The sequence below is a fragment of the Chenopodium album genome, chromosome 8 (genome assembly GCF_948465745.1).
Source record: "Chenopodium album chromosome 8, dcCheAlbu1.1, whole genome shotgun sequence".
In the NCBI taxonomy this organism is placed as follows: Eukaryota; Viridiplantae; Streptophyta; class Magnoliopsida; order Caryophyllales; family Amaranthaceae; genus Chenopodium; species Chenopodium album.
The window spans coordinates 52,169,941-52,242,029 of record NC_137841.1 but is presented as its reverse complement, the minus strand read 5'-3'; the positions used below and the strand labels follow the sequence as shown (position 1 = coordinate 52,242,029).

General features: G+C 37.6%; 1 protein-coding gene and 1 long non-coding RNA gene across 3 annotated transcripts; one reads left to right on the top strand and one right to left on the bottom strand.

The window, feature by feature from the left end:
• The first annotated feature begins 50,596 nt into the window (after positions 1-50,596).
• On the top strand, positions 50,597-51,942 carry LOC145556118 (uncharacterized). 2 transcript variants are annotated; one of them, XR_014091753.1, is made up of 2 exons: positions 50,597-50,969; positions 51,755-51,942. It is a non-coding gene; the product is annotated as an uncharacterized LOC145556118 (long non-coding RNA). The 2 variants fall into 2 exon arrangements; XR_014091754.1 differs by having other exon boundaries at positions 51,703-51,942.
• A 3,488-nt stretch (positions 51,943-55,430) lies between these two features.
• LOC145643034 (uncharacterized) lies at positions 55,431-55,996 on the bottom strand. The gene is made up of 2 exons (XM_081694198.1): positions 55,974-55,996; positions 55,431-55,827 (listed from the first exon to the last, which is right to left on the bottom strand). Exons 1-2 carry the CDS (start codon positions 55,994-55,996, stop codon positions 55,431-55,433), a joined length of 420 nt encoding a protein of 139 aa, XP_081550324.1.
• Positions 55,997-72,089: the final 16,093 nt, after the last annotated feature.

The window sequence follows — 72,089 nt, the reverse complement described above, 5'->3', positions numbered from 1 at the left end:
AACAACTCATAATCACATATTTATAAGTTTTTGTCATTTGAAATTACATAAAAATCGCCAAGTTCTAAGTTTTTGGGTCAAATTCATAAAAAAAAAGCCATTTTGACCCGAAATGGCTACTCACTTGCCTATTTTCTTCATTTCTCAACTTATAAACTCCTTGCATCTCAAAACAACTCATAATCACATATTTATAAGTGTTTGTCATTTTAAATTACATAAAAATAGCCAAGTTCTAAGTTTTTGGGTCAAATTCATAAAAAAAAGCCATTTTGACCCAAAATGGCTACTCACTTGCCTATTATAAGTGATTGTGAGTTGAAACTTATTATTTCTCAAACTATTTCAGATTTCTAATGGAAGCAAAACTTCAAAGAGAAAGAGGGTGGAGAAGCCTAAAAGAATTGATCAACCTAAGAAGAAGCTTAGTGAACAACAGTCCAAGAGTGAACAAGCGTCGAAGTTGCACTCTTCGAAAGGTTCACCCATGCCACCTACTCCAATTGTTGAAGACATTGTTCTTCAATCGCTCTCTACTGACATGACCTTTCTTCACAACCGTTCTTGTCATTTGGTCGATCCCATGGAAGTTGCACTTCCTAAGGCAATGTTCCACTATGATGAGGATGCAATTGCATGGATCAGCAAAGAAGATGTGAAGGAATTTCTACGTGGTGCAAAGCTTAACATTTCCCTCATTCAAACATTCATGAGGTACTTCAATGCCTACATAAAGTTCATACTTTTTTCAAGTTATTCAAATTGATGGTGATTATCCTACATCTGATAAATTAATCAATGTTCATGCACGCAGAGCACTACAGGAGCACTTAACTGACACTGATTCTCCGTGTAAAGTTGGGTGGTTATGCCCCGAGCAATTATCCACTACTAAAATCATAGGCAACCCCCATGACGTGTTGTACTATGTTGAACAGACTATAAGGGAATCAACGCGTGCGGGAGACAAGTTCATATTCGCCCCATGTTATAGAGAGTATGACTAACCATGTCAAATTCAATCGATTTGGCCTCATTATATGTTGACTCCTAAATATTAATTACCTTGTCTATTGTGAACTTATGTAGGGAGCATTGGAGCCTCATGGTGATTTGTAATTCCACTAACACAATTTATCACCTTGATTCAGCTCGATCATCGGAGAAGTGGCTCGTGAAGTCTATATTGCAAAAGTAAATATATATAGCAACCTATAGTGATGATTATTGCTAATAATAACTAATTTAGTAATCATACGACTAATCAAATTTGATTGTATTTTTTATACTACAGTGTTATGAAGAAGCTACATTGTCGTGCTCCAAAGGGTCCAACATGGAAGACACCGTTGGTAATTTACATGATATTATTGTGATTATCTTGAAAATCTATGGTAGTAAATATTTGCTCATTTCCTTTGCATGTTTCACTGATGTGATTTGTTTGTCATATGCTAGTGCGCACAACAAGAGAATGGACTTGATTGTGCTTTGTATGTGATGAGATTCATGCTTGACATTGTGACTCATTGTACGGACACTCAACAGCTTGATGAGGTAAGTCCTAAAATTTCTTGAAATGCTATATTGATGTGATTTCTAGCCTTAGACACCTATTATCCAACAATGACATGTTATGAGAAACAAAAAGGCTATTTCATAAGAAAGGTAGAAAATGGGTTGAATAGAAGTCATATGGGCCATATTAGGGCCATTTTGTGTTAATATGCTCTTTTGATGTGATTTCTTTCCTTATACACCTATAACTAGATAATATTGACATGTTATGAGATAAATAAAGTTCATTTAATAAGAAATGTAGGAAATGGGCAAAGTAAGGTCATATAGGCCATATTCGGGCCATTTTGGGTAAAAACCGTCATAAACCTTAATAAAATGCTCTCCTATATAATTTTAGGGCTTACACACATACAACTACCCAACATTGACATGTTATGAGAAAGAAATAGTTCATTTGATAAGTAATATAGTAAATGGGCTATATAGAAGTCGTATAGGTAATATTTGATTAAATACACATTTTTTGCCTAATTAATTATTTTTAAAATAATGTTTTTGTATTTCAAGTTTTGCAAGGTCCAAATGGATGGTCCGTTGACAATCAAGGAGCTTAATGAAGTTCGTGACATGTTGGCGTCTTTCATCACCTTCAACATGTAAATGGCATGCATTGTAATTGTAAATTATTTATGTTAACTTTTGAAATATATATAACTTATTATTCATTATATATGTGTACTTACTATTATTTGTATATATGTAAGCAACTTTTTTTTTTTTTTGTATTGCGTTTGGGAATATTTATATCTATATATATATATAATTGAATTCTTGTATCTAATATTATTTTTGTATATAATAATTAATAATATTATTATTAGTTATTATAATAATAAAATTATTAATTATTATATTTAATATAATTGCTGGAATTACAGGGTATTATTATTGCAGGTTTTTTTTAAAAAATATTATTGCACGATGGAAAAAAAAAAACGAAAAAAAAAAATATATACAAAAGGCACCGGTTAGGCAGGAACCGGTGCCTAAACTATCCACCACCCAAAAAAAAAATGGCGGGAGAGCAGTAATAGGCACCGGTTAACCGGTGCCTATTTCACCCTATGGCACCGGTTAACCGGTGCCTATTAAACCCTATGGCACCGGTTTTGAACCGGTGCCAAATAGGGGGTTTTTGGCACCCCTCAAATAGGCAGCGGTTCAAACCGGTGCCTTAGACCGGGTTTGAACCGCTGCCTAATACGTTTTTTCTACTAGTGTATCAACTAACAACTATAGAGAACAAGAATCAACAAAATATCAAGAACAATTACACTAATCAAGCATCAAATATCAAAATCAAACCAAACAAACGTCAAATTAAAAAAAGCAATTGAATGAGATAGAGTTTAGAAATTCTCATTGATAATTAAGAAGATCTCTAACACAATTGTCACACTTGCATCTTCAATCTCTCAATCACCATTGAAATTCCTCACTTTCTCTCTCTAAAACTACTCCTAATCTAGCCTAATCTAGAGAGAGAAGCTCTCAACCTAAGAGAGAGAAAACTATTCTAAAACTAAAGAATTACATGAATGAAGAAAAAAGAAAACCAAAAACTATATAAATAAAAGGAGAAAAGAAGCTTAAAATCGTAAAAGACCCAGAAACCCGCGCCCGCGGAGGGGAACGGACACCCCGATAGCCGCGCCCGCGGCCCAAGCTCGCACCCGCGGGGCCAAGGCCTGCGCCCTCGGGGAGCCCTCGGGACAACCGCGCGTGCTTACTGCCCAAATACGGCAGTTTTGGAGCTGCAGCAACCCCGCGCCCGCGGGTACTTTATCCCGCGCCCGCGGCAGTTTTCCAGGGACAACTTCAGAAGGCTGTAACTTCCGATCTAAGAATCGTATGAAGGCGTGCGACCTATCATTGGAAAGCTCTTCAAGTCTAGTTTCCAACCCAACTTGAATCACCCTAATCCAATTTGTAAAACTTGAGATATGACTAAAACAATGCACAAAGGTCCTATTTGATACTTTGCACTCCTTCGTTTTCCTTTGTTTCAAACTCAAATTCAATTCCAAAAAGTGCATATTGATCCTAGTGGGTGCTATTTTCGATTCCCATGCATATAGCCCGCGACGTACCTACAAAAAAAGACAAAGAAACGGAGAAGCAAGAGAAATAGCCGAGAAATGAATAAAATGATAAGAAAGCCATTAAAAGCATGCATTTCTCTAAACTAACACAAAAACACGCGAATCGAGCATTATTCTCTAAAAACACGACATAAACGACTACAAAGGAGCATAGAAATATAAAGAAAACATAGCCTAAAGGTGCCATAAATGGCACGGATCAAATTCCCCCAAGCTAAACTTTTGCTCGTCCTCGAGCAAAACGAAATCCAACCCAAGGGAAAAATGATGACATTATTCAAGCAAAGAAAGAAACGAGAAAAATAGAGAAGATGGGAATATACACTAACTCACTTTCGTAGGAATCACGGTCAATTTTAGCAACTAAAGACAAGCCATTTAAACCCCTAGATCGCCCTAGAGGACGAGTGATGCTCTCGTAAGGGTATCCTAAGAGTTTACCCATAACTCTCATAATAATACAAACAAGGCAAAGCATGAAAAAGAAAACAAAATACAAGAAAAGCAAACAAATGTTCATGAAAGGACTTTTGCAAATGTACAAGCACAATGAATGCAAATCTTTCTAAACAAGTAAGGGAGTGCACGCTATAAGATACCTAAGGTTGATTGAAACATAAAAATGCTAAGCATAGGAACTAGTTATCACACTCCACTTTCATCCCAAACGGTCTTACTGCGTTCCCCCTACTAATCTCATATCTCCCCATAGTAAGCATCTCATAGATTCCGCGAAGGAACCGGAAAAAGATCAAATTTTTGGGCTACTCGACATCTTGACTTCGCATCCCCTTTCCTTAGGCAATGACCCATGATTCCCTCCCCCGAATAGTGACTCAACTTTCTAGGTCGAAAGGTCTTTCCCCAAGGTTGTAACATAAGGCATAAAGGGTGAAGGTAGGCTAAAATTTAAAATTTGGAGGTTTTCCTAAAAAGTGAAGCAAAAGGGTGATCAATCCTTAACAACACGATCAAGAAATCACCAAGCAAAAGCAACACCCCCAAGCTTATTTGAAGCTATACTCACAAGAAATATATACAAAAAGCGTAAACGCTTCTCTCCCAAGCTTAAATGAAGCATTGTCCTCAATGCTTAGAAGGAGAAAAGAATACATCAAAATATTTTTGAATTTTCACTTTTTTCAAATTTTTTTTCTTTTTTTTTTACTTATACTTGCAATGTCCTCGCCTTTTGCTAAATTCGGACGGCTTTTTCTATAATGCAATTTATTAGTCCATGCCTTTTATGATTAAGGACGGCTTTTACTCAAACACTTGCCATTATTCACAAAGAAGACTTAATCACAAACTAGCACTCATAAAAACCAAATTTCCAACTTATCCACCACAAACTCCATCATACGTGATCAATTTGCTTCACAAAAAACCAAGAATAGAAAGAAAATGAAACAAAAGGCCAAAGAACTAAAGATGTGGCTTGAAAAGAAGGTATAAGGCTCAAATGGTTGCAAGAAGGAAAATGGAAACCCAAAAACAAATATGAATCAAACTAACCTAAAAATGAAAAATACCACCCCGAAAAAGGTGCCTTTGTCCTCCCTAGATAGCTCGGTCTCGGGTTTAAGAATCATACATCAAGCTTTATATATTAGGCTTGCAAAGTCAAAGACCCCATGACGCTCATGCAAGAATATGATGGAAGCTTGAACAAATATAAATCTCACATGGTTGTAGCAAAAACTCACTAAGGTTGTCAAATCGAAGATAGGGAGCAACTACCAAACATGCCACAAACAAGTAGAATCCGGTTTCATGATCCCCCTAGTTCTAGACAACTACCTTAGCATGCTTTATCCTAGAATCAATCAAACGTATCTCAAACCGTGCACACCACTACCATTTAGGAAGAAAAGCATTCAAGTATACAAGTCCAAATGTTATTATGTCCAAAGCAATAACAAAACAAAACACAATGCAATTTTGCCTTGATAGAAACAAAAATCTTTTTGGAGTTTTTCAAAATATGAGAACATGGAAAAGCATATACAAAGGTGCATGACATATGTGAATCAACATTCCACCAAACATGATTGAAGACCCTCCCCCAAGCTTGAATGAGACAACATGCTCAAACATAAATCAAATATTCCACGGGAGGGGAAAAACAAGGAGATTAATCCAATCAAACCAACATATGTCCAACAAGTCATCATCCACTAGAGAAAGAGCAAGGAAGGATATTACCGGATATTAGGTGGGTGTAAATACCCGCAAATGACCCAATTTTAACCTTTCAAAGCTAACAACCTCTAATATTGAATCTTGCCTTCTATATGTTAGCAAATGTGGTGCCAATCTTCCTTGATTCTTGATCCAAATAGAAGCACCAAAGTATATCAAGTCATGTACCTAGCAAAAGGAACACAAACATTTCCATGAGAAAAAATCTATTCTAAAAAGAAAAGAAAATGAAAGCAATAAAACACGGGTTACTTCCCGAGAAAGGCTTGCTTAAGGTCCAAGCTTGACCGCTCTAGAAAATAATAATTCAACGCGCGCTAGAACTTGTCAAATGCACTACTACACATTTCATAGGAGAGAAGGTAGGCAAATGACGCGAAGAGTACGTGCAACAAGGATAGAGCACGCAAATGAGGAGAGAGATGCCAAGAAAAGGAAGAGGAAGAATCAAAAGAAAATTCAACAAAATATGAAGAAAAAGAAAAAGAAGAACAAAAAGGCAAACTCTCCTCAAAATATTTTTGGGTGGCAACATCACCCTTTTCCTCAATTTGGGACGAATGAGCTTCATACAAATCATCATAGACAAAAGGGTCCCCAATAGGCTCATTGACAAAAGAAGGGAGGGAAATAGGAGTGTAAGGGATATGGATGAATCTTCTTGAAAAAGGGGTATGAGAAAAGAGAAAAGGGGCTATGGTCTCACAAATGAGCTTTTTCTCACCACCATGCCTCAAATCACCAATAAGAGCATGGAAATCAATCATAGATTCCTCAAAAGAAGAACACTCATGAGATCCATCTCCCTCAAACATCCAACCTCCAAGAGGAACAATATAATCCCCTCCATCACAACTATGAACAACAACTCCCTCAACAACTTTAAAGCCTAAGGTCTCAAAACCATGCATGAATGGATGCAAATTCATTTCAAACTCATCTCTCTCCCATGAAGCATCCTCAATGAACTCATTTAAAAGACTATGGGTTTTCTTTTGACTCTTAAAGAATGCATTGGTCATAACCTCAATCGAGTCGAAATACTCATGGATAGAAGAGTCACAAACATGCACATGAGACTCATCAAGATGGGAAAGAGGGTTAGAAATTTCAATATCAACACTCTCTTCATTCTCAACTCCTTCACCATCCCTTAAATGCTCACCAATGGGATCCTCACACTCTCTTGGTTGCTCAAAATCATCATCATCATCCTCAACGCACACATTAAATTGGGATTTATCACAAACAAGCATCAAGGATGACAATTGGCTTTCTAACTCTTCTCCTCTTCTCTTTTCCTCCTCAATACGCTCCTCATTCTTTTTCATTATCTCTAATTGACCTCTCATAGAATTAAGAATCATCTCCTTACTAGGCCCAAACTCATTATCAAGCTCAATGCGCCTAATTTGAGACTCAAATGTATTAACAAGAGATTCAAAAGATGTAGAAGGTTGAGGCTCAACAAGAGAAGAAGAAGTACAACCAATATTAGAAGAATCAACATTAAGATCATGAGCATATACATCACATTGGGGAGTGGGGGCACAATTTATAACATGAGATTCAACATTAAGAGAATGAAGCACATCACAAGAAGGCATGGTAAATAGTGAAGAATATGGAAACACACCATTAGCATCAACTTGAGCTTGCACTTCATTATCATGAACAAAAGGAGAAATAAAGTTGAAATCATGTGTTCTAGGTTCACTTAAGGGATCATGTGACAAATCATGGGAATTCATGCTAATATTAGAAGAATCAAGACATTGCATATTGATAAGTGACATTTATGTCACACCTAGGGGTAGTGTTTAGGTCATTTTCGTGTTTATTTTCCCTTATTTTTCCTTTTATTCTCTTGTTTTCTCTTTAATAAAGTTTCTAGTTTATTTTGGTAATTTTGGTGTGTTTTAGTTTATTTTCTTTATTTTATTAGTTTTAGTCTATTTTCCTATTTTATTTTTATTTTATTTGCTTGCGTAGTTTTAATTATTTTTATTTTAGTTTTATGTCTCTTATTTTCTAGTTCATTTTATTTATTTCTATTTTATTTATTTTATTCTATTTGTCGTGGTTTTGTTTTATTTCGTCCTTTGTTTATGTTCATTTTATTTTATTCTTTGTCCCAATTCTCTCCTCAATCTTGCTCGTGTTTGTAGGTGTGTTCGAGGTTCAAGGCATACGCTACAATATCCAAATGGAGTGAGTCTCGGGTTTGCCCTGCTACTTGCTGCTGCCCCTTAACCTCCACCCCACGTTTCACCTTATCCTCCACCACACCAAAACACCGCACATCCCTTTCTCCCTCATCTCACTTAAACACCACCAGTTAACCCCCTATTCTCACCACCAGCCACACAACACCACTCACCACCAGTCCAACTTCCAACCAACAGCCAACAACCACCTGACCGCCGCAACTCAGTCGCAATCCCCTGCTCCACCAACACCAACAGCAACACAACCAAACGCCGCAACACCACAGCACACAGCAACCACGCAATCACCCCGCAACACCACCGCGCAACAGAGCAAACACCACCAGCCAACAACCACCTGACCGCCGCAACTCAGTCGCAATCCTCTGCTCCACCAACACCAACAGCAACACAACCAAACGCCGAACCACCACAGCACACAGCAGCCACGCAATTACCCTGCAACACCACCGCGCAACAGAGCAGCCACCACTAGCATCAATTACAGCAACAATTGCGCCACATCGTCACCAATTTGCACAGCAACAGCCCCAAATCAGAACAATTAGCAAATTAATCAAGTTCGAGCAAATAAATGAGTGTTCGGCCGAACTTCGAGTCAGAGACTTTGGGGGTTTTGTTATTCGAAGAGGAGTGGTCGAACATACCCTTGGTTCGATAGAACCAACCCCGTAGTTCGGTCAAACCAGCCACCGGTTCGATCGAACCATTTCACGAGCTTCGCACGTGATTGTTAATGAAGACCAACGGCCTTGATTGATGCTCATAATAGGCGTTGATGATGCGATTGGTGGTGATAGCCGTTCATTTGGTGCTTGAGTGAAATTGGAGGGTGGTGATGCAATGAAGATAATTGATGGTGGAGTTTGGTGAAGTATGGTGCAGGGGATTATTTCCCCATTATTGAAGCAGCCAATTTCGAAGAAGAAGGGGAATGGGTTGCTGATTGTTTTGGTGGGAATTGATGGGTTTTGGTTTTATTTTTCTTTTTCTTTTATTTTTATTTCTTTTCCTTTTCCTTTTCTTATTTCTTTTCTCTTTTATTTCTTTTCTATTTTATTTTCTTTTTATTTTCCTTTTCTTTCTTTATTTTATTTTCCTTCTTTTATCTTTCTTACTTTGGCTAGCTTAGTATAAATACCCAATTTTGGGGGTAATTAGAAAAAACATTGAAGAACTATCTATTCTTCTCTGTAATTAGTTTTTAGGTTAGGTTAGGATTAGTGTTTATTGGTAGAGAGAGAAAGTGAGGTTTTCTTCATTAATGAACTTGATTTTGAAGAAGGAGCTTGTTCAATCCTTTGTAGACCTTCATCTTCAATTAATGAGCAATTTCTTACTCTCTCTCCTCTATTTTTATTTGTTTTATTGTGATTATTATTTTAGTTTTTGGTATTGCTTGTTAATCATGTTTATCCTTGATTGTTTGTTAATTAATCTTGTTATTAATATGATTAGTGAGTAATTTCCCCATTAAGGGGATGGTTGTCGTGTAGTGGACCTTGAGCATGTTCTAGGGTTTAGAATTGATTTATTTGTGATTAAAGTCTTTATATGCTTGATATTCTTTAATCTTCTTGCAAGTGCACATTGTTGGTTGATTAAAGGTGAATCTTTGCTAACAAGAAACGGAAGTTGACTTAGTTAAGGTTCATTACTATCGATTGTTATTTAATAGTACCTTCTAGTATATGGTTCTAATGTGGAAACATAGAGGCTATGTTAGGAGAAGTCAATTGACCCCGGAAGGAGGCTAGATTGGATCCTTTATTTCGATATTCGAGCATGTTTAGTTCATAATTAATTCAATTTCTATGCCGTTGTTTATGTTCAAGTGAATGCTATACCTAAACCATTTCCCTTAATGTTTTATTTCTTGTTTTAGCATTTTTAGACTTTAGTTTATTTATCTCCTATTCCGGACTAGCTTAATTGTCGATAACATTTGGTGGTGTTTAATCGTTCTCTGTGGTTCGACCCCTATGCTTGCCTTATACTCGTATTAGGTTTTTTTAGGTTGTATAAATTGTATTTGATCTAGAGATAGACAATTGACGACGCGTTTATTGCCTTGTCAAATTGGTGCCGTTGCCGGGGAACGGCTTCCATTACCATTGTGTTATCTTATTGAGACTAGTCCATTGTTTATAATTTTCTTTTGATTTGTTGGTTTTTATTTGTGTTGCCTTATTTGAGAAAAAAAATGGCTTATATTTCTATTCCTCAATTTGATAATGAACCGTTTTGGGTTTATTTCAATAGACTTGAGGATTTCCTAGATGGTGTTAAAGGTTTAACCAAGGGTGATTATTGTGAAATCATTAATTTGGGATTAAATGAGCGTTTTAGAGGAGTAGTTGATAACATTTTAAATGCCAAATTTCAAGACATATCTTCGGATGAAGCTTGGGATTTCTATTCATGGTTAGCTAAGGATAATTATGATTGGGAGAGGGCCAATCATGAGACTTATGTTCGGGATTCTCATGCTTTTAATGTTGATGCTAATTGTCATGATTTGTCTAATATGAATTCCCATGATGTGCTTGATGCTCCCCATAGTGACCATGTAATGCATGATTTCAACTCCCCTCCCTCTATAGCTCAATGTAATGAGGTACATTCTAATGATGATGAAGTTCATGCTCTTTCTCATATTACATCCGATTTTTGCATGAATTCTAAAGGTGTGCCCCATAGTCCCCTAGATGATTCCAATGAGCAAGCTTTTGACTCGTCTATCCATGATGATTTGGACTCATTTGAGATTATGGCTCAAATATTTCTTGAGTTTCAAACGGTAGCCCATAACCTTATGAGTGAGTTCATTGATAAGGCTTCATTAGAAAGAGATGAGTTTGAGAGAAATTTGCCCCCATTCACTCTTGATTTTGAGATGGTAGGCCTTGAGAAATTTAAGGGAGATGTTGTTCAAGGATGTGAAGAGGAGGTTGAGATTGAATCATTTGGAGTTTTTGAGCTTGAGGGAGATGTAGAACATGAGGGTTCTTCATTTGAGGATTCCATGATTGATTTTCATTCCCTCATTAGTGATATGAGATCTTGTGATGAGGGATTAGCTACCCCTTTTTCCCTTTCTCATACACCTTTTTCCCAAAGGTTTAACCATATCTCCTACTATCCTATGTTCCTCCCTTCTTTTCTCAATGAACCTCTTAGGGATCCTCTTCCTATTCATGCTTCCGAAGCCCCCAACTCTTTCATTGTTGATGAGGAAAAGAGTTATAATGCCAACCAAAAAGATTTTTGTGAGGATTTTCCTTTTTCTTCTTCTACTTTTTCTTCTTATTTTCTTGTTTTTTCTTTTGATTCTTTTACTTTTTCTTTTCTCCCTTCCCTCAAGCATAAAGTCTCCTTGTACTTTATGGTTTCTTGTCATATGAGCATCGCGTATGCTCTATTTCTTGATATGTTTGCCGGTGCATATGACAAGCTTTTGCGTTCTTTGTCGGGTTATTTACTAGATTGGTCATGCTTGGACGTTAAGCAAGCCTTTGCGGGAAGTAACCCGTGTTTTATTGCTTTCTTTTTCTTTCTTTTGTGTTTCTCATTTTTGTTTACTCTCTTGTCTATGTGTATAGGTACTTGATGCATATACTCATGTGCAAGGATTTTGGATTGAGCTCCTTGAGAAGAAGCACACCAATGATTGCTTGCATTTGGAAAAGCAACAAAGACGAGGAATTAGATGAAATTGTGGACAATGTGCTTTATTGCGGGTTTCAACACTCACCTCACATTTGGTTTACTCTTTCCTTCTTCCCTCATCTTGGATTTGCTTTCTTAATTGCATTTGGATCGAATGATTATGATTTGGTGTGTGAATGCGTTTTCTTTCTTCCCATCCCACCCGCCCTTTGTGCCTTTATTTTGAGCATTGAGAACAATGCTCCATTCTAGCTTGGGGGAGTAGCTATTCGCTAGCTTGGGGGGGTTATCTATATCTCTTGGTGGTTTCTTAATCCATAGTCTCATGATTGCTTGATTTATTTCTCTCATACTTGCCAAAGTCTATTATTGAGTTTGGTTTTCTATGTTTGGATGGCCATGAGCGCCTTATTGAGTTGACTTTTGGTATTTGTAGCTTTGATTGATCATGCTTTCATCTTGCACAATTGTATATGCATTCTTGAGTATTGTTGGTTTTGTGAATATTTGTCTATATAGTGTCTTTCCATGACATTCAAGGCAAGTTTCAAAATGTTTTGTTTTAAACTTGGACATAATTGGGCTTTAGCACCTAGAATACCCTCTTTGCTAGTTGTTAGAGGTTTTCGTGCACTTGAATGTCGAGGTTGGTTCACACATATAACATTGCCAAGGTAGTAGAACTTAAGGGCTATGAGACCTTAGCTCACTTGGTTTGTGGTAAGATGGTTGTCGCTCTCTAGCTAGTTGAAGCTTTAAAGGTGATTTTTGCTACTCCACTACCGTCATTTTTGTGAGGATGTGTCTATTTTGTTCTAGCCTTCTACATTTCTTGCATGTGTGGCGTTTGGATCCTTGGCATTGCTAGCTTATATCGAGAATTTGGCTTAATCTACCCAAGATCAAGACCGAACCAACCTAGGGGAAGACGAAGGCAATTAGGATTTTTGTTTTGTTTTATTATTTTCTATTCTTTTATTTTTCTTTTGAATTTGCTCATTTAGTAACCCAATTTGAGCCATTTTCCCTTCTTTGGCATAACCACATTACAAACCAATGGACCTTTGCCTTATTTTCACCTTTATTAGTTTTTGTGAAGCATTCTTGGGACTTGATTTGTATTTTTGGTTAATGAAAGTGAGAAAAAGAATGAAAAAGAAGTGAAAAACTCAAATTTTGGTACTTGTGATTATATTTGTTATGTTGAATGGTTTGAGTAAATGAGAAGAAAATAAAGGAAATGAAAGAAAAAGTCGCTCAAAGTTAAAAGAGGCGAGAGCAAAGAATAAAAAGAAATGAAAAAAAAAGAAGAAAATATTGAGAAAATACAAAAATATTTGTTGTTTGGTTGAAAAAGAATAAGCTTGGGGGAGGAGTTGCTAGAATTTTTTATTTGAAAGTTGGTAGTTTTTTGAGTTTGAATTGAGGAATGATCAACCTTGCTTCACTTCTAAGTTTACCACCAATTTCCAAATTTATTTCCACACCCTTTACCCTAGCCTAAACGTTTCAACCCTTTTAAGACCTTTTGACCTTAGTGAGGTTTAGTTACTACCGATCGAGGGTAATCAAGCCAAGCCTAATGAGCGAGCTATCAATGCCAAGATGTCGGGTAGCCTAAATGTTTTTCATTGCTTATTTTGTTCCGATTCCTTCGAGGAATCTCGAGATATCACCTTAAAAGTGGATGCAAAACTAGTGAGGATGCGGGAGTTTGGTCGGAGATAAGGAGGAGTGTAAGTCCCTCTAAGTTCTCTACCCTTTGCATGCTTTATGTGTGCATCAACCTTAGCTATTGTTTTGCTTGGCTACCTTTAATGTCTAGAAAGGATTGTATTCTTGTGCATTTAGCCCATTGTTTGTGTTTGGTTTGAAATATCAAAACTCGAGTTTTCTTGATTTCACCTTTGCCTTGAATGTTATGTGTTTCCAAGAGTTGTGGGTTAAACCTCTTAGGAAACCCTCACGAGAGCTTACTCGTCCTCTTTGGCGACATAGGGGTTTAAAGGGCTTGATGCATACGCTAAATGCATCCGTGATTCCTACGACAGTGAGTTAGTGTACATTCTTTTTCTTTGTTTCTATTTTGTTTCTTTTGCCTTTAATAATTCTATCTTGTTCTCTTTTGCCTTAGCTTTGCTCGAGGACGAGCAAAGGTTTAGCTTGGGGGAATTTGATAAGTGACATTTATGTCACTCCTAGGGGTAGTGTTTAGGTCATTTTCGTGTTTATTTTCCCTTATTTTTCCTTTTATTCTCTTGTTTTCTCTTTAATAAAGTTTCTAGTTTATTTTGGTAATTTTGGTGTGTTTTAGTTTATTTTCTTTATTTTATTAGTTTTAGTCTATTTTCCTATTTTATTTTTATTTTATTTGCTTGCGTAGTTTTAATTATTTTTAGTTTAGTTTTATGTCTCTTATTTTCTATTTCATTTTATTTATTTCTATTTTATTTATTTTATTCTATTTGTCGTGGTTTTGTTTTATTTCGTCCTTTGTTTATGTTCATTTTATTTTATTCTTTGTCCCAATTCTCTCCTCAATCTTGCTCGTGTTTGTAGGTGTGTTCGAGGTTCAAGGCATACGCTACAATATCCAAATGGAGTGAGTCTCGGGTTTGCCCTGCTACTTGCTGCTGCCCCTTAACCTCCACCCCACGTTTCACCTTATCCTCCACCACACCAAAACACCGCACATCCCTTGCTCCCTTATCTCACTTCAACACCATCAGTTAACCCCTTATTCTCACCACCAGCCACACAACACCACTCACCACCAGTCCAACATCCAACCACCAGCCAACAACCACCAGACCGCCGCAACTCAGTCGCAATCCCCTGCTCCACCAACACCAACAGCAACACAACAAGACGCCGCACCACCACAGCACACAGCAACCACGCAATCACCCCGCAACACCACCGCGCAACAGAGCAAACACCACCAGCCAACAACCACCTGACCGCCGCAACTCAGTCGCAATCCCCTGCTCCACCAACACCAACAGCAACACAACCAAACGCCGCACCACCACAGCACACAGCAGCCACGCAATCACCCCGCAACACCACCGCGCAACAGAGAAGCCACCACCAGCATCAATTACAGCAACAATTGGGCCACATCGTCACCAATTCGCACAGCAACAGCCCCAAATCAGAACAATTAGCAAATTAATCAAGTTCGAGCAAATCAATGAGTGTTCGGCCGAACTTCGAGTCAGAGACTTTGGGGGTTTTGTTATTCGAAGAGGAGTGGTCGAACATACCCTTGGTTCGACCGAACAAACCCCGTAGTTCGGTCGAACCAGCCACCGGTTCGATCGAACCATTTCATGAGCTTCGCACGCGATTGTTAATGAAGACCAACGACCTTGATTGATGCTCATAATAGGCGTTGATGATGCGATTGGTGGTGATAGCCGTTCATTTGGTGCTTGAGTGAAATCGGAGGGTGGTGATGCAATGAAGGTAATTGATGGTGGAGCTTGGTGAAGTATGGTGCAGGGGATTATTTCCCCATTATTGAAGCAACCAATTTCGAAGAAGAAGGGGAATGGGTTGCTGATTGTTTTGGTGGGAATTGATGGGTTTTGGTTTTATTTTCCTTTTTCTTTTATTTTTATTTCTTTTCCTTTTCCTTTTCTTATTTCTTTTCTCTTTTATTTCTTTTCTATTTTATTTTCTTTTTAATTTCCTTTTCTTTCTTTATTTTATTTTCCTTCTTTTATCTTTCTTACTTTGGCTAGCTTAGTATAAATACCGAATTTTGGGGGTAATTAGAAAAAACATTGAAGAACTATCTATTCTTCTCTCTTATTAGTTTTAGGTTAGGTTAGGATTAGTCTTTATTGGTAGAGAGAGAAAGTGAGGTTTTCTTCATTAATGAACTTGGATTTTAAAGAAGGAACTTGTTCAATCCTTTGTAGACCTTCATCTTCAATTAATGAGCAATTTCTTACTCTCTCTCCTCTATTTTTATTTGTTTTATTGTGATTATTATTTTAGTTTTTGGTATTGCTTGTTAATCATGTTTATCCTTGATTGTTTGTTAATTAATCTTGTTATTAACATGATTAGTGAGTAATTTCCCCATTAAGGGGATGGTTGTGGTGTAGTGGACCTTGAGCATGTTCTAGGGTTTAGAATTGATTTATTTGTGATTAAAGTCTTTATATGCTTGATATTCTTTAATCTTCTTGCAAGTGCACATTGTTGGTTGATTAAAGGTGAATCGTTGCTAACAAGAAACGGAAGTTGACTTAGTTAAGATTCATTACTATCGAATGTTATTTAATAGTACCTCCTAGTATATGGTTCTAATGTGGAAACATAGAGGCTATGTTAGGAGAAGCCAATTGACCCCGGAAGGCGGCTAGATTGGATCCTTTATTTCGATATTCGAGCATGTTTAGTTCATAATTAATTCAATTTCTATGCCTTTGTTTATATTCAAGTGAATGCTATACCTAAACCATTTCCCTTAATGTTTTATTTCTTGTTTTAGAATTTTTAGACTTTAGTTTATTTATCTCCTATTCCGGACTAGCTTAATTGTCGATAACATTTGGTGGTGTTTAATCGTTCTCTGTGGTTCGACCCCTATGCTTGCCTTATACTCGTATTAGGTTTGTTTAGGTTGTATAAATTGTATTTGATCTAGGGATAGACAATTGACGACGCGTTAATTGCCTTGTCACATATCAATATTAGACTCATGATTACCCCTATCATAAACATCCTTAGGAAACCAAACATAAAAATCCCAAGCATCATCAATTGACAATACTCTAAATTCACCATTATGCATGCATTCAACTTCATCCCTAGTTTGCCCATTCAAACCAAAATAGCAAATCTCACAAGCCTTCCAAGGACTACAACAATTATAGTCCAAAAATCCCTGAAGTCTATTGAAATATTCACAAAAAGGCTCATTGTCAAATTGAGGAAATGATAGACATGCCATTTTTTTTTCACAAAAAAAACAAAAATCAAATAAAAGTAAAAATATACACAAAGACCTAGACTCAAGCAATCAAAAACACTCAAACAAAGACACCGTTCCCCGGCAACGGCGCCATTTTGACGAGGGGAAAACTAGGTCGTTATATAATCTTCCCTCGGTCAAACTAAATTTATAAACACTGAACAAACCTAAATACAAGTATAGAGGCAAGTCAAGGGTTGAACCCAAAGGAACGGTAATGTTCAAGCACTTTCAATTATGCGCCTAAGCTAGGTCGAAGACGAAGGTAAGAGAGAATACTAACAACTAACAAAACAAGTAACCAAGGAAATAAAACACTAGGAACGGGGATCAACAAGTAATCATGTCAATTGCAATAACTTGGGAAGAGCATGCCAATCAAAGGTTGTGAGGAGTAAATGATAAGAGCAATCAATAGGAATCAAAGAGCTGTCTCCTAATTGTTAAGCTAGGGTTCACTATGAATAACAAACTAAGAGAATCACAATAAAAACCAATTGATAATTGCAATTCCTAAATCAATTGTTCATGTCATTAGCAATTACAATGCAATCTAGCATAATTCTCAAGGCCAAATTGAATTACTTACATGCAAACCTTCACTAATCACTTTAATCTCAACAATTAATCAACACAATTCCAAAATTAATCACAATTAATCAATCATACAAGTTTCGCCCAATTCCTAGCCAATAACTACTCAAACAACATCATCTATCAACTAACAACTATAGAGAACAAGAATCAACAAAATATCAAGAACAATTACACTAATCAAGCATCAAATATCAAAATCAAACCAAACAAACGTCAAATTAAACAAACCAATTGAATGAGATAGAGTTTAGAAATGCTCATTGATAATTAAGAAGATCTCCAACACAATTTTCACACTTGCATCTTCAATCTCTCAATCACCATTGAAATTCCTCACTTTCTCTCTCTAAAACTACGTACTCCTAATCGAGCCTAATCTAGAGAGAGAAGCTCTCAACCTAAGAGAGAGAAAACTATTCTAAAACTAAAGAATTACATGAATGAAGAATAAAGAAAACCAAAAACTATATAAACAAAAGGAGAAAAGAAGCTTAAAATCGTAAAAGACCTAGAAACCCGCGCCCGCGGAGGGGAACGGACACCCCGATAGCCGCGCCCGCGGCCCAAGCTCGCGCCCGCGGGGCCAAGGCCCGCGCCCTCGGGGAGCCCTCGGGACAACCGCAGGTGCTTACTGCCCAAATACGGCAGTTTTGGAGCTGCAGCAACCCCGCGCCCGCAGGTACTGTATCCCGCGCCCGCGTCAATTTTCCAGGGACAACTTCAGAAGGTTGTAACTTCCGATCTAGGAATCGTATGAAGGCGTGCGACCTATCATTGGAAATCTCTTCAAGTCTAGTTTCCAACCCAATATAAATCACCCTAATCCGATCTGTAGAACTTGAGATACGACTAAAACAATGCACAAAGGTCCTATTTGATACTTTGCAATCCTTCGTTTTCCTTTGTTTCAAACTCAAATTCGATTCCGAAAAGTGCATATTGATCCTAGTGGGTGCTATTTTCGATTCCCATGCATATATCCCGCGACGTACCTACAAAACAAGACAAAGAAACGGAGAAGCAAGAGAAATAGCCGAGAAATGAATAAAATGATAAGAAAGCCATTAAAAGCATGCATTTCTCTAAACTAACACAAAAACACACGAATCGAGCATTATTCTCTAAAAACACGACATGAACGACTACAAAGGAGCATAGAAATATAAAGAAAACATAGCCTAAAGGTGCCATAAATGGCACGGATCATATACATGTATTTTCAAGTCATATTATCACCCAAAATATGTAAAACCTTTGTTTAAATCAACACCAAAATACAAAAATTAAAATAGTAATCTGTATAATAAAAAAAAAATTATGTTTATGACAAATTAAAATTTAGTGGAATTTGTAATTAGACGAAGTAATCACATATATACTGGGTTAATATTTGTTTTCCTTAAGATTAGCTATATGTAACTTAAGATAAAAGTATTTTGCAGTCAATATTTAGCTTTACCAAAATAAATAAAAATTAAATAAAAAATAAAATAAATAAAGAAAATTGGAACATAAAAAAAAAAAAGTTTAGGCGGGAAAAAATTTAAGGAGAAGCTGACACTTGTACAGTTTTTTCAAAAAAGATGAATTCAGCGGTTGTTATTTTAGTATTAACTAGGTCGAAACCTGTGCGATGCACGGTTTATATAAAACCTATTTTTAATTTGTACCTTTTAATAATAAATCGCTATTATACATGAATATAAATAAGAATTATGTACATTTTGCAATTTAAAATCTTTTATTTTCATCAAAACTATGATATAGTATCTGTTCGACGTCGTCTAATTCATAGTTCAATAAAGGAGATCGTTTATTAGTGTGTTATTAAAAATTGTTTCAATTTCCTTCAATAAATTGATAGGTTTTAGTTGTAAGATAGAAGCTTTTAACATTTAAATTTCAAAAATGTTAAATAGGATAACTCTACAAAAAAAAAAAAAAATTGACATCATCATTGCATTTAGGCGGGAAATTTTTTATTAAGAGAATGACACGTGGACAGTGATGATGTCATAATTTTTTTTTTTTTAGTAATAGTTAATAGATTATAGATTATAGATAGAATATAGAAGTATTGATTGTTTTTTTTTTTCTAATAATTAAAATGTAATATTACAGCTATTTATCAATGTAAATATATATATTTACATATATGTTTAATTTTTTGTATGAATTTTTATAAAAAAAAAAAAGCAAAAATAATATGGGGAGCGGCTCAGAGCCCAAACCGCTTCCCATTACCTTCAAATGCGCTTCCCATTTAAAGGGGTAATGAGATGTCCCCCAAGCCTTCAAAACCGCTTTTAATTAGGAGTTTTGAACCGCTTGCCATTTGCTATTTTCTACTAGTGGTTGTATTCTTTAGAGATCAAAACTGGTATGAGTACCAACCAACTAGCTGGTATTGGAAAAAAAACCTACCAAGTTAAGGATAATCTAAAGGATGTGTACATGAGAAACACTTATGGCCAAGGTAATTACAAGATAGGGGAAGAATTACGAGTTGTTAAAGGGTGCTTAAGCCAAATGCAGGTGGGATAAGCTAGTTTGGGAAAGATTAGCTATTCCTAAACATCAGTTTCTTAGCTGGTTGGCTAATCATGGCAAATTAATGACTAGAGAAAGGTATACCAAGTTTGGTGTTTGTTCAGAAACTAAATGTCTATTAGGTGCCATCTGTCAAGAATCTCATGCATGATTGCCTGTTTTTCAGGTGTTCGGACACCAAAAAAAAAAAAAACTTGGAACAACTTGGTTCTTGGATCAATATGACTGGGAATCTCGACATTTTACAGAGTGTAAATTTGAATGCTAGGAAGTGCAAGCATGCTTTCAAGAAATGTTTGGTGATATGAGAGTCTACACTTCAACTATGGCATACTGGATCTAGACAACTAGGAATAACACTTTTTGGGATCTAACAGTTTTGTGTATGTATACAATTGTGAAGAATTTAAAAACATACATTAGAAATAGAATCTTAGAAATTACTTCAAAAAAAGATTGATTGTAAAGCTAGAGAATGGTTATAAGATCAAGTTTTAGAGTCTAAAGCTTGCTAGTTTGTGTGGCACACTGGCACCTTGCTTGTTAGTCTGTTCTCACACTTAAACTGGTTGTAAGAAAGTTTTTTTTTATCAATTACACTACTTGGTTACAAAAAAAAAAGTCCCATATAAAGGCCTTGTTGTTTAGAGCTGCTATGGTTTGTTCTCTGAAATCTGCTCTAGTCTGCTCTGCCCAAAAGCTCAAATGAGTAGGGCCTAAGTGAAGCTTTATAACAAGAATGCAAATGTCCTCCCATTAAAAGATGGGATAATTTCCTTTGTTGTTAACAAGGCTCCTCGAAGAGGAAAGACTGTGAAAATGCATGGTTGTGCTTGGATTGATTATGTCATATATCATCTATACTTGATAGTAGAGTTTAGAAATCCGAGAAACACTTCGTTCTGGCCGCAAGAATGACGATGAATCTTACCTAATAGTTCAAGAAGAGGCATTAAGTGACATAGGAAATGGCAATGCACAATATGCATACTTGTTCAGAAGGAGAAGTGTGAGATTGAAGGAATAGTGTCCTTACGAACAAGTGTATTATTCCAATAATTGACGGTTAAGATTAATCACGAATAAAATCAAGTGATCAAAATTTCAAGTAAAAGGCCGCTTTTGATCAGCGAGAATAATTTTATTAGTCACGTAGCTTTCTCTTGACCGAGCGTATTGGGTCACCTAATTATATATTACTCTATACTAAACAATAAAGCTTTGGAAAAATGAAAACTAATAATCTCACTTTTGGGTTTTCTGCTCAATATAATCCCACCTTTAAATCCCAAGACAATCCCATCTTTAACCTCCATTTGCTCAAAACAAGCCTTGTACCGATTTGTAAAATTTGTAACCTATTTCAGAAGGTGACTTCCTAAAATGTCACCTTATTGGGTTTTTTTTTTATAATTTTTTTTAATAAAAATAAGAAGGTTATTTTAGATTTTAACACCCCACAAAAACCCAAAAATTGTTTTTAACACCTCCAAAAAAAAAATTATTTTAACACCACACTAATTTCAAAAAAAGGGTATTACCACTACTTAACGGTTTCCTTCAAAAAATTCTGTTAAGTGTGGTCCACAATGACACATGTCACTATTTTATTTGTATAAAAAAAAGAAAAAATTAGAATAAAAAACCTAAAACTACCCAACACCCACCCAAGCCCCACCACAATGCCACCACCGTCATCCTCCAACCACCCCCTGTCGGCGTCTAGTGTCCCAGAGAATTGCTCGACGCCGGAGACCCCACCCCACCCCCCTTTCCCCCACCTACGAACCCCACCCCCTTCACTTTCCCCATTTTCGTTTCCCGACCACCACCCCGAAACCAAGCCCCTAAACGCCCCCCTCCCCCTGAAAATGCCTCTCCTCTCCCGGAAATGCCCTCACTCTCCTTTCCCCCTCCCATAATCGATTCCCTACCACCCCAAACAGAACCTCAAAACCCGTTTAGGTTGGTTTCGGGAAACGAAAATGGGGAAAGAGAAGGGGGTGGGGTGCGTAGGTGGGGGAAAGGGGGTTAAGGGTGGGGTCGCTGGGCGATTCTCTAGGACAGGGGGTAGGTTGAGGGACGGCAGTGGTTGGCGCTGTGGTGGGCCTGGGGTAATTTTAGGTTTTTTATTTTAATTTTTTTTAAATGTTTCATTTTTTTTAATTTTAAAATTTTTTTGGCCAATAATAAAGCGACACGTGTTTGTATGGCCCCACTTAACGGTTTTTTAAATGAAATCAGTTAAGTGGTGATAATACCCAATTTTTTGAAATTTGTGTGGTGTTAAAATAAATTTTTTTAGGGAGGTGTTAAAAATAATTTTCGGGTTTTTGGGAGGTATTATAATCTAAAATTTCCTCATTTTTTGTTAGGAAAGCATTGAATTTGAATTTAATTATTTGAAATTCATTGTATTTTTTAGAATAATACGCCATTTTTATGTAGTTTGAGGCATGAATTCTTGTTCAGCATTACTATCAAAATGGTGAAGGTGATCGGATCATCATCAACAACAGCTTCAACTCATGATCAGATCATCATCAACAACAGCTTCAACTTGCCGTCAATCGCTTCTCACCGGAACCCTAACTCCGTCACAATATGTCGTGCAGTGGGGAAATATAATCATGAAAAAGGATGAGGATAAAGAAAAGGTTTCAATGGCAGAAAATCTCACGCACCGCTTTTATGGAGGGTCGACAGTACATTTTAATGGAGGGAAAAAAATCATGGAGGATATAACCTGCTTCAATGGAGGAGAGAGAAAATTGGGAGCCAAGTTAGAGAAATTGGAAATCGGGGCAGTAGAGAAAGAGTTGGTTATTTTTTTTATTCACTGTTGGAATTTGAAATGATGGGTTTAGAAATGGAATTTCAATTTTAACAAAATAAACTTATGTCTTCAAAATCTTGGAATCGGCCAAATCCAATTCCCAAATTCCAAGCACATCCAAACAAGGTAATTGAGCCAAATTCACAATTTCAAATGCAATTCTGGTTTCCAAACATGCCATAATATTAATTAAAAAAGAAAAACATGTCTTCCTCACAAAGTACCTCCCCCTCCCCCTGTTGGACCCGACCACCATGTTGGAGCTCCCCTTGCCCAGCCGCCCTTCCCCAGCCTTTCCAGCCCCATTCCCTTCCTCGCCGGTGAAGTCCCACCCTTTTTCCCCGTCGACATACAATAACCTCTACCTTCGATCACTAACCTCTTTTTGTAGACGAAATTAAGCCATAACCTTTAACCCCTTTCCCTGTTTCTCGAAGACGAACAACCTCCAACAACCGAAATCGACGATTGTTGGGTTTTGAAAAGTCCAACTTTCCGTGGAAACGAAACCCAACTCCAAGACCCGCTCACAATTAATATAACTAATAATCATAATTAACAAGATAAGGAGAAAAACAATATTACCCTTAATGCGTGCTTCGCTCGCTTCACGAGCTCTTACTTCAAAAGCCTCGAGTCCCGCAAATGCGTACATCTCCAACGGATATCCACCCGCAACACGACCCGTCAGGTCTCTGCTCGGAGTTTAGCTGAGCTAGACCAAAAATAAACTTACTCGATTTATAATGAACTTAAAGGTTTTCTCTCTTTTGGAGATTCCATATTGAGTTCAAATCAAGTGAATAATCCCAAATCCTAAGGTTGGTATTTATAGTCAAAGGATCCAAAAAATTCCAATAATCTTTCCATGCGGGAGGAATGGTAGTGTGAGAAAAATAAGCAATTAATTTAGTTCTAAATTCTATTAAATAGCTAGACAAATAATCAAACTACACTTGGCACACATAAGAGAGTGGTTACGTGAGGACCAAAAGAAGGACCAGATGGCCTCCTTGTTCCCTAAGCCATCAAACCCACCTATTATAAGGAGGCATGACTGGTCAACATCCTTGGGCACTAAAGAAAACTAGTCAAGACCTTCCTTGACTTGGTTGGGCCTTACAGCTACCCGCAAGCCCACGCAACAGCTTGTGTGCTGTTCACCCTAAGCCTGCCAGCACGCACCACAAGCCTACGCGAGCTGCTGGGCTGCTGTGCATTGCTTCGCTGCCATTATGAGCTTGCTAGTACGCAAGCCATGCTTGCTTGGCGCGACACTTTCTTGCAAGGCCTAGCACGTTGCGCTAGCTGCTGGCCTTGCTAGCTTTGTGCCAGGGATGCCTGCACTCAGCAAGGATGGCAAGAATGCCCATGCTTGCGGCTTGCTGGGCCTACGGCCAGTACTTGCGAGAGCATGCGCTAGCTTAGCCCTCGTACGGCTAGGCTGATACAAGTCTAGGGCTACGCATTTTGACTTTATTATATTTTGCTTGACTTTTTTTTTATGTCTCGTTAATTGCTAGAATTCAACATGACATTCGACGTTCTGCTTTGAAACTTTAAGCTCGGAATCCGACGTCTTCGCTCATAATACTCGAGTAACTCATTAATTCCTTTTAGATTCATTCATCGTGGCGGATCGTTAGTTTGCTGGGGTGTGACCTGAAGGGTTCAGTCAAGATTAAGTTGTAATATTAATTATACATTAATATTACTGATCGGAAGCGGCCTTCAACTAGGCGTTCTGATCACTTGACCTCACTGAATAAATAGATATTTCTAATAATTCTGAACCCTCTATCAAAATAATATGCTTGTTTTTTAAGGACATCATTCTTATCATCTCCCACTTGTCCTTCCGGACAGTACGCTTTTAGTGTACAACCATCCTTATTATGTCTATAAGTGTTTCTCAAAATCCAAGTTTGATGTAAATAAGCATGATTTCTAAAAATCTATCCTAGCATGACCATGCATTTTCACAGTCTCGCTCTTTGAGAGGCCTTGTAAACAACAAAGACCTGTTCCCTATTAGGGGACATTCCCAGTCTTATACCGTCATCTTCTCTAACTAAGAGGACCTAGCCGCCCAAGTGTTGCCATTATAATTCCCATGTATGGCAGACATTTGACAAACATCAAAGCGGACTAGTACTCAAATAAGAGAACTCAAAATACTCATGGTTGAGAAAAGAAAATCTGATAAGAGGTGTACTTATGATTATTTATTAATCTCTTAAAGTATTCTCTTAGGTCGATTCAGTATGGTTCTAAACTAATACCCTGCAAATTATTTATAACAATCATGTCCTTGTAGCACAAGAAACGGTGCTATAAATAAAACTACACACTAATCTCAAGTGGTCATTAATCGTCCATCATTTAAATGAACTATGAATAAGGATAATTTTCAATTACAATATTCAATGTTCACGTAATAGGTGTTTCTTTACGAATACTGGTCTTGATACCCTATTTTGTGAAAGGAATGGTGGTCTTCGAACAAGTGTACTATTCCGTTAGTGGGTTCAGAATTATTAGAAAGCTAATATATTCAGTGAGGTCAAGTGATCGGAATGCCTGGGTGGAGGCCGCTTCCGATTAGTAATACTAGTGAATAATTAATATTAATGCTTAATCTTGACTGAACCCTTCGGGTCACACCCAAGCATTCAACAAATCGAAACGACGAATTAATTCGGAAGGAATTAATGAGTCGACCGAGTAATATTTATTTAGACGTCGGAAATTCGAGCTTAGAGCGTCGAAACCGAGCGTCGAAAGTCGAGTCGAAAATAGTGAAAGACGAGACGAGAAATAGTAATAAATCAACAAAAGACCAAAATACCCCTATCATCGGAATGCCCAAGCAAACCGAGTGCTAAGGGCGTATGGCCTAGCATGGTGGCTAGCATGCGCACCAAGCCGAGCCTAGGATGGCTAGTGCGTGCTAGCGCACCCATGCTAGCATCGTAAGGCTAGGCACTGCCTAGTGCATGCTAGCATGCTAGGAACAGCCTTGTGCGCGCAATGGCTAGCAAGCCATGCCGCAACAAGCTGCATCAGCTAGCACGCTAGGCGCGCCAGCTCGCCACAGCTAGCAGCAGCATGGCTAGGCCATTGCTTGCTGCCTAGCAGCGCTGGCCAAGGCACAAGGCCAGCAGCAGCCCGCACAAGCATGCTGGGCTTGCTGGCAGCAGCGCCTGGCAGCCCGCATGCGAGTGCTGGCCCTGCTGGGCTTGCTAGGCGTGGCTGCCACGGACAGCAGCCCACCTTGGCTGCCTTGGTGCCCAAGGGTGGGTGCCATGTGGCTTGTGGTCCTTGAGTGTGTGTGGAGTGAGGTGGCCGGTTATGGGAGAGGGAGTGGGGAGCAATTTTGGTCCCCCCCTTCTCCAAGTGGTCCTCACCTAACCACTCACATGAGCTTGCCACTTGTTCATTTATTACTAGCTTGATTATTAATTTTATTTTAGCTTTAAAATAAAATGGAAAAATCATACTATCCCACATTGATGGGAGAGTAAATGATACTCCCATCATTTCCTATAAATACCCAAGTATGGGCATTGAGAATGATGCTTGAGTAAGAGTTGAAAAAGGCATCACAATTAGTGAAAACCTTTGAACTCAATATAATTACTCGGGTTTTATTGGTCGGGTCTTGCTAACCCCAAGACATTGGACCTAGTCGGTTTTGTTGGTGCGGGTGGACTTCGTTGGAGGTCTCCGTGTGAGCGGGACTTGAACCTTTCAAGTAAGAGCTCATTTTGGAGCGAAGCACGCGTCAAAGGTAATTAGCTTATCTTAATCTTGTGATTAATTTAATTATGTTTATGGTTTTATTTATTGCGAGTGCGGTCTTGTTTTTGGGTTTGTTTCCGCGGTGAGTCGGACTCACCAAACCCCAACAGCGGTATCAGAGCCTCGCTCGTTTATTTTTAAAATCATAATATTTTCAAGGTGTTTTTATGGCTTAATTTTTCTGGTTTTAAGTTGCTAATTAGATTAGTAACTCGTTTTTCCAATTTTTACCTCGTATTAGAGCTGTCTTCAGCTCCCGAACCCAGATTTCGACCTAAAAATAGTGAATTTTGGGTGGAAAAGGCGTTCTGGAAATGGTTTTACCCTTTTAGGGCTCTGTTTTTAGCCAACGACCAGAAATGCATTTTTCGAGGGATTTTTCGTTTTGACAAAAAATTTTAAGTCTTTCTAACCTTGAAAATTGATTGCATATTTATGGTGGTTATGAATTTGGTTCTTTCCTTTATTTATATGCAATTTTAGACCACTTTAAGCATGATTACTTGGTAGTAATTGGTGCTTGAAAGTTTGGTTTTATTTTTTCACATAATTGCAAATTAATTACATTAAGTGTGAAATTGTTGTTCTTTGTTGCTGCCAAGTACTAAAGATTCAATCTTTATTTATGATAAGTGATTGAAACTTTTAGTTACTAAATTCCATGAATTTTGGTTAAACTTTGTTGATTTAATCATTTTTTAGTTGATTGGAATCATAAAGTTTAAAACTTGTGATTTAAATTGGTTTATCTTCATATTGGAAGATATAATTTTTTTTTTTCATGGAGTCACAAGTATTAAAGTTGGAGTCTTTATTGAACTTATGTTCATTTTTCCAACTCCCTTTTATTTTGTCAAAATCTCAAGATTAATTTAAAGTGATTAAATTAATAGTGAGAATTGCCCATTTATTACACCAAGTTAAACCAATTTTATTAAAGAATGGTTCTTGGAAATAAATTTGGTTAATTGCATTTGGATGAATTATTTAAGTTGGACTTGTTATTTTTCATTTTTCCTCAAAATGGATTCTAAAAGTAATTTAGAATTGATTTATAATGTCACACATAAAAATCGATAATTTTCGAAGCATTAGCACGCAACACGAGGCTTAAGAGCCCCGAGGTAGCTCTCGGCCAGCTGGGCTGCTCACGCAACCCATATGTGGCTGCCGAGGCTGCTGGGCACTTCGTTCTTAGGTGCTTGGTGCTGTGCGTGTGTGTGTGCGAGGAAGGGCGTGGGCTGCTGCTCGCTGCCAGCAGCATAGCGCGCCAGCCAGCAGCAAGCAGCAGCATGGCGCAGCAGCAGCATAATGATGTGCGCGCTGTGCGTGCTGCTACGCTTGGCTGGGCTGGGCGTAGCGCATGCGAGCACAAGCAGCCCACATGCATGCTTGGTGTTGCGGGGGTGCGCATGGGCATACTACGTGCTTGTTGTACGGTACGTACAATCCCATAATTGGCACAATAACCCCGGGTTATTAAGGCGATGCTATTTTAAAGTTAATTTTAGCGTTGCTTAATATGTAAGTAAAGGTAATTTTAGGACTCCAAGTCTTAGTGCTAGGCACTTAGACATTTTGGAATACGTATTTTGCTTAAATTGTCGTTTTAATTATTTTAATTATTTTGTTTATTTAATTAAAATTTTTGGAGGCTAGGCCTCGGTTTTTGAGCATTATTTGCAAAAATTAATTTTGGCAAATATTTGGGTTCACCGACTTAATTAATTGGATTAGTTAAGTTGGATGCGGAATTTAGTGGGAGCGTCTCTTAGTTATTTCCATAACCGATTAAAACAACTTTGACTAGTTTAATTAGGCGTGTTAATTGGATTAACCACCTAGATTAGTTACTAGTTCTCGCGTGTTTTATGCATTGTTACTTGTTTATCGTTGTAAAATGCATGGGCCATTCACAGAAAGTGAATGGATGAATGGAATGTAAATTCTCTCACAGGTTTTATGAAATGGCAACTAGTGGGGCCCGATTAGGATAGAAAATACGGACTGTGATCCGTGATGTATTTTTGTAAATCTAAATACGGTCTACGAACCGTTGAGTATTTTTGTACCTTAATATTTAGATTAGTCCTAATCGTAGATACTAGCAATTGTAATATATATATGAATTATATGTTAGATGCATGTTTAGGATTTCGAATGTTGAGATGATTAATTAAGTTCACTTAAATCAACCAACATAGAAACCCTAGGTCCCTAAAATATTAATTAAAACTTGCCATTCCAAAACACACTTACCAACCGAACGAGGGTAGTGGTGGGCTACGCCAAAGCTAGGCATCACTACTTCTCCAAGGAACGTAAGGCATACCGGGTATGCAAGGTGGTTTTGGTTATACTCAACGATATGAGTGATGGAGTCCTAATATGTCGTGGCAAAGTGAATAAATTTTTTAGAGAGCATTGGATGCGACGATTTATTCAACCAAGAGTGGCTTGGAGCCATTAGCAAAGCGTTGCTTACCTTAGGAGATTGAGTGTTAAGACAAGCCAAAGCATGTTTAACCACTCTTTATTTCTTTGGATCTTGGAATCGACTTATTCTCACCTAAAATGGGGACAATCTTTAATGTGTGAATAAGACGTTTTAAATAAGTTTGATTAAAATGCATGAATTCAATCTTATTTAAGTATAATGAATGGTTTTTTATTTCAAATTCTTTCAATTGTAGAATCATGTCTTCAACTAATGTCAACGACCTTATGCTCCCGGAATTGCCCAAAAAGTTGCCAATTTCTCTAAACTTGGTAAACTTTAAGGAATGGGAAGAGGAACTCCGAAAGACCCTCCGAAATTGCTACCTAGAGCACATTTTGGACACTCAAATCCCGAGTTTCTACTCAAAGGGGATTATGAGTGATGAGGCACATGAGGTATGGAGTGTGGATTGTAAAAGAGTTTCCAGACTTATGGCAAACTCCATCCCAGTACAATGGAAGGGGAAGTTCTCCAACTATTTGCCGGACATGATTCTCAAAGCTCTAGAAGATGTAGTCAATTTTAGAGTCACCAAAAGTACCAGAGGCAACTATGATGGACTTGTGGAAGATGTGACTAGGTCACTCTCGAACATGAGGATCAAGCCACCGCAAGATGGGTGTCTCACGAAAGAGAGACAAGAAGTATGGGCTAAGGTCTATAATGCAAGACTTAAACCCAGGATGCTACTTCAAGCTCTTGTGCTCAACATGACAAGGCTATTCACCCATCTGGAGCTAATTGGCAAACCAGTGGACGATGAGCAAGCGGCTCTCATGCTACTAAGCTCACTCCATTCGGGGTATGTTGCATTAAAGATGCGACTTACGGCCAAGCGGAACAAACTTTCCTTGATGGAAGTGGTTCAAGAGCTCCAGAAAACCTATTCTTGCAAGAAAGCTAAGGTTGCTCTGAGACCAAAGAAGAAGGAGTTCAAGAACAAAGCTAAGATGCGCTGCTTCTAATGTAGTAGACCCGGACACTACAAAAGAGAATGTAGCATGTATCTAGAAGATGAAGCGAAAAGAAAAGTAACCTCAATCTCAGGTATCAACTTTACACTTGAACATAAGCCATTTATAAGGTATTAGATACCGGAAAATTGGCTCACTATATGCTCCTATTTCAGGAACAAAGTGAGCGGTGCTTTTCAAGTGGATATGAGTACACAAGTGGAAGAAGAAGATAATCTTTCAAACAAAGCTTGTAATCTCATATTTTGTCTAGATTTAAAACTTGTTTAGTTTTATCTACCATATTTTGATCTTGCGGCGTTGGACGTCATTTTGAACTTGATCACAAGACATATCATCTTGTTTATATTTATGGAATGACACGTTTGTGTCTTTGAACAAATTGTTTATAATGATACCAAAAGAGCTAAGACCATAGAGTCAAATCAGACTTACTTGTGGCATTGTCGTCTTGGCCACATCAACATCAAACGCATCAAGAAACTTCTACAAGAGGGTGTTCTTGACTCTTTCGATTTAGAATCGTTTGAGAATTGCGAAGGATGTCAATTAGGCAAGATGATTAAACAGCCATTCTCCAAGTTGGGAGAAAGGGCAAGTGACTTATTGGGTCTTATACATACCGATGTATGTGGACCAATGAGCTCAACCACAAGAAATGGACATCGATATTTCATCACTTTCACAGACAACTATAGTAGATATGGCTATGTCTACCTCATGTCGCTAAATCTGAATCATTTGAAAAGTTCAAAGAATTTCAGAGTGAAGTTGAAAATCAGCTTGGCAAGAAAATCAAAGCCCTTCGATCGGATCGAGGTGGTGAATACTTGAGCCAAGAATTCGATGACCATCTGAAAGAAAAGGGTATACTTTCAGAATTAACACCTCCAGGAACTCCACAATGGAACGGAGTATCCGAAAGGAGATATCGAACCTTGTTAGACATGGTACGATCAACAATGGGTCTTAGTGATCTTCCTATCTCTTTCTGGGGACACGCACTTCTAACTGCGGCACTAACACTGAACCGTGCTCCATAAAAAGCTGTAGAAAAGACTCCATATGAATTATGGACGAAGAAACCTCCTAGGTTATCTTTTCTAAAGATATGGGGATGCGAAGCATATGTCAAGAAATTAATTTCTGACAAACTTCACCCCAAATCTGACAAGGTTTACTTTGTGGGCTACCCAAAAGAAACCAAAGGGTATTACTTCTACAACAAATCGGAGAACAAAGTGTTTGTTGCTCGCGATGGTGTCTTTTTGGAGAAGGAGCACCTTTCCAAAATGACAAGTGGGAGGAAAATCGAACTCGACGAAGTTCGTGAGGATGAGCAACAAAATCATAATGACAGTCAAAGTGCTCAAACAGCATCTGTTGACGCAGGTCAAAATGATCAAAATGTGCAAAGTCGAACCGACAATGCAAATGCTCAATCCATTACCCTACGTAGGTCTTAGAGGCCGAGATCTCAAACTGATAGATATCTTGGTTTAGTATTAACCGAGAATCAGGACATCTTGATTATGGATGGAGATGAACCGGCAACCTACAAGCAAGCGATGGCAAGCACCGACTCTGTTAAATGGCAAGAGGCCATGAGATCTGAAATGGATTCCATGTTTGAAAATCAAGTCTGGGACTTGGTTGACTTACCCGAAGGTTATACACCTATCAGATGTAAGTGGATTTTCAAGATGAAAACCGACAAAGATGGAAATGTATTCATTTACAAAGCTAGATTGGTGGAAAAAGGTTACAGACAAGTTCATGGTATTGATTACGATGAAACCTTTTCACCAGTCGCAATGCTTAAATCCGTTCGGATCCTCCTAGCGATTGCTGCATATTACAATTATGAAATATGGCAGATGGACGTCAAAATCGCCTTCGTTAATGGTTATTTGGAAGAAACTGTGTATATGAAACAGCCTGAAGGTTTTGTCTACCAAAACAATGCTAGGAAAGTTTGTAAGCTTAAGAAGTCCATTTATGGACTAAAGCAAGCAAGCAGAAGTTGGAATCTGCGATTCGATGAAGCCATCAGTAAGTTTGGTTTTATCAAGAATCCAGATGAATCTTGTGTTTACAAGAAGGTTAGTGGGAGTGACATCGCCTTCCTAGTCTTATATGTCGATGACATATTGCTCATTGGAAACAGCATTCCGTTGTTAGAGTCTGTAAAGGCCTGGCTTGGAAAGTGCTTCTCAATGAAAGACTTGGGAGAGGCTCAGTACATACTAGGCATCAAGATCTATAGGGATAGATCGAAAAGGATGATTGGATTGAGTCAGAGTACTTATATTGATAAGGTACTTGCTCGATTTGGCATGGAGGAGGCCAAGAGAGGTCACCTGCCAATGTCACATGGCATAACCCTAAGCAAGAAGCAGTGTCCACAGACACTTGATGAGCGGGTAAGAATGAATCAGATTCCATATGCTTTGCTTATTGGATCGATCATGTATGTCATGATATGTACTAGGCCAGATGTATCGTATGCCTTGAGTGCTACGAGCCGTTACCAATAAGACCCAGGAGAGGCGCATTGGACTGCGGCCAAAAATATCCTAAAGTACCTGAAAAGGAACAAGGATAAATTCCTGGTGTATGGTGGTGCAGAGAATTTAGTTGTGGAAGGTTATACCGACGCAAGCTTCCAGACAGACAGAGACGATTTCAAATCGCAATCTGGATATGTGTTCTGTCTAAATGGAGGGGCGTTTAGTTGGAAGAGAGCAAAGCAGAGTACAACTGCAGATTCTACAACTGAAGCCGAATACTTAACAGCTGCTGAAGCAGATAAGGAGGCTGTTTGGATTCGTAAGTTCGATGGCGAACTTGATGTTGTACCCTCTACAAAGGGTCTAACAGCCTCTATTGTGACAATAATGGAGCTATTGCTCAGGCCAGAGAGCCTAGGGAACATTAGAAGGTCAAACATGTCAAGCGGCGATTTCACATGATTCGAGAATGGAAATCAGAGGGTGAAATCAGAATTTGCAAAGTTAGAACGGATGACAATGTAGCCGATCCACTTACTAAACCTTTGCCTCAAGTGAAGCACAACAAGCACGTTGAGGCAATGGGAATCAAGCATGTAGGAGACTGGCTTTGATTTCCTTGTTTAGTGTTTTAGTTAATTTTGAGAAAAATTAATGTAAGACGCTAAGGAAAACCATTCAAGTTTTGGAGTAATATAAAATTTCATGCAATATTTTATTACTCCGTTATGCTATTTAATTGTGGTTTAGGATTAAATAATGAGTCCATTCAATTATGAGAATATTCAAAATAGGGTATCAAGACCAGTCTTCGTAAGGAAACATCTATTAAGTGAACATTGAATATTATAATCGAAAATTATCCCTAATCAAGGTTATTTAAACGATGGACGATTAATGACCGATTGAGATTAGTGTGTAGTTTGATTTATAGCACCGTTTCATGTGCTACAAGGACATGATTGTTATAAATCATTTGCACAGGTATTGGTTTAGAACCATACTGGATCGACCTATGAGAATACTTAAAGAAATTAAAAAAATTGTCTTAAGTATACTTCTCATTATGGCTATCGGAACCTATTTCCTCGACCATGAGTATTGTGAGTTCTCTTGTTTGAGTACTAGTTCGCTTTGATGTTGTCAAACGTCTTCCGTAATAGGGGATTATAACGGCAACACTCGGGCGACTAGGTCCTCTCAGTAAGAGGAGCTACATTACAAGACTGGGAATGTCCCCCTACTAAAATAGGGAAGATGTCTTTGTTGTATACAAGGCCTCTCGTAGAGGGAGACTGTAAAATGCATGGTCGTGCTCGGATGGATTTTAGAAATCATCTGTTTATTGACAGTCGGACTCGGAATCGGGAAACACTTCTGGACGTAATAAGGATGACAAAATAAATCTTACCTTATAGTTCATGAAGAGACATTAAGCGACATAGAAAAAAGGTTGTACACAAAATGCGCACTTGTCCGGAAGGACAAGTGGGAGATTGAAAGGAATGATGTCCTTCGAACAAGTGTACTATTCCGTTAGTGGGTTCAGAATTATTAGAAAGCTAATATATTCAGTGAGGTCAAGTGATCAGAATGCCTGGGTGGAGGCCGCTTCCGATCAGTAATATTAATGAATAATTAATATTACAGCTTAATCTTGACTGACCCCTTCGGGTCACACCCAAGCATTCAACAAACCAAAATGACAAATTAATTCGGAAGGAATTAATGACTCGACCGAGTAATATTTATTTAGACGTCGGAAATTCGAGCTTAGAGCGTCGGAATTCGAGTCGAAAATAGTGAAAGACGAGACGAGAAATAATAATAAATAAACAAAAGACCAAAATACCCCTAGCATCGGAATGCCCAAGCAAACCGAGTGCTAAGGGCGTATGGCCAAGCATGGTGGCTAGCATGCGCACCAAGCCGAGCCTAGGCTGGCTGGTGCGTGCTAGCGCACCCATGCTAGCATCGCAAGGCTAGGCGCTGCCTAGTGCGTGCTAGCATGCTAGGCACAACCTTGTGCACGCAATGGCTAGCAAGCCATGTCGCAACAAGCTGCAGCCGCTAGCGAGCTAGGCGCGCCAGCTCGCCACAGCTAGCATCAGCATGGCTAGGCCATTGCTTGCTGCCTAGCAGCGCTGGCCAAGGCACAAGGCCAGCAGCAGCCCGCACAAGCATGCTGGGCTTGCTGGCCAGCAGCTCCTGGCAGCCCGCATGCGAGTGCTGGGCCTGCTGGGCTTTCTGGGCGTGGCTGCCACGGATAGCAACACATGGTAGCCCACCTTGGCTGCCTTGGTGCCCAAGAGTGGGTGCCATGTGGCTTGTGGTCCTTGAGTGTGTGTGGAGTGAGGTGGCCGGTTATGGGAGAGGGAGTGGGGAGCAAGTTTGGTCTCCCCCTTCTCCAAGTTGTCCTCACCTAACCACTCACATGAGCTTGCCACTTGTTGATTTATTACTAGCTTGATTAATAATTTTATTTTAGCTTTAAAATAAAATGGAAAAATCATACTATCCCACATTGATGGGAGAGTAAATGATACTCCCATCATTACCTATAAATACCCAAGTATGGGCATTAGGAATGATGCTTGAGTAAGAGTTGAAAAAGGCATCACAATTAGTGAAAACCTTTTAACTCAATATAATTACTCGGGTTTTATTGGTCGGGTCTTGCTAACCCCAAGACATTGGACCTAGTCGGTTTTGTTGGTTTTGGTGGACTTCGTTGGAGGTCTCCGTGTGAGCGAGACTTGAAGCTTTCAAGTAAGAGCTCATTTTGGAGCGAAGCACGCGTCAAAGGTAATTAGCTTATCTTAATCTTGTGATTAATTTAATTATGTTTATGGTTTTATTTATTGCGAGTGCGGTCTTGTTTTTGGGTTTGTTTCCGCGGTGAGTCGGACTCACCAAACCCCAACATTTTGAATATTCCCAAAATCGAATGGAGTCAGTATTTAATCCTAAACATGTATAGAAATCACACCCATATTTAATATGCTTTATTTCTTTCATGTAATTGTGAATGTTGTCGTGTACTTATTGCATAGGTTTGTTTCGGGTGTTTTTGTCTGTCGAGAGAGTTACTTCACTAAGACTGGTCCGGCGCGGTCTCTACTTGCAAAACATGGAGACTCCGGTTGGTTGGAGCTCTACCTCCGACGATCAAGTTAGAACGAATTGGAGAAAGTAAAAAGTGCGGAAAGGTATAAGTGAGATCTTCTCGAAATCCAAGATCAGGTGTTTTCTCTAATATGGGATAATGTAGGGTAGGTTGTAATAAATGAATTGTAGATGTCCCCAAAATGGGGGGAATCTCCATATTTATAGGGTTATTGGTAAATGGGCCCCTGATTAGGTCACTCTGACCTAATTTTGTTGGGCTACGCCGAATTACGGTTTTTTAGGGATTTAGGCTCTAAAGGCCGCCTTTTCTCCTAAATTATGGGAACGCCACATGTGAATTGGGGAGATATGTCCATCTGGACTAATCTTTGGCTGACACGTTTCGCCTGCAGGTTGGTCCACGTGGCATGGGTAAAAATTACCCAAAGCATTTACCCCTCACACATGTGACGTGACACGCGACGTGGCATATGTGACACTTGTCGCTCTGCAATTGTATGAAATTTAACTTTTCACATTTTTGGGAAATTTCGAGAACGCCCCTATATTTACCCCTCTATAAATACAGGTTTTTCGACCCTCATTTTTGGACGTTTCTTAAAAGTTTTCGAGAGATAAAGTTAAAGATTTATAGAGAGATAATCTTTTAACACCGTCTGTTTTAAACACAAACAACTCTTTTTTCATCCTTCTGCCCAGCCGGTTAGCAAGCGCTTGTGCTATATACAAGCAAAATTACCTTCAACCCGCTTGCTGCAGCCGGTCAACGCTTGACCCCTTCTAGAGTAAAATTTTAAGGTACTGTCTCCATCCCCTTCATCTCATTCTTACCTTTTCCGTTTGTATACTTTAATTCAATAAATGGACTAATCACCAACACACATAGCACAACCTAGGTCAGTAGTCAGCTGGTCTCTTGGTATGGTTGAGTCTAGGACTTGGGGTGTCGGCTCTGGGTGCATGGAGCAATTTTGTACATCCCCCTAACCGATCGTCTCAATGTCTGTGCAGGAGACAATGGTTATTAGTAAACAAACAGCCTCTAGACGGCGCAGGAGAGATAATACATTGGAAGTACAGTTTGATGAAGTGACCTGGGTTGAGGGTGATGACATGCAAGTTGACTCCGTGGTATACTCCCCGTTTGGGATCCCTAGGACCCCAAGTAACAGGATCTTGCATGAGACTAAGGGTAGAGACGAGGAGGAGGCCATCTCCAATGCTAGGTTTGAAGAAGTTGGTCCCAAAGATGGAGACAAAGATGGAACCACGTCTGCCTCGGGGTCAGACGATTAGAAGGTCTCCAAATAAAGAGACGGGGGAAGAACCGCCTCTAGGCCTAGCTCCGAGGATAGTAGCGATGCTCCCCTTTCCCCGCTTGAGGATAGCGAGGTTGAAGAGAGAAAAAAAGTTGAGTGAGAAGGAGGATCTCTTCAAGATTCACATCTCTGCTAAGGAAAGAGAGAGTATGGAGAAGGCACTTGAGAATTTTAAGGTCAAGCGACCCCTTGGTGAAGGATATAAGATCCGGATGCCGCCTGAGTTGGGCACCATTGCTTGGAAGGACGACCAGGAGAATGCCAACTGTTACTTCGGCTGTTATGATGCGGCATTTTTGGCTGGTCTCCGATTATCCTTACATGATGCTGTGAAAGCCATCTAACGGGGGTATGATTTGGGCATCTGACAATAATTATCCCCAAACTCCTGGATCAATATTTTGGGATACGTCGTCGCCTGTGAGATGTAGGGTCTGCACCCCGGATGGGAGGCATTCGCTCACATGCATTATCTTAGCCGCAACCCAGGCAGCTGGAGGGCATGGTACACTTTGACCAATGTAGACACCCAAATGTGTCTCCCTAAAACCTAACCTAGTGATGAATACCTTTCATGTCATTGGTTATCGAACAAAGCAAAAGTGTGAAAAGTCTAATGATGAGGATGGTTTAATTAAAATATCTCTTCATTCTGGTTTTGAAAATATTTCTTTTCTTAACCTATTAATGAAAAACGTGCATTACAATTTAGTTTGGTCCATGATATGGGCCAGTAATAGTGTATTAGACGGGGCTATGATAGGTTGTCGTACGCCTGTCAAAAATAAAATCCTAACAAAACCTCCTGATAATGTAGTAGGGTAAGTAGGGTCGAATCCACAAGGAGATGGTATTCAATCGAACCTCTAAGAAATTGGAGAAACTAAACAAGTCCCGAAATTCAGATAAAAAAAATAGTCTAAATTAAAATAGAAATAAAACAATTAATAATAAGACCTAGGGTTACGGTTCACCATGCTTATACTTCTAAATTTATCAAAATACTAATAACAATTCAATCAATTATCTAGAGCAATTGCTAAGCCTACGGTCGGGTCTTACCGCTCTCAATTCAACATATGCAGTTCGGTCGCTAACATAATCAGAATTGCTAATTGTAGGTAAGCCTCTAAAAGTAAGACCTTTCGATTCAAACTCTTATTAATAGTAATTAATCAAACAATTTATCAGGTTGCAAGATTAATAAGAAAACACTATCAATTAGAGATATCAATGATCAAATAATAAATAATATCAATCAAGATTTAAGATAAACATAGATTCCCAAACCCTAGAAATTTAACTACTCAAACATGAAATAAATAATCAAAGCTAAATCTAATAAGAAAGCATAATTAAAATAAAGAAATAAAATTACATCAATGAATAAAATTAATAAACTCAAGAACAATCCATGGAGAATCTATGGAGTTGCCCATGAGAAAACTACGGCTAGAGAGAAAACTACAACAAATGTAAAATAAAACGTATAAAAAGGCATAAGGGAAAAATAATATCCCTTGGAGTATTTATATTATCTTAAAACTAATCTAAAAATAATTATAGAAAAGAAATAAGAAAATAATAAATACATAAGTTGCATTATGATTGGGCGATAGATGATGACATGACACGAAGATGATCGATGCAATCGAGGAACGAGTGAAGATGTGCAGCGGAAAAGCCTCATGGGATGCTTTGGCTGCTCGGCAGAACTTGCTGCCGCAGGGTGGTGGCCGCGCCCTGGCAGTAGCAGCAGGGAGGATTGAGTGGGCACGGGGTTTGATCCCAGGGTACATAACTCGGATTAAAACAGCCATAATTTTTGTTCTAGAAATGTTATTGGGGCGTGTTACCTATCAATGGAATTCTCTTCAAGTCTTTTTTCCAACGCAATTTGAATCACCTCAATCCGATCTGTAGAACACAAGTTCTGATCAAAAGAGTGAATAAGAGTCAGTTTTACCACTTTGTAAAACATCGTTTAACTTCGTTTCTAACTCAAGTTCAATTTCGAAAAGTGCATAACGATCATTGTGGATGCTATTTTCATTTCTCATGCATAAAATCCTCATAGTCAACATCCACGAACATGAGATCTTCGATTAATAAGCTCAATTCATCGACTTCCATCCAAATATCATCTGAATCTACTCCAAACACTACGAAAGCGTCCAAATGACTATTAAATCACCTGAATAATTAAGAAAAACATAAACGGAGCGTAATACAGCACAAACAAACAAATTATGCATTTGCGACCTAAAAAGAGACAAAAAGACCTAAAAAGCAACTATAAAACTAGCATAAATGTGCCTATAAACTCTATATAAATATGACTCATCAGTCTTGAAACCACCTTTCTAACGATATATTATAAGCCCAATTCTGATGAATAATGAGGAAGTTATGACCAAAATACCAAACTGGGCCTAAACTGGATTTTACCTACGACTCGATGATCATGTGGAGGGTCTAAAGGTTTAATCCTATTCCTAAACTAATTAGGATTAATTATAATCTTCCATAAGTTTCTAAAAATTTCTTAATTTTCCTTTTTGAAAAGATAAAATAAAATAGTTTGAAATTGAGTAAAACTTTCTTTTTTTTTAAATCCTAATTCTATTCGAATTTAAATATGTTCAAAGACAGTCAGATATTATTGTGCCTCATAATCTTTATTAAAATCTTATATGGCAGGATATATCTTGAAATTATCTTTCTAATGATATATTATAACATTAATTCCAAGCTATAACGAAAATGTAATGGAATACGAAATTCTATCCAAAACTAACACCCTTCTACTATTTCAGCCATATCTTTTTATCTACAGAATATTTTAATCTGATTCTAATTTGGTTGGAAATTATACTTCAAGATCTTTACAATGACATATTATATGACTTATTTGGACTTTTGGATCAAAAGATATGATAAAAACAAAATCCGCAGAAAAAGTTGTCCCAGCGCCAAACGACAGGACTGTCGCCTGGCGACGATACCTGTTGCTTGGCAATGAGCTTATGGTCTTGTGCTACTCCTGTCGTTGGCTATAGGAGGTCTTTTATTCCGAATAGGACTTGAACTCTTTTCTATCGTTTCCGTGTTATTTTTTCTATATATAGGGGTCGTATCTCCCCGTTTTTAATCATTAACAACAATCATCTCTCTCTTTCTCTGTCTAAAATCTAGAAGCTTTCGTTCTCTCTCTATTCTTTTTCTAAACCTTCCCTTTTGCAAAATTTCTCATACATTAGTTCTTGACACACCTAGTCAAGTTCGAAGTTACCTTCACCCTAGACGTGAAAGGTTGATAATTTCTTAGGGTTTGTTTATTATTTTCTTTGAAGTTACTAATGTGTGTATTTTGTTATTAGAAAGAGATACGAGGCATCAAAGTAAGTAATTTAATTGTTTCATTGATCTTTTGATATAGAAATCATGCTTAGATTATTTTGTTGATTCCTGTATCATGTTAGGATGTTTTGTTGATTCCTAGTATCATGTTAGGATGTTTTATTGCTTCTTAGCATCATGTTTAGGGTAATAACTAAATTTTCTAATATCATGTATGATTATTATGATGCTTCCTATTTATTTCTTAATATCATGTTTGTATCATATTAGGGCTAAAGCTTTGATTTTTATTGTTTAGTGACATGCTAGGGTTTGTTATTAATCTAGTTAGTATCATGCCTAGGATCTTGCTATTAATATTATGCTTTAACATGATTATTTTAATTATGATTATTATTATTGTTATTATTATGTTGCTTGATATATTATTATTGTTATTGCTTGATCACACCTTTTATGAATGTTTAAAGGGAATTTGTACATGTAATCACGCTAATAAGATAATTACTAATCTTGTTTAGGATAATATGATTATAATTCAAGTGATTGCCAATAATAGATGTGTTTGTGCATTAATATTCAACCAACATAAATTAAACAAGTTTAGGGTTAACCTATTGATTGCATGTTAGTCAGACTACGCACATGAATACGAGAAGAATAAAGTAGAGGCCTATTTTTAGGGAAGATTTAATCTCTGTTAGGTTGGATTTGTACCTTCATCCACGAACTTCCAATCATTGTTCTAGACCTATTGGATTTAATGATCTCCTAGATCATTAAGGGGTGTTACCTTCACCCTGTGAACGGTTTACAAGTTCCTAAAACTTGTTGGCGACTCTTTTGCTCTAGCTTCCTTCCCTTTGGGCGCCACCATGCTTAAGTGTATAATCACAGTGGGGATCAAGTTTGGGATGGATTGAAATATTACCTACAACCACCTACCATAAATATCAGATGACGTTGAACAACTGTCCAAGTATGATAACTGGAAGCACCAGTTATACCAGGTGTCTACCCCCACACAGCGTGAGAATTGTGAGCTCCATTTTTTATAATAAAAAAACTCGTTCTTCTGGGTCAAAAATGTAAGTTCCCCGCTATCTTGGATGAGGACTATGATAAAACCATAGAGGCGGAGTTCTTTGAGCTATCAATGGACACCCTCTCAACTAGGGTACTAATAAGGGTCCTAAAAAGCTAGATTCTTAAACACGAGTGGTTCAGGGACAACACGTTCTTGTCCGCCTGCGGGTTAAGCACAATGTTTACAAAGCGTAGGTTTTTTTTCTACATCCAGTAACTTTGCCGTCTCTATTGTTGCATTGACCGTCTTGTCATTCTATTGAATTGACTGTTTATCATTTGCAGAAGAAGCTTTGAGAATGTCCCTAGATGAGAAGACCCCTAGGCGGTCGGCCGCATAGATCCGCTGTAAAGACTAGGCGGAGAAGAAAAGTGTGGAAATAGCCGCCAAGGGTCAGGTATTTACCGTTTGACCTGTTTACTTTGTATTTCATTTTAATCAGTTACTAGAAGCGGCTCATTTTTGGTTATATACTCATTGAATCATTGCCTTACAGGATGTTCCTCGATCCTTCTAAAACCTCATCAAGTGGAAGCCGGATGAGACAGCTAACAGTTCCACCAAATCTTAGAAGGTGTCGTCGACCCAGATAGCTCCTAAACTACCGGTTGGGAAGACCCGTCTCAACGTCGGGTGGAAGAGCATCAGCCTACAAGGCTTTGGCCTAGGAATAGACCTAGGCGAGAAGTTTGGCACAGCAGCGATGCCTAAGGGGGACGAAAATCCCAAGGCACCTCGCAGTTCTGCCACGGTTGTGGGTGATGACAACCTGCAGATTATTGAGCAAGGTATGACTAGTCCTCTCAGATCACCGTTTAAGCTTCCCTGGCCCATGCGGGTAAAGTCTCACTCACAACAGACTTCAGAGGGTTCATTAGGGAGCCGTCTGCAGATAGGTGATGTCTACACAGCTTACTCGCCCAATATTGGTTGTGATGCAGATTCCCCCCGGTGGCCGGATATGCAGCAGTAAACCAAGGCTATGCTTAGGGCCATCCCCAAGAAGGAGAAGGATGCCATCCCGGGCATTGAGATGTTCAACCTTGATCGGATCAAAGTCCTCATGTCTAAGGTATGTTCCTTTAAATCAAATTTCATTAATTATTTCCCCGTTTGAGTTCTTATCATTCCGCTTGTGTCCATAGTATATGGTGAGGGTTGAGAGGCTCAATCGGCTATACAGTTGGAAGAGGGAAAAGGTAAAGTGAGCCAATAAATCAGCTAAAGGTTTAGCAGACATTGCCCAATATCAATGTACAATAAATGAACTTGAAACTAAAGCCGTGAAACTGAAATAGGCGAAGAGCATCAAGAAGCTGACGTTTGAGCTGGAAGCGGCCAAGAAGAAGGCAAGCGACTCTAAAGCATCCCTCAAGACAATTAGCCGAAACTCAAGGCCCTTGAGGCAATTGACAAGGAAAACAAAAACTCCGCGCGGATGTCAATCGTCTGAAGAATGAGATGGCCCAGGCTAAAGGGAACTTCAAGGTGACATTGGAGTCCGAGCAGGACCAGATTGTTGAAGAGAACAAGTCCGACTGCGCCGACCACATGAAGCTTGCTTGGGACACTCTATACCAAGGAAATGCTAAGGCCAAGGGCAAACCAGACCTTGGAATGTTCCATGCTTGGGCAAATCAAGAGGTCGAGGAAGAAGAGTCGACTCAAGTCGCTGGTGGAGGTGAAAAAGAGAAAAACGAGAAGATGCACAAGTGAACTACTCAATCGCTGCCTGAACAGATTGGAGAGGAGATCCTGGCTGCGCCCCAAAATTAAGTATTTCTTTCATCAACTTAGCTTAAAGGAATTTGCATTTTCGGCCTGCGTGCCGAGTATTTTAGATGTAATGAATCAACAATTAATTTGCTTTTTTCTCGGATGGGTATTCGGTCAACATTTTCTCCCGGCTGATTTGGCCGGGATTTATTTATGAAAGTGCCAACTGAGTCAGCTTTGATTCAATTTGTTTTAAATTTTGTTTTAATTTTTGGATTTGCGTTTGAATCTTGCATTTATATATTTACTTGGATTTTTACCTAACTCTTTGAGAGCATGCGCCAGATAACAAACCGGCTATACTTGCCCATGGGCGGCTGTGTAGTTGGTTTTAGTACTTTGTTGATTGATTGGCTTGGGAACTTATGATACTTTAAAAAGAATTAGAGGCTCTCAAGTCAATCAATCTCAATAGTGATTGCCCTAAGCTAAGTACACAGCCGTCCACTCATAAAAGAAAACAACAGTTAGCCTAGGCGGTGAAATAGTTATACTGAACTTCCTTCTTCTTTGTTTGAGGTAATTGCAATCAAATTATGCTCAATGTCCTTTTGCCCTATTGGGAGGACTTGCATATTCTCGAAAAAAAATCTAATTTAGAACTTCAACTGGTTCTCGAAAACTTGTTTGTTCTTTAGATTATTCTGATCAAACGACTATAAGCTGAACAATTAGGTCGTTCTATCTTTGCACTCTGGGTTGATTCCACCCGGATGGGTTTCGCCGGACGCCATACTCATGTTGATTGGAGCAGACGGATTTATATAATAAGTATTATCCGGCATTGGCCTCATGTATTTTGGAGAGTGCTTTAGCCACTGTGTTTTTAACTTATTTTTATTTTAGTATTGTGACATTCGACCGTCTGTGCATTGCACAGGCGGTGCTTTACACATTGAGCTTGTTATACAAAATATAAAAAACATTATAGAAAACAAAAGGCAAATTTTTCATTGATAAGATTTTTACAAAAATTTACAAATCTTTGAAGTAGTTAACTCCTACATTAGGTGCCTTTTCCTTGCCCTCTCTCTTTTTTTTTTTTTTTTTTTTTTTTTTGACAAGTTTTGTTTTGGGTTTAGAACGATTTTATTCTTTCTTTCGCATTGGGTTTTTTTAGTTTAGACTAATATGTCCCCCTCTAATGTTTCGTTCCCCCAATTTCTTATTTGTATCTTTTTGCACCATTCCCATCCCAAAGCATGGAATAATGTAGGTTGAATAATTAAGGATCAATTGACACGGCTCAAAAGGTTGCCAAAAAGATTGATTTTCTCTAAGCTAAAGTTAAGAACATGGGATTATATTTGTGGAGTTTCAAGTTGCCTCCTATGTTGGTGAAATCATCATATCCTTTTTTTGTGGGCCTAAGATGGGCCTCTTTTCATTCAATACATCTTGTAAGCCAAAGCTCATCAAGATTCTTAAAGTGTTGAGTATGTATGCTTTTTGATATTGCCTGTTTGTATGTTTACGTTTTATTTAATTCAAGTTAATAACAATAAAGAGATTGAAAAGATAACAAGATAGACGTACTTGAAATTATATTTTTCATTCATTATTTAATGAGAGTACAAAATTAAGTAGATTCAACAACATGAATCTCTTAGTCTATCATAAAAAAACAAAGGAAAGAAACAAAACAAGACCTAGGGTGCTACATCTTGAATTGTTGACAACTTCTTGAGATTGCGTCTTAGAGCTTTTTCCGTTTACGATGTAGGTGAAATCCTCACTAAAAATTAAGCCCGTCTATATGATTCATGGTTTCATTTATCAATTCCCTTTCAATTAATGTTCCAACAGTATAGACTTTTTGAAATATGTCTAAACCAAAGTATTGTAAATGGCACTTGTATGGTAGAGACATATTGTCTATGAACTTTGGGATAAGTTCATGATCTGGAGGTCTTTGTGAAATAAGAGCAACCTTTGATCGCCACCTGGAAAAGAAGTCAAGGAAGCCTTCTTCTTCCCCTTGCTTAAGCAATTCAAGATCGCATAAGGTAGTTGAGAACTCGATGTTATCTCCATATTTGGTTAAAAACGCTTTTACAACGTCACTCAAAGTGGAAGTTTGTTTTGCATCGAGATTATAGAATCATGATCTAGCAGTTGGGTCCAATGAAAGAGGAAATCTACATGCATATAGGCTTGGCTCAACCCTTTTCAATGCCATAATTCCAATAAAGCTCATTAAGTGAGTCCTAGGATTGTCTATAACCTTAAAGGTTGGCAAATCCGTAGTCAAGAACTTTTCTAGGAGAGTCTTTCCACTAGGTTGTGGTGCAAGCTCATCATTGAAGTAATTATTCCCTGAGTTAGCTCGAAAGACAAGTTTCTCCAAGGCCTCTACCCTTTCGGCTCTTGCTTTTTCTTGCAGAATGTTTTCTTTTTCTTTTTCTGCTTATATTTTAGCCTTATTTGCTTTTTTATGAGCCTTCATTTGAGCTTCTTCTTCTTGTAGGGCCTTTAGTATTTGGAGTTCCTCTCTAAGTTTCTCCGATGCTGCTTTGTCACCCTAGTATGCGAATGTGGAAGATGATCTAGTTATGTGTATCACGAGAAATTGAGCGCGTTTACTTAAACCTTTTCTGCCAAGCATTCAAACAATAAATCAAAGTTAAAATGATTGTTTTATTTCAATCCTTGTAATACGAATTCACTTTAAGCAAGTTTGTTGATGAAGAATGTCAAAAAATTCATGAACAATCATTAATAGAATGTCATGATTTGTGTTGACTTCAACAAGGTAATCATCTAAGGATTTTACTTTAGATGAATTGTTTTCGAAAAAGGTAGAAGAGAAAGACAAGAAAGTTAGATTGAAAATGCTCATTTAATTTTTAGATATATTAATCAACCCGAACATACTCCTTAAAATTATCAAATATACTATGGTATTTGTTGATCATTTAGATTATAATAGAGATATATATCATTTTTTTTTCAATTATGATTCTCATATTGCTCATCTTAAAAGGACAATATATTACTATTTGCTTAAACAGAATGATGGCATCCGAATGTAAAATCCAAGAACGATTTAAAAACATTTTTTGATTTTTTTTTTATTTTTTTTGTTTTTTTTTTTGTGTAAGGCAAACATCCCAAGTAAGGTTCTCGGGATTTTCTTTTTAAACCATAGAAGAGTTAAATAAATTATACTCTTAATCAAGGTTGATCAATTACAACTAAAAATGATGAACACGAAAGTAGGCACGTTTCAGAATAAACATATTGATGAAGTCCTATTTAGGGATGCGAACTTCTAATGACAAACCTCATAATAAGTAATGTCATTAGCTCGATTATAAAGTACGTAAACGAATCATTATAATAAAAAATAGTATCGTGCGCAATTCTCCGTCTTGCACTAAGGTGAAAAGCGCATCTTCAAGAGTAGCATCTACCACAACAGTGTTTTTTTTTATTGTTTTTATTTTATTTATTTTTTTTGTGAAAAATGTAAAAAGGACGATTAAACAATTTTTTGATTTTTTTTTTTTGAAAAAGCAAAAACGAAGATCAAAGCAAAGGTAACTAAATTAGACAACATAGTTAGAAAAAGAAATATTTTTTAGCACCTACTTAACGATTAACCTTGAAGCGGTAATATCGTTTTCTCTGTATGATAATGCTCGTAACGAGTCAAAGTCAACGTTGAACAGTGGGCGCGCGTAAGACACAGAGTTGCGCAGAGGTGCCGCACGCAACTCCTGAACTTACGCTTAGAGGACGAGCGCAACTTTGACGGTTGCGCGTGCCACCTGGTAGATTCGACATTTTTTTTTGCGAAAACGCAAAAGGAACGAAAAAAAAACATTTTTTTTGTCGAAATATAATTTTTGCGATTTTTTTTTATTATATCTCTAGGTAACAAGTTGGAATTAGTTAGATTAGACACGAAGCACATATTCATGTAGTCTCATAAGCATATAAAAGGAACCGTCAAAGCATACAATGTCATTCTAAGGTCAAGGATTGGGTGTCCAAAGGTACCATATCTTAAGGGACGATGCACGAATCAATCACTCAACGTGTTGACCCATGACATAGCCCTCCAAAAATTTTGTTGGCGATATCGGTGGGATGATTGTTATTGATTTTCGGATAGAAGCCTAGTGTTGGCAACCCCTAGTCAATGAGCTAATCCCCAATGGTTAAAGTGTGCTATGATTATGCATGATGCAATGTTGCTTGTTTTATTTTTATTTTTGTAAAAAAGGAAGATATTATGCGTTCGAGTCTCTCTCTTTAACTAGAGATTATCCAAGTTAGTTCTCGTTACACTCATAGGCAACCTAGTGTTGGAAACCTTGGATCATAACAAAGAACTAATCTTGTAACATCTAAGTCCCCAGTGGAGTCGCCCCTGTAAGGAGGGTGTTCACATCGTAGGGGATCCTTCTCCATAGATGCCCATGGCCTTTTAGAATCCTAGGACTTTACACTTGTTATGGTGTATTAGGATTTGAATTCCTGACTGTTTGCGGGACCTTGAATTAGAATTGATCTTGTCATCACGCTTTATTATAAGAAACAGGTAGGGAGTCGCAAATGAGTTTTATGAAAACACATCAAACTAGTTCATGCCTTTCTCCCATGTGGATTTCATGGGATAATTAGCACAAATTGTAAGTTTACACATGCAAAAATTGGTCTACATAAACCAGAAATGAGTTCGGGAGCGAGAGTACTAAAATAACGTTCCCTTTAGAGGGGAATCTCTATTCTAGCCCTAGTGCGGCCTCTACTAGCTCTTCCTTTTACACAATTTCATTACCAAATATATATGCAACGTGATGCCTAAAGACTAATTTAGTTGATTTATTTACAAGCATTAATCACATAGGAACTACATTGCAAAAGTCGTTATTCTTTGTTTAATCAATATTCGTGAAAAGGACAAAATAAACAATATTCGACTTGTCTTAAGTGATAAAACAACAATTAATTATAGAATTCTAATCTTGATTAATGAAATAATACTATGTGAATTAATTAATTAAAAGTTTATTTAAAATGATAAAAAAAACACTATTTATTCAATTAAAGTTATTTAAACAATAAAAAAAGTGAATTATCTAATTGCTCAGGAAACTAACCGTTCTTCTTTTATTATAAATCTCCGTTGAATGCCTTTATGGACTTTCTTTCTTCTTTGTACCTCAAAGGACTTCAATGGATTCAATTAGGGTTGGAAAGTATTTGGGAAGAGAGAAGAACAATTAGTATGATAGTAAGAGAACTTCAAAGATTAGGGTTTTGAGAATATTAGGGTTTTTTAATTATGATTTTTCAGTCCTCGTAATTCTGAATGAAAACCCCTATTTATAGGTGTAGGGATCTAGTTTTAGGGTTTTAGAGCCGCGCTGTCAGGTGGCGCACGCAAATCTCTAAGTCGCGCTGGGTGCCGCGCGCATCTCAATGAATCGCGCGCGCAACTTATTGAGTTGCACTAGGATGTGGTTTGCCTTATACAAATACACATTTTAAAAACTTCCATAACTTTTGATTGCAAAGTCGAATTTAGGCATGTGAATATCATTGGAAAGCTCTGAATGTCTACTTTTCAATACCGTAGGAATTTGGTTAAAATCTGTTATGGATCAAAAGATATGGCCGTTGGAGTGCAAGGGTGTCGGTTTTAGGGCCCGGTTTAGTGTTTTGATCATTACTTCTTTGTTTTAACTCAGGATTGGGCTTATAATATAACATTAAAAAGCTCTTTGAAAGGGCTATCAATAGGCCATGAACGGAAATATGATGGTTGTTTTATCTGTTTGGCTCGGTTTTCAACAATATAAGATCCATTGGATCGAATCATTGCATTTGCCGCATTTGGGTCTGTTATTAATCAAGTTTAAACATGTAAGAGCACGTTTTAGGCCTAATTAGTAATCAAACAAGGATCTAAGATTAATTGGTCTCAAATATAAGTTTTAACTTACTTCATAATGCATTTCGTAGTCCATAAACACTCCAACTTTGATCTAACATGAAGAGCAGATTTTTGTAACATCATCGCACTTCCTTTCGGGACAAGAGGCTAAAAGTAGGTGTCTACAGACTAAAAGATTATACCTGCACAAGAGCCGTTCATAGTGGAGCCCTCGTCTACATACACTTTCTAAACCTGATTAAGATTGTCCGGAGAAACCGGCCTTGGCAATTCGACAATGAAGTCGGCAAACGCCTGACCCTTCACTGCCTTTCTTGGTTCAAAAGTGATTTCAAAACTTTGCATTTCAATAGCCCATTTAAGTATTCTACTGGATGACTTCAAGTTTATCATTGGCCGCTTGAGAGTTTGGTTTGTGTAAATCACAACCAGATGTGACAAGAAGTAAGGTTTCAACTTCTTAACAGCCATGTGAAGAGCGAGGCTAAAATTTTTAACCATAGGGTACCGTAGTTAAGCGTTTCAGAGTACATGGCTAATGAAAAAGACCGGGAGCTGAATGCCATCACTCTCAGCAAGAAGAACGTCACTGGGGGCGTGATCAGAGACGTCTAAGTACATGTAAAGCATCACTTTGGGCAGAGGGGTGACAAGCTTGTTACAGATGGCCTTTTTTCCACTAGTAAAGACTTGTTAAAGAGTGTAAGTGTTCTTTTAATTTTTAAAAGGCCTCCTCAGCATCATCCCCCCTATTCAATCCTTGTCTTCTTCCTGATCTATTAGAAGATTTAGAGGCACTTGGCACCTGACCAACTGTGGAATCTACCCAAAGCCGCCAAATAACTGGTAAGTTTCTGCACTTCCCTTACAGTATGGGGTGACTTCATGTCAATGATCGCTTGTATTTTTTCAGGTTGGCCTCTATCTCCTTTTGATCAATTAGGAATCCGAGAAACTTCCTAGACTCAACACCAAAGACACACTTATTGGGATTGTGCATGACCTTGTGCCTCCTGAGGGTGGTGGCGGTGTCTTGAAGGCTAGCAAGATGATCCGTCTGTTACTTAGATTTGACTATCATGTCATCAATGTACGCCTCTACATTCCTCCCAATCTGATTAATGAAGACAATATTAATCATCGGTTGAAAGTAAAAGGCTCATTCTTCAAGCCAAATGGCATCATAGTATAATAGAATAACCCCTTATCAGTGACGAAAGTCGTCTTCTCTTGATCTTTTTTCAATACCACAATAACAAGAATAAGTAACATACATTACACATCATTCAAGTTGCATAGGCGATCTCTAGAATTATAAAGAGCGCCTATCAAAGATAAGCGTTTTGTATGTTAAACCTATAAACTGCCTGTCAAAGGTAACCGCTCTGTTTGATACATACAAATTTTACACTAGACAATAAAGAGATCCTCTTTTAGTTGAGTGTTCTATAAGTATTAAAAAGTAATTTTTTTTTTTAAAAAAAAAGAAAATCGCATATGCCACTTAACCTAACTCATTTCCACCAAGAGTCTCACTCAAGAGCTAGCCGACGCCGTAACTTATCTAATTTCTAAATTCATTCCCATCTCCCTCCTCTAACCCTTACTCCTTCTCTCTTTTCCAAGTTCTAACTTCCATCCCTCAGTTACACCATGTTCTATAGCCATCTCCACCTCCAAGGCTCCAATCCTCAATAGATTAAAGCTAACCCGAAAACCTCATTCACCTCCATGGCAGCCCCTTCAATCTTGGTTTGTCCGCGGTGGGTTAATTTGATTATTTCCATGAACTGATGCAGTCAGAGCCTGAGAAACCTAAATTTCTGTTTGAATGGGTAGTCTAAAGATGCAATGAGGTATATAAAGATTCATCTCATTTGTGTTCGAATTTCAATGTTCAAATTCGTTTTTTGGTTGTTTTAAGTGATTGATGTGATTTTTTTTTTCGATCTTAAGTTCATGATTTCATTCTAATTTTAATATTTAGGTACTTTATTTTTTCAAATTTATGTGATTTTGAGTTCATTTAAGTTTCTGGGTTCTACATTATTGGGATATTGTGTGCTGAATTTTTGCATATTCAGGGATGAATTTTGTCTTTTTTCGATCTAAAGTTTTCAATTTTTTTTCTAATTCGAATTTTGATTTTGATTTTTCGTTTAATTCTCAATTATTTACCTCATTATTTTGAGTAATATCTAATTTTCATCTTCAGTTTTGTTTTTAATTTCACATATTAGATATAAAATTTCTGCTTCTCATTTTAAAATTACTTTAATTTAGATCTGAATTTTCTGTTTGATGTGATTTGTTCTGATTTTGTGCGTTGATGGTGTGATTTTGTTCTAATTGTTGAACCATCACTGTAATGCATGCCACCCAAGAATTTAGTGTTCGTTATAGTACAAACTACAATTATTATGGATGAACTAGATACTACTATTAACCCTCTTCAATAACTAATTACCACATCTCTGTATTAGGTAATGTGTTTAAGCTTCATGAATCATATTTTCCATAGTGATTGAATTAATTTGGCTTAAAATAGATAGTATGCTTCCATAACATAACACTTTGCTCTTGGTCTAGAATTTTGTAGGCGTGTTAACCTTTTTATCCTGTTCGTATTTGATACTTGAAGGAATATGGGAATTGGACTCAACCTGATGCATGCAATTGACGAATGGCTCGCAAAATATGGTGCAGATTTGACAACGGCAGACTTGACTCAATCGGCTTAATTAGTTGTATACTTGTAAATTTCTTGTAAGGAATTTAATTATTGTAATTGAAATATTTATAAAATTTATTAATAAATTTATTGTTATAGTGACAATGTTTTATTTATTCTGTAAAAATTATTATTATTTTTATTATTATTATTATAAAATAATAATAAATTAATAATAATAATAAAATTAATTTGGGTTTTTCTATTTTTCACTTTTCAACGTTTTGACCTAACATATATAACTTTCTATGTTGTAACCTTATATTATGAAAAGTGAGTCTATGGTAACCTCTCCTTTAAACTACTGTTAGTAGCTTCTGTTAACTTTATTGAGAGTGCGTGTAGGTAGTCTGTTATCAGTTTTTTTTTTTTTTTGGGGGGGGGGGGGGGGGGGGGGTGGGGAATATTTCCCTTTAAAAAATCCTCTGCCCTCCTCCTTTCTTTTTCTTCCTTTTTATAAATACCTTGATTTTTAAAAATTATTTTAGCCTTCAATAGTAGGTAATTAAGGTTCCTTTGTAGCAAAAAGCCATGTCTTGTTCTCGCTGCTCATTTACCTCCAATTCATTCTGTTCCTTGCAATTCTTGAGCCCTCAATGCTTTTGCAGCCCTCCAAAACAAGAAAAGTTGAAGATTTAAACAACTCAAAACCCTAAGAAAGCGTTTTTAAGTGCAACGACCGTAGGTTTTTCAAGTGGATGGTTGAAGGTGATGTGTAAGGTCTTCAAGCATTCAAAGGTGATGAAATTGAAATTGCATCTCTGAAGGAGAAAATAACATAGCTAATTCGCTACGTTAGGGAAGTATTTAAAGTTAGTGTTGTTATGTATGTTGTTAGTGATAATTGCGCTGTTAAAAAATGTGGGGTGAAGTGATTGTAATAGAAAGATTGCTGAAATTTTGATGTGTTAATGAAATTGGTGGGAATACCCTTTTTTAAGTTCAATGATATTTCAATTTGTTTCAGTTGTTATAGCAATTTATAATTCAACATACAACACTGGAGATCATAACACGGCAAGCCTGTTCATGATCTTTTTCCTTTTAGGGCTGATACTCTGATGAAAAGAAGCTGTAGCAGGGGCAGGCTGAGAGAAAGGCCCTTCAGCTGCAGAAGTATCTTTGGTTCTTTTCCTGGTTGGCAGCACTGGTTGGCTTGAGTAATCTGCATTTTACTGAGTTGAGGTGGTTCCAACCATTTGGTAAATCAAGTTAAAATCCATCTCATCTTGGGTGGCTTTCTGCCTAGTTCTCTTGCCCTTTATTGATGTGGTGGGTGCCTTCCCTTGCTGCTCTAAAAGTTCTTTCTTGGTCAAACCACCCTTGCAAGTGGCAACATTATGATTAGGTTGTTTGCAATTTCTTGCAGTTCACAGTACCAGACCTTTTCCCTTTTCGTTTCTTTCCCTCTTCTCTTCTCATATTTCTGGAAGGTCTCCTAACACTTCTTTTTAATGGAGGGGGAACTAGTTTAGGAACATCCATGTCAGACCACTGATTAGGGGATGGAATGGGCAATATATTCCCCTGTATGCCAACTAATACCTAGCCACATAGTACCATTCCCTAACATAATCATTTGTGTCTTTCTCAGCATCAAGTATGGCCCTAATTCCATGCCTACATGGAATTCTCCTTACTTACCACCTCCCACAAACACATGAACAACTGTTTAATGACACTGGAAGCATACTTCTTCCATCAGACACTTCATACTCTCCCCTACAAGAAGGATATGCATGGCATAACCTTGATTCTTTGGTCAAATCCCTAACTCTTTCTCTTATGTTAGGACATATGCCTGCCTCCACCCACTTCTCAGCTAGATGCTGCCTTGTTGCATGCCTAACCATGGCAATCATCGTTACCACTGTATTGGAAATAAAAAAGGTCAATTCAATAGTCAAAGACCAAGAAATACAGTGATGGTGTTAACATACATGTTATACCTTCAAGTAGTGTTAGAATAGCATATGTCCTATCAACACCAATAGTATGGTTGAAACTTTCAACAAAATTGTTGGTATTTTCATCAGAAGACAGTTAAGGGTCAAACTTTTATCTTGTCCATCTATCAAGGGGCCCCACCTCTTTAAACCACTTCACAGCTCCAAGTCTAGCAATAGTTTAAATTTTTAGCTAAGCTATTTTTAAACTGAAGGTAAAGTAGGCATTAGTCACTGCCAAAAATAGTTTGTGCATTAGGATACCTAGGTAATCAGCCTTAAAGTTTTTGCATAAGTGTCTTGCACAACATCTTCTAGGAACCATTGGCCATACTTGATCCAAAGCAGGATTAATTCCCTAGCAACACAAAATAAATCATAGTCAAACAAAGAATCTGATACTTGAAATCCTCAATAGTTATTAATAATTTGCTTTGAGAAATGCAAACCTTCTGTCTATCTGACATTATAGTCCAGACAATCCTTCCTGTGCCAGTGATAGTGTTTTTCAAGTGATGAAAAAACCAACACTAGCTTGTCTTTTCTCTTAATCTACTTCAGCCACTGCAATTGAGAATATTTCATTATTCCCATCTAAAAAGACAGTTGATGATAAAATACCTCCATAGTTCCCTTTCAAATGGCAACCATTAACACCAGTTAACCCCATGCAACCTTGAATAAGGCCTTCAAACTGTGTTGCAAAGCTTAAGAATATTGACTTGAACTGGAGAGGGTGTTCAGGTTGCTCTAGGGATTTCCAGGTACAAAATGCAACTGTCCCCGGGTTTCTCTCCTTAAGCAAATGGTAGTAAGAATTGAGGTTGTGGTAGGACTCATAATGCCCTCCCTGAGTTAGCGCCATTGCAATACTCCTCATTTTATATAGTGATGAGTTGGCCATTGTAATACCAAATCTCTCTCAAAGCAACTGATTAAGCGCTTTCCCTTTGATATCTGGGCTAGTTCTAATATCTTCTAGCAACTTCTGAGCTTCTCACTTGCAATTGCACATGAGATTGTTGACCATGTTTAGATCACATGTGTGGCCATGCTTAATGTTCTTTATAGCCCAAGTAAACCCTTCAATGAGGAAAGTAGCATAAGTCCTTCACCTGCATCTACTATCAACACATTCAACAGTGTACCTGTCATTTTAAGATTTCCTAACCACAAAGCTAAAACCTTCTTAGATGCAATAGTCCCTAAGGGAATCCTTGAAATGATCCCTACCTACAAACAACTGCCAAGGCCTTAAAGATATTCTCCCAAACTTTGCATCATCATATACCTCACCCTATATATATATATTTTTTATATAGTAAATAGGAATTTTATTACCAAAAGGAACCAATTACAACACATAAAGTTATTGCTCACAAAAGCTAAGCAATACTATCACAATACACCACAAGACCTAAATAGGCCAAACACCACCAAAAAGAACCCAAACCACTCCTAACCATCTTCTAGGAAGGGTTCTAGGAGAGACTAGGAACAAACTACTGGACTCAGACACTTGGCCACCTTCTAGGAAGGGTTCCACGTGCCAGGACAAGACAACAAACCTACAAACAAGCAAAACCAGCAACCTAAACCAAACAAAAGCAAACCAAAAACAACACCAGTAGAGCAAACAATCAAAGCGTAAGAAGTTTCCTGTCATCATCAATACACTTGCAAGCAACTCTAAACACAATATCCTTAAAAATAACCTCTACAGGAATACAACAACCTGTAAATACAGTGTTGTTCCTCTGAATCCAAATAGCATAAACAGTCTCATAAAAAAACATCAGCAACAACCTCCCAGCAGCTTTAGTCTTCCTGCAAAACTTGAGAATCCTGGTAACTTCATGAGTAAAAACCTGCACATTTTTCCTGCAATTTAAAAGATCAAGAACTCTCTGCCAGATTTGCTTGGAGTATCTGCACTGAAAGAACATGTGATTGACACTCTCAACTGCTGTAAGGTAGAGAACACAGATAGGGTCACATTGCAAATTCCAAGACAACAACTTGTCCTTAGTCATCAATCTGTTCCATAAAGCCAACCAAAGAATAAAAATACTTTTTGGAGAAGCATGGCTATTACGAACTAATCTTTTCCAAGGCACCTTACGAGCTTGAGGTCTTAAGCACCTACAAATTTTCTTAATTTGCACTCCAAGCCCTTTCCTTACCTTATAACAGCCACCAATATCATTGATAACCTGCCTACACTTGAGAATTCTTCTCAAAACCCAGGAGCTTTTCTTAGGGATAGAAGCTTCCCAATAGTCTTTTTTCTTGAAATAATAAACATGTACCCACTTTACCTAATGAGAGTCAGCTTTGTGAGTAATATCCCATAAAAGCTTAGAAACAGGTGCAGTATTCCACTCAGGGAGAGAAATAACATTCCAACCTCCACTAACTCTAGGAAAACACACAGAATTCCAAGCAACAAGGGATTTCTTAGAAGGGTTGGAGTGACCAGTCCATAAGAAAACCCTAAATCTGGCTTCAATTTCCTTCAAGATTTTTTTAGGGAGCACAAAAATTTGACTCAAGTAGTCTGAAGCCCAAATAACATACTCTTAATCAATGGCACCCTACCAGCATAGATGCTTAGCCGTTCAACCATTGATCCTTGCTGTAACTCTATTAATAAGGGGTTTACATTACCTAATAGTGAGCTTTTTAGAAGGTAAAGGTACTCCAAGATACCTAAAAGGGATGGAGCCAGGGACCATACCCAAGATATGCAGCAGCTGACCTGAGTTTAATCAGGAATACCTCCAAAATAAGCTTCATTTTTGTCCAAATTAGCAGAAAGGCCAGAAGCTAAAGAGTACGTAATAAAAGCTTGGAGAAGCAACTTAATATAACATTCATCAGCTGTAGCAAACATCAATAAATCGTCAGCAAACATAAGATGGTTCAAATGGAGCTTTTCACATCTAGGATGAAAATAAAAGTCATGAATAGTATCAAGCTCATGTAAGCATCTTGAGAGATACTCCATACCAATAACAAAAAGAAAGGGGGATATAGTATCACCTTGTCCAAGCGCTTTCTTAGCAGCAAAAGGGTGACAAGGAATACCATTAATGATCACAGAAAAGGAAAGAGTAGTAATGCAACTAATAATCCACCCAATAAAAAGTTTAGGAAAACCCAACTCAGCTAAAACAGTTTCCAGAAAGCTCCACTCAATAGAATCATAGGCTTTCTTCAAATCCACTTTGATCAAGCACCGAGTAGTGATATGCCTGTGGGAGTAACCCTTTATCAATTCAGTAGTCAAAAGGATGTTGTCACATATGTGTTTACTAGGAATAAAACCAGCCTGAGTCTCATCAACAACTTCCCCTACAATCCTTGCAATCCTGGCTGTCAGAATTTTTGAAATGATTTTATATAACACTGTACAGTAAGCAATGAACCTGAAATCCTTAGCAAAAGAAGGATTTTGAACTTTAGGAACTAAAGTAATAGTTGTGCAATTCCAGGCTTTAAACATGTCTCTAGTTCTAATAAACTCTAAAATAGTAGCATAAACATCATTCTTGATAATATGCCAAGATTTGTGAAAAAAGAATGAATTGAAACCATCAATACCAGGAGCGTTAGTGTCTTCAATTCCCTTAATAGCTTCATCAATCTCAGCTGTAGTCACATCAGCAATAAGAATTTGTTGAGAAGACATTGATAGCTGCCTCCCTTTTTTCAAAGTAACATGGATCAACTACAGGCAAAGAACTGGCAGCAGACCCCATCAAGTTCTTGTAAAATCCAACAATTTCATGCTCCACCTCATCAGGTTTCTTCAGCAAAATGTTATCAATAGTGTAAATAGAATCAATTTTATAAATACTCTGTCTATGCTTCATTTTAGAAAAGAAAAAATGAGTATTATTATCTCCTATCTTGATCCATTCAATTCTAGATTTCTGCTTTTAAATATTCTCTTGAACAGAACTCTAATATTTCACTTGCTAAATATAGTCATTCTCAGCAATAATCAAAGCAGGATCAGAACCATCATTTAACTTCACCTGCAATTCTTCCAAAGTTGCCTGAGCAGTTTCAATTCTAACATCAACATTACTAAAGTGCTTAGAATTCAAATAATTCATTTTAGCTTTGACACTCTTCAATTTATTCTAGACTTGACCCATAGCAGAACCATAGCAAGAACTATCCCAAGCTTCTTTAACATAATCATCAAAATCAGCATGAGAAGTAATAAAATTAAGGAATTTGAAGGGTCTTCCCTTTCTAGGAAAAGAAGTAAAAACATCAAAGAGCATAGGAATATGATCAGACAAAGAAGAAGGAGCCAAGTAAATAGGCTTAACATGAGCATAATGATCAATCCAATTCTGATTAAACAGGCCCCTATCAATCCTAGTACAAGTTCTATGTTCGAAATGAGCCTTATTTGACCAAGAGTAAAAGAAACCTTTACTCTTAGTCTCAAGAAGCTCCATATCATCAATGAACTGTCTAAAATCCCTAACTTCATAGTAAGTGGCATTAGTTCCATTCAATCTATCACTAGTATTCAAGACATAGTTGAAATTCCCAGCACAAAGCCAAGGAATATTAAGAGTCTGCAATCCTCTAACACCAGTCCAAAGAGCCTTCCTGTCATGAATAGAATGTAATCCATACACAAAGGTGCAAGCAATTTCTTTCTGAATTCCTTAGAGCTGATAATACAATGAATATACTGCTCATTAGCATCCAGCACCTGCAAAGTAAGTTTATCATTTTTCCAACCTATCCATATTCTACCTTTCTGAGAACAAGAGTAGTTGTCAGTACAAGCCCAGCCTCTACCGAGCTTCCTTTTCACAACCACTTGATTCTTCTTTTTAATTTTTTTTTCAAACAAAGCAACCACATAAACACTTTGCTTATAAAGTAGCTGCTTTACATCAACCACCTTATTGAGGTCATTAAGACCCCTTATGTTCCATCTAAGGACTATCATGATCCTAGTGGGGGATTACAATAACCCCCGTTAGGAAATAGCCCAAGAGTATCACCTAAAGCAAAGTATGAGTTTGAATTAGCAATTCAAGTAGCAGCATAAGCAGAACCATGAGTTTTATGTCTTCTTCTTACTATTCTCTAGTCATCTAAGTCATGCTGATGACCAGTATGAGCAGGAGTAATAGCAATTGCACCATGAAGAAAGTTATCATCAGTAGCAGAGGAACCAGCAACAGGAACAGCTACAGGAACAGTTGTAGGAACAGGGCCAGTCTCGGCCTTTGGAACCCAGATCTTGACTGGTTCCTTTGCAGGCTGTTTATTAGTAGGTGGTTTCTTAGCTGGTGGTTTAGCTTCACAGTTATGACCAACCTTGTTACACTTTTTGGAAAAAGGAGGATCCCACTCAAATATAAATCCTTGCTCAATCAGCTCACCTACAGGGTTCTCAACCCATATACTAGAAGGAAGAGGTTTAGTAGCATCTACCTCAATGAGCAATTAGCAAAGGAGACTCTCAGTTGCTTAGATGTGCACTCATCAGCACAAATAGAGACCCCAATAACACTCCCCAGCATGCTAAGAATTTCTATACCCCAGCAGTTATGAGGTAAGTTAGGAAGTTTGACCCATAAAGGAATTGTTCTAAGAACTTCATCATGAAAATTGAACTTCTTAGACTATGCCTTAATAATAGCAGGTGTACCCATAAACATATGAGGACCAGCATTTAAAACAATATCCTTATCACCAAAATTTTGCAAACTAATAAGAAAATAACCATCATCATGCCAATATATATCAGGCTTAAGAACACTTTTTCAGTTATCAGAAATGTGCCTGTATACAACAGCAATGGTAGGATAATAACCCAAAACATAGAAAATGATAGTGTTCTGCCATTTAGCATTTCCCTACTCTAATTTTAAATTTTGAAGCTGAGCAACAGTCTTGCCATCTCGAGCAACAAAGGGCAGACTGATACCCTTAGCAGTAAGCTTTTCTTGAGGAATTTTATTCCATGGATTGCTATTCTGAGGTTGCTGACCAATCTCAGTCCGTCCAAGTGGCCGATTACCACCTATAGGAACACTTCATAAAGAAATCGAAGATGAATCAGGCCTGGAATCCAATGGAAAAGTACCTGGAGGAACCCTAGGTATTGTTTGATTTTCATTCCTTGCAATTGATCCAAAATTAACAGCATTACTACTTCTAGGCATCTCAAATAAACTATGTGAAGCAACTCCTGTATCAATTCCAACAGAATTAGATCCAAAAACCAATGGAACAGTAGATTTAGGTACTGTTGCATTAGATATGTACAGCTGAGCACTCAACATATGAAATTTCTCAAGAGCTTCCAAATCTGCTCTAGTAATCTTCCCAACATAAGGATGAACTAAGTAAGCTTGAAGGGAAACCAGTTCCTGAAGATTATCAGTTTCCTAAGGAATTAAAGCATATCCAGAAAAACAATGAACATTCAATTGATTTAAACCATCATTAAAAATAATCGATTAAGCTACAGTAAGATTAAGTAAGGTTATTTTGAGGTATGGGGTTGGATTATTTCTTCTTTAGAGCCATTGAAATCGATTAAGCTGAAGAAAAAACCAGCATAATCAAATCACCATGGAAGGAGAGAGAAGAGAGAAAAGTCAACGCAAGTCAACGCCCTCCCGTAAATCTAATCATAAACCTCACCCTTATTGTACAACTTTCCCATGTAACCCCCATCAGCATCATAATACTTCTCATTACACCTGAAAGGCTCCCAACCTCAATCCACATAATCTGCTATAGTAACTCACCCACATTCCACAAATTGAGCACCATCATCACAGTCACTCTTATTCCCAATCTCTTGCTCTTCCTCAGGAATGTACTAACCATCACTCTCAGAACTGTTGCCATCATCATTATCTGGGCTAGCATCATTATTATGTATGCTATCATCATCAACGAATTACACCCTACTTCAAGCTCTTGTCCTTAGTATCCTACCAGTTTCACCTTATACTGTTTGGGATGACTGGCTGTAAGGAACAAAAACACCCTTACCCTTTGCAGTAGTGTTAGGCATTTTATTACCATGAGGAAAGGGTACTACTCTTCTTTGGCAAGATTTATTTTTCCTGCTAGGCTCAGATGGGGGTTCAGTTTGGTTACTTTGTGGTGGTCTAGTTGGAGCCTGCTTAAGATTTAGGCTTGGGTTAGCTTGCAATAGCCTTGGGCTTCTTCTGGTTGCAGGAGATGACAATTAGGATTCAGAATTACTTGTAAAAAAGAAATCATCAGCAGTTAGTTTGATATGAAGGGGAGAATGTGGGGATATTTCTTCTAACATCCTAGGTAACCTCCTAGGCTGACTTAATGAGGGGGTCAAGTTTTGGGGTGACAAGGAATGGGTCAACCTTGGGCTCCTCCTAATGGGTTCTGCTACATTCAAGGTGCTTGATCCAGTACAATTAGGGTGTTCAACATCTGTTGCTTTTGTGTGTTTTCCAAGTAGTTAATTTTGGTCTGAAAGGCTTAGGTGGGCCTAGTTTAAAAGTCTCTGGTGGACCTTGTTTAGGTGGACATGGTTCAAATGGGCATGTGAAAGCTTGCTTCTGGCAAGTAGAAGCTGGGCCAGGAGCAACATTTGGGCCAAGAGCAACAATTGGGGCCTGTACAAGGTGGGCCAGTAGCATAATCTGCCACAGTAACACAACTTGAGGCATGTGGTTTAGGCTTAGTTTGCTGCGGTTTCACTGTTTAAAACATATTTAGCATAAAACTAGGCTTACTCAAACAACCTACCCACACATCTATCTCCTTGCTTTGTATATTCCCAAACATTTTCATCATTTTAGCATCATCCACTAATTTAAAAGCCTTCGCCTTATAGCAATAATATAACCCAGGATACTAAGGCAATTCAAACCCTCTATTACCAAATTCCTCAAACATATCAATAATCACATCAATTAGCAAAAACTTATCAACATCATCAATAGTTATATCAACATAATTACCACCATAGATGATTTTCAAAATTCTCTCTTCATCCATCTGCAAGATGTTACCAATACACTTGTCAATTTTTAAGCAAATTCAAAGAAATTAAAGTCATCATACCCACCCACAAATTACTCATATAGAAACCCACAAACAATCACACAATAGTACAGCAAATACACCCCCACAATCACCATACCCCTAAACCAACGTTACCCATAACCAAGCACACAATTTTCCAAAAATCCACCACATAAACACTACAAAACAACTAAATTTATAAACTTATCTACTCATCAACAGAATAAATTCATAATTTGACATAAAATTGAACAACTATACGTAAATGGATGAATAGACGACGAAACACATACCTCTGTTGATAAATCCACTATGAGATTAATCTCCATATGAATGCCGCAGCAATAACTCAATTTTCCGTGCAAAAAATTAGCCAAAATTTGTCAGAAATTCTATTGTTAGGGTTTTTTATCAAATGATGAAACAGGGGGTAGTGACATGAAGTTAGAGGAGGGAATTTTAAAGGAGAGAGAAATTTTAGTGTACAGTAAAAGGTAGGTGATGGAATAAATGCGAACCCCCCACGTCCGTCATAAATGTCAACCCCCAACGCCCGTCATAAATGCATGCTAACGTAGGTTACCGTACACTCCCTTTTTGGTAATTTAAGGTTACATCGTAGAAAGTCATATATGTTAGGTCACTATGTAGAAAAGTGAAAAATATGCGGTTACTGTATAGAAAAACCAATTTTTTTTAATAAAAAAGTAACTAAAAGAGATCGACTATTTATGATAGGCGCTCTTTTTTTATATAGTTATACAGCGCCTTTCCTAAGATGACATCTCTCTTTTCATTGTTTTTTATTTACTTTGTACCAAGAATATGAAGCGCCTATCTCAAATGGGTGATTTATATTGTCTTACATATAAAACGCCTCAATGAGGCGTTTTGTAGACTTTATAAAGCACTCTACCAGAAGAGCGCATGTGAGGCTTTCTATATTAATTGTTTTAAGCGTTCTGTATTCCCATTTTTGTAGCAGTGTTTCCACAGGGGTATCTGATGAAAAACCTGAGTAGGCATCCACAAAACTCATCAGGGCATCTCCGGCTATAGAGTCGACCAAACTGCCGATCTTTAGAAGCGGGTAACTGTCCTTTGGACATGCCTTGTTTAATTCAGTGTAATCTACACATATGCGCCAGGTACCATTTGGCTTCTTGACAAGCACAACGTTTGTAACCCAATTAGGGAAGTTACATGGCCGAATGAACCCAGCGTCAAACAACTTTTTAACCTCGGCAGCTGCCGCCTAACTCCTCTCACCGTCGTGATTTCTTTTCTTTTGCTGGATGGGCTTCTTTTGTGGATCCACGGCGAGTTTATTGACAACGAGATTCGGGATGATGCCTTGCATCTCTTGCACTTCAAAGACAAAAGTTTCTTTGAATTCCTTCAGTAGAAGGTGCAAGTCTACACCCAACCTTTCAAAGGCAGCCGTCTCCACCTTAACAGTTCGCTCTAGACGACTTTTGTCCTGAGGTATATCAATATGATCACTAGCCGGCTAAGGACAGAGTTCATCTAACCGTTCCCCGGTCAGTGACTGCTATTTGTTCATTTTCTTTACCTCCACCAGCTGATCATTTTTTATTTTCTTTCCGGTTGTTGGTGGGGCTAGGTCAAAGTCCTTGACATCATCAAGGTCTATTGGCTCAGTTACAAGGTTGACTGCAGTTGGTTTTCCGTCTTTTGATCCCCATTAAGGAAGCAACCAAAGCCATCATCCTTTTCATATTTTAACAACACGCGAGCTAGGATGATGCCTTGTACTCGTTTAGAGTGGGACGACCCAAAATAATGTTATAGGAAGTAAGATCTCCAACCACCAAAAACCAAACGACCATATGCCGCCCTTTTTCCTTCTGCCCCTACAGGATGGGTAAGCCAATTTGTCCGACTGGGTGCACAACCCCTCCCGTGAAACCAGCAAGAGGGCAGGAGACGTCGCGCTGATTGTCTAGCTTGTAATTTAGCTTGGACAGACACTTTAAGCTGATCAGGTTAGAGGAGTTACCAGTGTCCATAAGGATCCAACCAACCAGGTGGTTGGTAACCTTACATTCAATGAAAACCGGGTCGTCATGCGGTAAGCGAACTTTGCCCCAATCCTTCTCAATAATGAGAATGTCTGGGAAAGTACCACTAGCAGACGCTTGTCCATCATCTACATAATGGATCATTTTCTTTACATGATCCTTGATGCCCCGGATGGTCGGTCCACCACTTGCCAATCTGCCCGCTATGGTGTAGACCGGCTCCTTATCATCGTCCAAACTACTAGTAGGGTGGACAATCTTGGACGATTAGCCTGGATTCGTCTTGAAAGTCGCTTTTGACTTTAAGATATAAGATTTCAGCAACCCTTGTTAGCCAGACGGTCCAATGTCCGATTGAGGCTATATCTGTCGTTGGTTTAATGGCGGACTTCCTCATGGAAGTGAGGGTATTTATTTTTGTTTCGTGATTGGACGAAAGTCTTCATAGGATTCGGATTCTCAATAGCCATCTGGTCTTTTATTTCCATGTGGATGGAATAACAGTCTTTATTAAACTCATACATCGGGACATACGGTTTGAATTCTTTCTTTTTCTTTTTGGATGGCTGATCAGGCTCATCAATCGCCCAGACTTCTTTTCTCTTTTTGCTCTATTCAACTTTCTATGTCGCCTGATTAGACCGAATCTCTTTTTGTTTGTCAGACTTCTTGAAGTCTTACTATTGACTAGACGAGTAGAGGTCAGTGGCTTAAATAAAGCTTTCCGCCTCTATCAACGCCTCTTAGAAGGTGAAGATCCTCTTTTGGAAGAGGTTAAACTTAAGGGTTAAACCACCCCTCAGACCCTTAAAGAATTCTGTATAAGCTACCTCATCAGACAACCCTTGTATCTGGATTCTCACCAGATTGAACCGTTTAACGTAAAAGCGAAGTCCTTCTCACTCTCCTTTCCTTATGGTGCTCAAGTCAAGACTTGTTTTCTTGGCAGGGATGTTCATCGAGAATTTAGAGGCAAACAAGAAGGCAAGCCTCCTAAAGCTATTAATGCATCCAGCTGGCATGTTGCCAAACCATTGTTAGGCTATTCCCTTCAAGGTAGCCGAGAAGCATCGACACCACATGACATGTTCCAACCCCTACATGTGCATAAGGTCAGTGTAGGCCATGAGGTGGTCCTCAGGGTTGTTGGTCCCATCATAGGCACCAACAAAGACAATCTTAACCATGGCCGGATGTGTTGCCTCGGTTATTTTCTTGGTGAAACTAGAAGGTTGTTCACCATGTCGGAGCAGTCGGAGCTACTAGCCCAATGGCTGGACATTGTGTGCCGCCTGACCTCTAAAGAATGCGGGCTGCATGAATGGTGGGACGTACTGCCTGTATGGCGTTTGAGGCACTTACGGGACTGTCACATTCATTTAAGGGCAAGTATGGACGAACTTGCCACCTGTATGGCTCTCATGCAAGGATTGAGGAATTCCTTGCTGATGTAGTTTTTAAGTTGTCTAGGAAGCTCAATATAGAGGCTAACTCACATAACTGTTGGCTCCGATTGTGCTAGATGATGTGTCGAGCAACATAGTAGGTTTTCTTACTGCCATCGATTGAACAGCTCGGATGACCTTCCTTTGGGCCTTCTAGTGGAGAAGGATCTTAGTCTAGTCAATGGTAGGCGTAGTCTTCTCTTTAGGATGTGGAGTAGGCTACCTGTCTCTAACTGACTTTCTCCTCTCAGCCTGAGGAGTCTTCTTGGCTAACTGACCCTAGCTACAACCAGTCGTTGTCTTGTTAATCAGGTCCTTGATTTCACAATTGAAACTTGTCATGAATTTCATGAGTTCGTCTCTGGTTATTTGAGCCTAACCCCCTGCCACCTAGGTGTTACCCGGTGGTGGTCCAGCAGTCTTGTTAGTACCACCCTAATTGTTGGTTCGTTCCAACTTATCTCTGGAACAGATGTGCTAAGAGAAGAGTGACCCATCAGGGCCACTCTAGTTTTGACTTCACAATTGTTGTTTGTATTATCGTTCGAATAGACAACCCCATCGGCTCTAAGCCAGTTGGGTTCAGGTGGCGGTACAAACTCTTTAACCATCTTAGAGGTACTCTCCCAAGAAACGGCGCCAAATGTTTTGGGTGATTTTGTCCCTCGGGAGAGTTACAACACTAGGTTTGGTTCGACGCAATCTGTACCTACAAAACACGAACGCGTTGGAAAAAGTAAAAAGTGCGGAAGGGTAAAAGTGAGATCTTCTTAGATTCTGAGATCAGGTTTTTTGTCTAATGTAAGATAATGTAGGGTAGGCTATAATAAATGAATTTTTAGAAGTCCCCAAAATGGGGGGTATCTCCTTATTTATAGGGTCATTAGTAAATGTGCCCCTGATTAGGTCACTCTGACCTAATTCTAATGAGCTACGCCGAATTACGGCTTTTTAGGGATTTAGGCCCTGAAGGCCACCTTTTCTTCTAAATTCTAGGAACTCCACGTGTCAAATGGGGATAGGTCCATGTGGACTAATCCTGTGCTGACACATGTCGCTTGCTGGTTGGTCCACGTGGCTAGGGTAAAAATTACCCAAAACAAGTTTAGTTACGATTACTTTGCAGATCTTAACATCTTCATTATTGACCACTCTCATAATAAGATGATAAAATTAGAGTGCGTTATTGATTGTATGTGATTAGGATTTAATATCCAAGTGATGACTTCCACTCACTTTCATGATCTGAGATCTTTAACATGACAACCTACAATCATTAACGTTCAACAACGAACTTTCCATTAAACAACTTTCTTATTATTGCATTTAAGGTAACAACAATATTCTCAACATATATTTTAGTAGATTTCCTAATGTTTCATTGCTTGGATTTTAGTCTAGATGGGTCAAAGTGATTTGGGATACCCTATTCACTTGTGATCATGGAAATTTACCCTAAATTTCCGCACATTACACATGGATGCATGTCCATGTTACCATTCTCAAGCCACGCCGTATTTTAGGTCGTGCTTATAAATGCTCTTGTTAAGGATCTTGATCCTTCCTAAGGATGTGCTTGCGACATCAATTCTCAAATTACATTCATTTCCATGCGTCAAGAACCCATCTCTTTTACTTATCCAAGTACTTTGGATGTTCTTGATCATAATCTAACGATCAATTACTTGTATTTATGTTGATTGGTACTTTATTTTTATCATGCTCTAAACATGTAAATTGTGGTGATTCCATATCGTAGCGTACATGATGGATTTAATTGTAGAATTATTCTCTATCTCATCTATCCACGTGACATTTTAGGTCATCTTGTTTCATCGAGTCTTGCTAAACTGTTTGCTATGTGATACGATTGAAAGTCTCTAATAGAGTCTTTCTTGTTTGATTTAGTATTTTGCCTAGTTCGTACTTAGTTGAAACAGTTACTTAGTATTATACATATGGGTGGAAAGCCTTTAAAAATCCTTCATGTTTAACATGGTAAATTTATTTACTCATTTAAACATTTAATTAAGTCTATACCATAGATCTTAATTCCAAATATGTACTAAGTATCGCCTTTAACTTGGTGCATTGTCAAAAATATTTTCAAACATAAGCATTTAGAATTTGATAGTTAATTTACAGCAGAGTTCGTAAACTTCTTGTCGGAACTTACAAGATTGGCTCTTGCTCCCACTAAACTTCTTGTCCATAAGAATTTCTATGTTTCTCCATAAGCCAATCCTTTTGTTAACTTTATGAGAAAAACACGTTCCAATTACTTGATGCAATTCTTCCTTCAATCCCAAAATAGATTACTTGAGCTTGCTTTCAAATCTATCATTATTTAGATTTTCAAAACCCTTTAACAAGATCAACACACTAAAAACAATCAGTCAATGGTGGGTAATTAAGATGAGCAATCTCGAAGAAATAACAAAATAACCGATTAATAAGGTTTTTTATTATAAAAAATAAATGTAAATTTCTATTTAAAATATTAACAAACTAAATGCTCAATAAATCAAGATATAAGATTACAATGATTACGAGATTGTTGTAGACATTGCAAAATTGTCATGGTAAAATAGGAGTAGTAAATATAAATAAATGTGTTATTTATTACCATGACATTAAAACCAAATTAAGCATTTAAAATTTTTAACATAATTATGATGTCAACAACCCAATTCATCCAACAAACCATCCAATTCATTAAACTATTAATTTAGGACTTTCCTCTAATAAAAAGAAAGTGAACTCCCATTTGGCTATACTTCAAGCTTTTGAGCCCCCATTTTATATTTTCGAATATTGTAGCCCCCAATGTTGGGTGACTTCGATAACTTGTTTGTTTTTAATAATTAGATCCTTTCATGTTGCTTTAAATGGGTCTAGAAATCTCGTATTTTGTCTTATTTTGATAACAACTAGGATCTTGGAAATGATTAAACTAGTGTGTTTAAATCGTTTTTTGACCATTCATAGTTTTAAAAAAGAAATTTCCTAAGTCTAGTAATATTGGTCATTCATTAGAACAAGTAAGGGGGAAAATGAAATGTTGTTCAAATTTTTCGTCTATTCTTGCTACTTTTGAATTCTTTCTTTTGAGTTCAAATTTTGTCACTATTTTGAAGCTCGGGAAAGTAGATGTTATCCTCCTTGCGAAATTCAATGTGTGCAACAAACGCCTAATAACTTATTTGGTACTGTACGAAGTATTTGAAATACAGGAAAAAAATACCATTCAGGTAATATTTCTTTCATCATAGTATTTTTGAACTCCTACGAAAAGAAGGGTGGTAATTGGATAATTTACTGATCTGGATCTGATCGATTCGATATTTTCTCCTTTTTCAACAGAAAATAAAAAAAGTAAATTCCATTGTAGAGCCGTATGCAATGTGAAAAAGATGCACGTATGGTTGTTCAATTCTATATTTTTCGTGTTATTCCGTATTTTTGCTCTTGGCCTCATTGTATGGAGAATAATTTAGAATGAAGAATCCTTAATTTCGAATTTAAGAGTCTTTTGTTTACATTCTAACTCATGAAATTGTTTGTCTTATGATACAATTTTCATGATGAATGATTGAGTACTAAACTTTCGTATGAGCTATTAGAGTACAGAGTATAATAGGATAATTAACATTACTAACTCAATTAAATAATGTAGTTTAAAACTGCATTACACATTTTACTCTAGAAGTAACCTTTGTCAACTCAACCTCGAATGCTAATACAATCCTTTACTCAATAGGTATATCATGATTTAGTTGCTCTATGCTAGTCATACTCTCTAATCTCTAGAGTAAATTGAAGTATTGAAACAACAATTATGCACTAAGATTAGTTCTTTAAGTTGAACTTGAAAATGGCCCGAATATGTTACTTGTTTCATGGCCAAGTTCAGTTGCAAACTTAGTTTTCAAAGGAACAAAACGATCATTAAATCATTGTGATGGATTTGAAAATTATAAGGCTTGAGATCTACGTAAACCATTTGTAGCTTAGGCGATTCCCGAAAGTAGCTTGAATGGCATGAATATCTCAATTTTTTTTTGTGGATATTGGAGCCCCCATGTGTCGGGTTATGCGCATTCTTGCTATATCACAAGTCTTGGAGCCTCCAATTTGGGGTAGTTCTCATGACTTGATATTGTTTAGGCCATTCATAGAATGCTGAGATGGACCTATGTATATGTCCTATTTTAGTTTTAAGATATTTAGGACAATGACATGGCTTTCACATTTTAGTTAAAGTCATGTTCAAGAAAGCAAGTTAGTTCTTTGCTTGTTTATAAACCAAAACAATTGTGTTTAAGGTTTAGTAATCTTACCTAATGTTTAAATGGTTGTAAAGATCATTGCGGTGATTTTATTCTCGAAGTTGATTTAGAACATCAAATATTTTCTTTGTTCTTATCAATCTTTGATTTTGGTCTAGTAGGTTGTTTGTTTACCATCCCTTAGCCAATATTTGCAGGGGAACTAAGCGAGAATAAGTTCGAGTCAAGAAGAAGTCGAATATGAATCATTCCTTTTGGAAATATTTATGTATATACATGTATAATCCAAACGGTTATTGAGAATCTGAAATTTTATTTATTTTAGAAAATGAAGCAAAAATTCTGAAAGAAAATTTTGAATACCATATCATTTCGAGCTAAAATTTAAAATTTGAAAAGGGGTCCAATAATTATATTATCTTCAAAACTGGACCCAAAATAGAAAGAAAAGTCTAGCTCGTAATTGAGTGTTACTTTTTTGTCCAAGATTGATGAAGATAAGTTGTAATTTGCAACTTATTTCAAAAAAGATATGAAAATGTGAGCAAAATTTCGTATATCTGATTTTGTTTATGTTTTTCTGTTTGTCATCATTGTCATATTTTGCTAATTGAAAGTGAATTTATTTCAATTTAAATAAACACCATAGTTTGAAAATGAATGTTTATCAAACCTAGGTTTGGTGAAGTGTTAGAATAATTTATAAAATCATTCGAATCACTTTCCAAAATATGGTCTCATTTTAAAATAAAAGTTAAGGTGAGACCTATATTTTTAATTTGAAGCCCCAAAGTGTAGAATTAGGTGGCTTTGGGAATTTATGTATACATATGTTGAGGGATGTTTCTCATGTTTATTTAAGGCCCAAAGATTTGTATTTTCAATTTGCGGAATATTGCATATGTTTATCATACATTGTTTGATCAAGTTACATAAATAATCATCTTGGTTAAATAATAGGAAGTGGTATTCTTCCCTTTGTCATTTAAAGTTATTAAGATGGTTCGTAATAAGCTTTGCATGACATTGATTTTTCAGCATAAATAACGTGTTCAAATCTGTAAATGGAGAGAAGTGGGGACGTCATGGCTATTTTAAGCCCTCAATTTGAGGCAAAGAGCGAAAAAATTATACCATTTTCGAGTATTTTAGTTGCCAAATGGGAGGGATCATCCTGACTTTCCCCCTAAAAAAGAAATAAACAAAAAAGACGAATTTATATAAAAAGGAAGGGGAATCCAACTTTTCCATCGAAGAATAAAGAAAGAAAATTAGACATGTTTTCGTAAAGCAAGGATTATTGACTTAATATTTGAATCATCGTGATGACTTCACAGTGAGGTGTACGTGTGATAGTGGTAACGATCATTTTTTCATGTAGCGATCATGTTCAATCAATGTTCCTCGCTTAGAGAAGATAAAGATATCCCACGCAGGCGGACATACTAGTTGCTCATGATAAGTGAGAAGACCAATGCTCAAGGGTTGTAAAAGACATCTAAAGTTGACGTCAAGGCTGTCGATATATCAAATCAATTTATTGTGTTAACTCTTTTTCTTTCTAGGAAATGTATATAGAACGTGAACTACCTTGGTAATAAATTTCCCTACTATTAAAATAAAATAAGATGATTCTTTTAAAGTCATAATCATCTCCTTTTTCTTTGGCAAAAGATATGGAAAACATCGAATTTAGTTTGATTTGATTTCTTTACTAACATGATGTAATCAAGCCAATGGCTATCAAATCATCCAAATCATATGAATTAATTTTTTATATGATCTTGTAATCATAACTCAATACTTCATGCATTTTATTTATGGGCATGACTACTCAATAGTAGGTCCATATGTGCAAAGGCTTAAGATTGGCCATATTTTCATGGAATGATGATTTTGGTCTATGGTTATCGTCTACCTCAAGGAGGGCCTTTCCAAGGTTGTAACGTGGCTAGCCTTGGGGTTATGAACAATGGAAAGGCTGAAGTATACTCCAAAAATCCCTTACTTTTGGTGCTTCTCAAATTTAAACCTTTCTGCTTTGTGTGGAAACTTCCTACATTAGGTGCCTTTATCCTTGTCATCTCTATTTTTTTTTCATCTCTCTTTTTTTGACAAGTGTTGTTTTAGGTTTAGAATAATTTTTTTTTCTTTTGCATTTGATCTTTCCTTTTAGGTTTAGATTAACTTTGTGTCCCTCTCTTATGTTTTGTTCCCCCAAATTCCTATTTATATCTTTGCACCATTCAAATCCCAAGGTATGGAATAATGTAGGTTGAAAAACTAAGGCTCAATTGACGAGGCTCAAAAGGCTGCCAAAAAGATGGATTTTCTCTAAGCTAAAGTTATCAACATGAGATTATATTTGTGGAGTTTCAAGTTGCCTCCTGTGTTGGTGAAATCATCATATCATTTCTTTATAGGCCAAAGATGGGCCTCTTTTCATTCAATACATC

What these genes read in the sequence shown, in the direction of transcription:
- LOC145643034 (XM_081694198.1), bottom strand. Translation starts at nt 55,996, where the DNA reads ATGATATTGGTGGCTGTTATAAG. An exon ending in ATATTGGTGGCTGTTATAAG is followed by an intron (nt 55,828 to 55,973) that starts GTAAGGAAAGGG and finishes TTTATGGAACAG; the next exon opens with ATTGATGACTAAGGACAAGT.